Genomic DNA, 72,089 nt, shown 5'->3' on the forward strand with positions numbered 1-72,089 from the left:
TGTAAAGTATTAAAAGCATGGGAGAGATTACACAGCCCTGCGGAGCACCAATATATATATATTATTGGAGACAAGCCCTCTTACTTGTATATACGTATTCTATTTGTGAGGAAGTCTAACACCCAGGAGATGATATATGGATTTATTTTAAAAGTAGAAAGCTTATGAGCAGGGCGGTTGGGCTGAATGGTATTAAAGGCGGACGAAAAATCAATAAAAAAAAACTAATTAAAAAATATGAACCCATCGAAATTTAAGATCATCTCAGTCCCAACTTCTAAAGGTTACCACCTCAAAATCCACTTTTGGTTTAAAAAAAAAAAAAAAAAAAAGAAAAGAAAAGAAAAAGCCTTTTCATCAATTGCTCCACGCCTATGGAACGCACTCAGTCCTCGGACAAAGTCCTGTGAAAATTTATCATCTTTCAGGAAATGTTGAAGACTGACTTGTTCCGTAAGCTTATTTTTTACGAAATAGATGTTGCTTAGATTTTGTTTATGTATTCATGCTTATTATATAGTGTCATCATTTTAAAAAATAAAACACATGTTATGTAAAGCGCCGCAGAGCACGATTAATGTGGATGTTTCGGCGCTATTTGAATTATCTATTTATTTATTTATTTATTTATTTATTTATTTATTTATTTATTTATTTATTATTATTATTATTATTATTATTATTATTATTATTATTATTATTATTATTATTATTATTTTTCTTGCATTACCATCCACCACCTTCCCCATACATCTATCTTTTTTTCTTCCTTTTTTTGTTGTTGTAATCATGTATTTTTCTTTTTTTTTGTGTCTGTGTTTTGATTATTTCTTTCCTGATGAAGGGTAAGGGTCGAAACGTTGTTTTTCCAATGTTAACTCCTTTTATGTGAGCCATTTATAAATTAATAAAGTAAATAAATAATAAAGTTCTCTTTTTTATCCTCAAGAGAAAATTTGACTATTTTAGTAGGCCATGGCCTATGGAGATGTGACTTGATCAATATCACATACGTGACTGATACTGATAGTCGAACTCGGTACCTTTCAGGTCTGAAGCAAACCGCTGAGCCACGGTGCCTCACGATCACATGGTTTCCTGGTTTCCTTGAACTCTTTTGCATGTCTCGAGGGATTTAAGGAAAGAAAGAAAGGAAACAAAACAAGTATAAAATAAGAAGGAAAGGAACAAAAAGCACATACCCCCCCCCCCCCCCACACACACATGTAATAATCTTGTTTTTGTGGTATCTTGTTATTTGGGTTGCAGGGGGTACATACAATAATGAAGCCTCTTTGTAGTTTTCTTCAAGTTACGTGTAGTTTTTAATGAGGAAGGTGTAATATAGTCGATGGAGTAAATGAGAGAGATTTGATAGGGAGGATGTATGGAGTTGTTCTGAGAGGTTTGGTGGCGAGATATTTCTTGATAATGAGGTGTAGTTTTTGTTGTTGAGAATGAGATGTGTGTAGTTGCCAGTGCCGCTATTTTGGCAGGCAGCGTGGCAGGCTTCTTGAGGCTTGGGACGAATGAAGAGGGAGTGATAGAACAAAACAAGATCTTATTTTGCGCAAGAGATATGCTGAGTTTTTCTCTCGCGCAATGCTCAGGGTCGTGATTGGTTCTAAGGAAGGGGCGACACTGTCAAATAAAGAATAGAAATAACACACTATTAAATCTTACTATCTAATAGTTTTATTTCAATTAGGATTGCCCTCAACGTGAGTCGGGAGGCGAATGACCAATGCATGTTATATAATGGAATAGAAAATGAAGATTGGCACTCAGCCCTCAACGTAAGTCGAGTGGCGATACGGCCAACATAAGTACGTAATAAAATGATAATTGAACGTAATAAAATAATATTCACAATGTAAAATAGTGACATCGAAATAATAATAAGAAGAAGAAGATTGGCACTCAGCCCTCAACGTGAGTCGAGTGGCGATGTGGCCAAAATTAGTAATATAATGATAATCGAATGTATCAATAAAACATGAATATTTACCAAGTAAGATAATGGCATCGAATATGCCAACATCATTAATAAAAGCATAAGATATAAATCACTACCAACAATCTCACAAGTTTGGTATAATTCGATGATGCAGGGCATCATCAGGACATTATACAACTATAACGATTAATGACCAAGAAAGCTTGACAGACAGACCGATAACTGAGCATACAGCTAGTCAGACAATAGGTACTTATGCCTATATGTGTATCAGGTGACAGGCATACAGATAGTTGAATAGATTATTAGGTAGATTGATATGTAGCCAACTGTAATCTCATACTAAGTAATTGAAAGGTAAATATATAAAGATGGGTACATATGTGCATAGGCAGACAGATATATAAGTATACAGATAGATAGGTCCGTAGGTCGGTCGGTAGATGGATGGATGGATAGATAGATAGATAGATAGATAGATAGATAGATACAGAGAGATATAGATGGATAGATGGAAGGGATGTGACAGTGACAGGATAACTACATCAACAACATTAGAATAGGCCGATATTATTTACAAATCACCAATAATAAAGATCGTGGTAAGTTTGTAATCGTGATAAACAGATTATTACTAGCACTCATGTAATCAATTAATTAGACTAAGTATTTTCCTCATGACAGATACAAGTTATACAGGCACGTATTCGATTTACTGTCATTACACAAAGGCATTAACAATCCATGGAAATGATATGAAAAAAATAAGAAATCACGATGTCAATAATTAAAACAATAAATGCAACAGCAATAATAATAATAATAATAATAATAATAATAATAATAATAATAATAATAATAATAATAATAGTAATAATAATAATAATAATAATAATAATAATAATAATAATAATAATAATAATAATAATAATAATAATAAGAGTAATGCTTATGACAATGTTAATAATAAAAGTTCAACATACCTGTCAAATAAAGAATAGAAATAACACACTATTAAATCTTACTATCTAATAGTTTTATTTCAATTAGGATTGCCCTCAACGTGAGTCGGGAGGCGAATGACGTTGAAGCGAGGTGCGCCACTAGTTTTATCCTTTCTCCCCACGCAACCAAAATGTGCGTGGTATGTGCGACGGCGCGCAGCATACCGCAAGACGAATAGAAAGAGACCATAACAGAAAGTGCTATTAAAAAAATACAAGAAGTATGAAACCATCATACTACATACTTCCCCCTCAAGACAAAAATCGTCCTCGATTTTCTTAATAAACTATAAGCAACTAATCCCAGATAAAGAGGAAAATATACATTAAAAAATAATAATATAATAACAATTGATAAAATAGCAATTATCGTAACACCCATGCAATCAAAATGTGCGTGGTATGTGCGACGGCGCGCAGCATACCGCAAGACGAATAGAAAGAGACCATAACAGAAAGTGCTATAAAAAAATACAAGAAGTATGAAACCATCATACTACACACACAAAAGCAAAAATAACCCCCAAAAAACAAAACAAAACAAAAATCATTGATGCTGTGCTCCTAACATCCGCCAGTCTAGATATTACGCACAAAGACACAAACATATGTGGAACCATAAACGTTTATTGTCTAATTGTTAGAATTTAGTGACAACTAATCATTAAATTGGATGTCAAAGAGTGAAGTTTACGTCACTTTTGTTCCATCTATAATAAATAACCCAAATAAAAACATCAGACATAAAAAAAGCAAACAATTCAATTCTTATTGGGACGAGAGATAAACTGCTGGTAGGCTAAGCATACTACAATAATAATGCTCACTATTATTTCATACTTGTACTTCATTCAGCTTCACCTTCAGACCTCAGACTCAAGACAGGTTAGGTCGAGTTAAAGTGTTTTATATTTATATGCAGCACAAATGAGGTTCTAGGAGTTGAGATTATTTACCGTTTTCCTTCCTGTAAGTATACCTACATACTTTTCTGTACATCGGAATTTTCTCCCGATCCCTACCTATGCCTTGCTTTATCCAAAAGTGTTGGTGTTGTTTTGCGTTGCGCAGTGGCTACTCAGTTCAAAATAGGCAGTTTAGTGAGCAGCAGCAGTGGCAGTCAAATTTTGACCCAACTCGCCCATAGGAAAGTTGTGACCGAAAATTGCCGTTCGCGTTTTGGGGGGTTCAATTAAAGATGCATAACTTCGTTATAAAGAGGAATATCGCAGATATTTTGATATCATTATTTTCGTCTTTCAATTTCCTTTTAAATGGTGCCAATTAAGGAAAAATCCATTAATAATTCCAGAAGTTATATGAAGTTAAAATTTGGCAATTTTCAAATGCATTTATTTTTTTATTTACCGCGTGTGTTTTTAAAATTTAAACGCTTGTTTTTAGAATATCATCTAAACTTTATTCATGCCAAATTTCAGGGCTCTATATCGATGCGCAGACACCTTTTAACTCTGCGCCGAAATGCCTTGTTTACATTATCTTCTCATCATGGCTGCCGGACGATATCGATATTCATATCGATATTTTAAACTTAGTTATGTATTATGTTAAATTTAGTCCATAATATTTTCAGTACTATTATTTGCTATGTTTTTATTTTGAATACATACTTTCCAACTTTATTTATAGGCTTTTTATAGTTTTTGTTTTAAAAGTTCGTATATTTCTTCTCTTTGTGAGATCCGATATTAATAATATCGATATTTTAAAAATACCAATTGCTTTAATTTAATTTTATTTTACTTTGCCATCAAGTCATCAAGTTTCTTTCCCATATGTTTAGATATGTTTATCATTTGTATCCATATTCTAAAGGCCTTAGCCTTAATAATTATTATGGTAAGAAGTTCTATTAGTTTTGACACCCCCATATATTGAGAGAGAAGGGGGGAGGGGGTGGGGGGATAAAATTATATTAATTGTCAGTTCAAATGATGTAATAGCAATAAACCCAAAGTGGTTCAGCAGAATTTTTTAAAGTATTAAAAGCCAGAACTTTCCTTCTAATTAGGTATAATAGGGAATCTGTTTCAATTTATTTGAACTTCTTCAATCTACCATTTTATTTATATGCAATTAAATAGGTAAAAATAAACTCATTATGACATTAAACAACATGTTTATATCTTTTCATTTAAATACTCTCAAACCCTTTTTTATTCTCTATGTATTAATTAGAAGAGGGGAATTATTTGCAATTGTTTCAATGAGATATTGGGGATAAATCCAAAAGTGATAGAGCAAATTGTTTCTTACGTCTAGCAGAGTTTTTGATTATGTAACATTTGCGTCATATTATGTAATAATGTGTTAATTTGAAATGTTTATCTTCCTCTTTATTAATGTAAATGCATTGGTCTCGTTAAGACGAACATTTTGGTATACAATATATGATAAGAACTCCATATTGACTGTTTTAACCATTTTTTATTAACATCACGTGATTTCGGTCACAACTTTGCAATGGTAATTTTGGGGTAAAAATCGGTCTGAAATTTCAGACTTTAAACTGCCGTAACTATATTTCTAATCAAGATACAAACAAAATTCAAACTGTTTTGTAATCTGTGTTGCCAGCTCTTTCATATGACATTGGTTTCAAGTGTGTGAGGTACATTTAGAATTTCTATTAAACTCCCTATTCAAAAGGCCGATTCACGGTGGCTTCGCTTGCAGTAAACTGCCCTGTTCATCATCATACCTGTAAATTTTCAGCTCAGACTTTTAACAGTTTTCAGTCTTCAAACTATCAATATTGAGACACTTTATTGTTATGTTTCATGGAAACTCCAAAGTTTAAAAGGAAGAACTTTCAATAATGCGCCACTCTCACTCAGACTCAGTGCCAGAATCATCAGTTGCATTAAAAAAACAAAAACCTTTAATTAATTTTTTTCTTTTTTTTTTTTCGCTGGCTGGGTGAATTTAGTTCGAGGAAACAGTGCTTGAGGAAGAAATGGAATGATAACAAAGAATAATAAGGAAAATATTCAGGACATATGAATGAGTTCGAGGAAACCGTGCTGAGTGTATTCCTATTTATTAGTTATTATTAGTCACTGAACACGAAAATATCATTATTTTTGGAGGAAAATTTCTAAATTTTTGTGTTTTAATTGTTGTTTTTGATCGGACTGCTTTCCTAGTTCTAGTTCTAGTGGAATAATATCCCTCTGTCATAGGTTGACAGGTCGTTTTCCAATAAACTGATCATAGAAACACATTTTAAAAGTTTATTTAAAGACTCACAAAGGTGGGGTGAGGCATTGAGAGGGATCTTCTGCCAAAAAAGTAAAAATAAGGAAAAATATATGATATGGGTTAATGGGGAACCCTCACCCTGTGCTCAGTGATGGATCTCCAATGTGAACAAAGTGATAAAATATGACCAAAACAAAAAAGAACTAAAAGGGGTTGGGGATCCCCTACCCCCACTTAATATTTGATGAGTTATTTCCTCCAGATTCCAGCATCATTCCTTTGCTGTACATATATGTAGCATAGTGTTTAATTAATGCATGTGAGTTTTAGGTTACGTCTTTGTCATGTCTGTCAAAATTTATGAACTTTGCAATATTTTGGATGGTATCTATGGGGTCTCTTACATTTACATGATTGAATGTTATATCGGCTGTAAACAATAATAAATGTTGATAGCTCACCCATGAGCTTGTTAAAACCATCAGTTCATTCTAGCTTTGTTTCCTATATACGTTATAGAAGAAAATGCGATGACCATGGCCATCTAGAGTACGCCATGACACAGACATTAAAAGAAATGTGTTCGTTTTTATCTATCAATTTGTTACAAGCTTGTTAAAAGTGCTCTACTGTGTATGCAAATATATATGTGGTTCTCAATATTTATTTTTCCATTTTATTTTACCCAGAGATTTCAACAGGAGAATTAGAAAAAACCTATGATGATGGCTTTGTGTGCAAGACAGAGAATACCAGCAGTGGCATCTGCCATCTCAAGACTTCTATTTAACCCATCAGCATGTAATCCAGCCATTGAACAGTCTCGAAATGCATCAAAGAAATCTGGAGGAGCTACGAGAAACAGAAAAGGACGTGCTAAACCAAAATATAGACATTACAGAGTACAGGATGGTGAATTTGTGCATGAAGGTGACATCATAGCAACACAGTACTTATTGCGCTGGTACCCAGGAGAGAATGTCCTCATTGATGACAAACTTACACTAACAGCTGCTTATGACGGAATTCTTATTCATACTACAGAGGAGTTGAATCCATATCCTGACAGTCCATTGTACACACCTGTTCAAAATGGACTTCCTATCAGGAAACGATTTTTTCATGTGATTCCAACACCCTTACATGGCAAATTCAAACTGGTTTCAGAGACTTGACAATAATAGAATTTAGAAATTCTAGTAGGCTATTATCATTAATGTTGGTGGGTTTATATTTTATTTCAATGTTAATAAATACTTGAGCAGTAAACCATTGTTTGTTATTTTTAGCCTTTAATATTAAGGGTTGCTGGTGAGTTTTTGGGTCGTTGATAGTGCTACTGGTAATTTATTCCCTATCACAATTGTCTTTGACCTTGTCCTGGAATGGAAAAAAGTTTTCTTCTGGCGCCTCGATGGAGTCCTTTTCTAATGTGGAGGCAGATAGTTCAGAGAATGTTTCTTTGATGGAGGACTCTAAATGAATGCATTTTTAAAACTTATTTCCACCCCTTGATTGTTGATCTGGGAAAAATCCCCAAATCTAAAGTGGAAGTCAATGACAAAATTGATGCTTCAAGTCAATGTCAATAGGGATTATAGGGGGGGGGGAGGGATGAATCAAACTGTCCCCGTGTTTTTTTTTTCTAAACAATTTGGTAGTGTTGCAATTGCAAATGCGTAATGCATTGCAAAATTAAGATTTTTTTTTCGAAAATTGGCAAAACTTCCATTTTTATTTTCTAAAATATTACTTTTTTTTGTGGTCAATTTTTAAATAATTGTTGGACGTTTGTGTAATATGATTAAAAAAACAAAACAAGGCAAAGTTGGTTCTAGGGCTTCCCCTTTCTTCAATCATCTCTCTCTGACGTGTCCTTTCATGACAAGTCAACATTTGCTTTTCAGTTGAATTGTCTAGTTTACTCTCTGGGTGGGGTCTTTTGACCTTCCTTGGCAGGCAGGAGGTCACTTGCAGTTTCTTTTATCCCCTATATCCGTTTTCTGATTTGCTCTCTGTCTTTGTCTTGGAGTGGGATGTGATGTAAGCGCTTTGCCTGAAGTCCGTGCTCATGTGCATAAGCAGTATCGAATAACTCCATCTCACATTTTACATTGTCGCAACTCAAGATTTTAAATTATATTTTTTTGTTCTATTCCTAGGCCATCCTATGTAATGGCCCTCTTAATTAGTATCAATTTTATCAAGAATTCAAGTCAAGTCTACAACTACAATGGCAAACCTATTGCTGAAAAGAAAGATCCAGCTTATCGATGCATTTGAAAAGTTTGGCATGCGACAGAAAATCATCACAGAAGAAATTGGCATGCCAGTCATTTCTGTCTCGACAATTTACAAGAATCATGACCTTGACCTAGAGGCTCCTATCCTTCCGCTTTTCGAGGAATAATTTCACTTAATTGGTCTACATTCCGCATTCAAGTTCAAGGCAAACATTCTGTTTTTCAGTTTCCAATCGAGGAAAATTAAAAAAAAAAATCTCTAGTGAGCGATGGCTTATTTCGTCATCATCCCCTATGGCCAATCAACACACATTTTGTGTGTCTGATTAGTCCCTTCAAAGTGTGTTCAGCTGATGTCAGATTATATTATATTTTTGGGAGGGAGGGACGGGGGGGGGGGGGGGGAAGTGACTGAAGTATTATTATTGTTGACTCCAATATGTGAGGCCAATGACCTAGGTAATATTATATGTTGGCTCCAATTGGTAATATTGAGAACGGTCAGCTTCTTTCCCTATTTAATTTTAGCCCTGTGTACACATTTTATAATTTATCATTTGAGTACTGTTGGATTGTCTATTACATTTTAATTAATGTTGCAAAGCATGTCATAGTCAATAACAGGAAGTTGATTCTGCTTTTTATGTATTCTGATTCCTCTTTGAGGCTATTGGGGGTAGGAGCCTCTGATGACCACTATAGAGACCTCTACTTCTCTGGTCAATTCAACGCGACCAAGCAACGCCAGCGAAAAGCGCGACATGAAGGGCCATACTTATTCTAGATTGGCTTGCTTTGTTCACATGCATTTTTGCTCATTTGGTTACACTCCGGTTAAGATGATTTTTTCCCCTGTTCCCCTGGGCATTGTCTTATCCGGAGTTTACTGTATGTACATTGATGATACGCTCTTGGAATGTACATCTGTTCCCTATTTGAACCCATTCCCCTTTGTCTTACTTTTTTCCTGGGTGCTTTAATTGATTTTCTAGAATTTTTTAACATCTCATTTTCTTCATTTTTACTGGTGCTGATGTGACCTTAAAGTGTTGCAAGTAGTGCAGTAAAACAGGAAGAAGAGAACACTAGTTTACCCACATTTCTCCGCAATGATTTAACTGAAGTTAGTAGCGGCCATGAGGGACAGAATTAGGAACAATTGCATTGCCCTAATAATAAACCATATGAGTGTTTCCTTTTTAGTTGAAATCTGAGGTAAGAGTGTAGGGGTGAGACTTCCTGAGGCCTCAGAAATAAATAGCTGCTGAGATTTACATAAGTAAATTAACCCTCGTTATCTATCTTGTCATCTATCAAAGAGGGTTGCAAGTTGCAAACATTGTACATAGAATTAGAAATTAAATTTTAGCTCTTGTCATGAATGAGACCACTTGACTTTACCCCAACCCTGGGAAGGTTTCCTTCGTCGAGATAATACTTTTCTCCTTGTTATTGTTGTATATATATATATATTTTTAAAGTTGAGCTTTTATATAGCGCAATATCCACTAAACGTGCTCAAAGCACTTTACAAAGGGTCCCCGATCAACAGCAACATGTAACAAAGTACATGACATGATGCCTGTTTGGCGATAATACAATTTTTTTTACAGAGACAACGCTGTACTGTTAACAGCCAGGTACTCATTTTACACCTGAGTACAGTGTGAGAATATGGGTAAAGAGTCTTTTCCAAGGACTCAACTATGCGCTGAATGAGGCTCGAACCCAGGACCTTCCGATCCGAAAGCGAGTGTCATACCACAAGACCACATAGCCGCCGGCACATTTATATCTCAAGGTTGCCAATTTTCTGTATATTTACATAATTCAGTACACTATAAACCCTCAATATATTTTCCAATCACCTTCTAAACGGAAAAAATGTCTTTATAGTGGAGTCCAATGCCCTGAAAGGGGTCGGATTATGTGTCTGTTTGCGTAAAAGTTCAGTAAATGCATCCACATCACAACAAATCTTCGCATTTTAAAAAAAGCATAGTTTGTCATTTCTGGCATAATTTCACTATTTTTTGGGTAAGAGACAGAATTATAATTATATTGTGACTACTTTGCTTTCTCTCTTTCATTAATGATTTGGGCAACAATCTATCCCATCAAACAAATCTTAAATTATTTGTAGATGATAGTCTCTTATTTAGAATGAATGAAAGACCATAATGATGCAAATGTTCTGCAGATTTTTATTCACTCATACAATAGTCAAACACGTGGCGAATGAATTTCCATCTTGAAAAATGTTCTGTGGTGATGTCAATTCAATATCCACCAAGATAAACACAGTGAGCTTTGATTACAAAATGCTGGGCCTTCCACACTAATGAGTGAAAAGTATGACATATCCTGGAGTCCATCTAAATAACACCTGCAGTGGAACCATCATATTCGCCATATTGTGACAAAGGCCTACAAATTAGAGATCTTCAACAATGCCCCGAAAAGACAAAGACACAGGCATATATACTCATCTTGTCAGACTATTGGAGTATACTAATACTGTTTATGGGACCCAGATGAAAAAACATAAAAGCTATGAAAACATCCAGTCCATCAAGCAGCTGCAAGACGAAACAGGGATATGTGACGACAAATATCGACACATTAAGATTGTTTGTTTTTGTTTTTAAGAGTTTTACGGCGCTTGCAACACATTAAGGTCATATCAGCGCCAGTAAAAAGGAAGAAAATGGGATAGTAATAAGTTCTAGAATTACAATTAAAGCACCCAAGAAAAAGTAAGACGATCTAAGACAAAGGAGAATTGGATCACAATCACATAGGGAAAAGATGTAGATTCCAAGAGCACACTATCGAAGTACTTAGTTTAAGATCACCTAAAAGTCCAATCACAAGAACAGGTCCCCACTAAGAGGAATACACTCAAATGTTTACAAATCATAAATAATGTGTAAACAAAATATAAAACGTTACATAACTGAGAGATGATTTACAAGGAAAAAAATTTCATCTCCCAAAACTAACTCTACATTTGACTGTTTCCCTCTCACCAAGGGTATCCGGTATTAAGGGCCCAGGACAAAACCAAGTAATGTCATTCCAAGAAAGCTAGTTGGATAACATATAGGGGGATAGAAGACACAGCATGTACCTTCCTGCCCACTATGGGAGGTCAGGAACCCCACCCAGGACACACTAAGACTAAGATGGCCAACACTCCAGTGTTGTAAAGATAATGCGTATATACATCTATTTCACAAATCAGCCAAATGCAACACTCAGCCACAAACATTCCAGACAATTTAAAAAAAAGATACTCCACCAGGTTTCATCACATCGACAAATTCGATCAGACAGTCGCAAGAAAAAACTATCACATGACATGAAAGACATCGAAGACTTGCCATCATTTCAATGTGTATTCCCAAACACAAGAACATTGGGAGGTTTGAATGACTGGAGTGACAAGGATTGGTGTGAATGATTTAAATGATTTGTTATAATATTTGTGGTGATGAGCACACTGTGCCTAATGTATCTGATGAACTTGAAGTCGAATTTCAATCAAGTGCTTTAACAGCTGTGCACATGCAAATGCATTAATTGTAAAGAAAAGAAAAGAAAGAGAAACAATGCTGTCTCTTAAAATAATAGTTTACATAAACTGCATTTATTTTTGGTGCTATCCAAACAACATTATATAATTTCTTTATCACTCCCCCCCCCCAAATCTCTCTCTCTCTCTCTCTCTCTCTCTCTCTCTCCTTTATTAAATATAATAATCAAACCAGCACACATCATCAAGCACACAACCTCATCAATCACTTATTTCCACTCAAATTAGTGCATTTCATCATATCAGTATCAGTCATTGCAATAACAGATACGGATATTATAGGTAATATAACTACTGGAATCATTTCAACAAATCAGATGTTTAAAACAAGGCATCAATGCCTTAAAATTAAAATGCATCATCTTGTGTGTAACTTTATCACATCCTCTTCTCTTTTCCTCACACTACACAAGCTACTTCGGAATAATATAAGCATTCATGAAGGAAATCAAACAAAACACACGCACATTCACAAAAAAATAAAGAATGAAAACAATGTTCATCATAAAACATTTTGGGATTGCTCCTGTTGCTGTGTATTTCCACTACTGGATTCTTTTAGTGATGGCTCAGGAAGTTCAGTTGGCATTGAGGATATTTCAATATTTTCTACACTTGGAACCTCGGTGTTCTGCTGGGCAGTGGTTGCTGCTGCTGCTGCAGCAGCCTCCTTTACAGAATTCTCTTTGGCTGTTATTTCAAGTTCTCTTTTTCGTCGCTCTTGCTGATCCACAAAGTTGAACATGAATCGTTGATTGAATTGAACATAGTTGTCTGTGCAAATATTTATGCATGAATTCTGTAAAATTGAGAGAAAAAGAAATTATTGCTTAGTTTATAAAAAATATGACCAATCATCGCAAAATGCTATGGTTTCGATGTAAACCTGATGCAGAAAATTTGGTTTTCAGTTTAACTTATAAAATTTCAGTGAAAATAAATTTATTGAGGAAATTTGGTTTTGATTTTTAAACAAAATCAAAATTTTAAAAATCGCGCTGAAAGACCACCACTTGTGACATCTGGTGCCAATCTGTCTAGGCTGACGTCATAAAAATGGGAGTGTCACCAAATTCTACCTAATTGAGCACAGGTGTCAAAATATAACACAAGACATAATGGTGACTGCGTGAACTTTTAGAGGAAAATGTTTGACAAGGCAAAATCAGTGGAAAATTTATTAGAAATTTCCAAAATCCTGGAATTCCATGGACCCAGAAAGATTTTCATCACTGCTACAGTCAGTCACTGATATTATAAATTTGCTTGTAATATGGATAACTAACAGACAATTTACATTGTATGAAACTGAAATTTGGTTTCATAAGGCATGATGGAAAATCAATTAAAATGAAGTATGTAGAAACATTATTATGAAAGCTGAAACCATGGAAATGCACTACATAACTGTGTTTGTCTATTTTCTAGTCGTATAAATTTATGACACTACACAGCTATCTGAAAGGAGTTTTTCTTTGCAAATGTCATTGTAAAACCAGATTCAAAAGTACATGGATTTTATAGTTACGAAATGATTAAGTTTTATCAGGGAAAAAAGGAACATGAATTGAAATAAACATCTTTCATAAATCAAATTCCTAATGTTCAACAATTAACAAACCTCGGGGGTTGAAGTGTTCCGTTCATTGAAGTTTGATACACATTTATCAAAACAGTATTCAGTAATTGTGTTGTACAAGGTAAGGAAATCTCTCAACTGTAAATTAAAAAAAAAAAAGTTGTTTAAGGTTAAATTAGGAACAACAAAACTGACTATATTTTCTTATAGTTTACAAAGTATAAGTCCATAAGAAGTCAATTTTCTAGATTTCAGCTCCACTAAAAGGCAAAAATGTAAATGAAAAATTTTCTTGCTGTCAAAAATGAAAATAACATTTTTGTGTCGTTAGGAAGGTCAATCAACTAGATTTAGCTTAGGCACAGCTGGTGGGGTTTGAATAAGAGTAAGCAAATGCCGTGAAATTTTTCCCTGGACAAGCATATTATATTTCTCATATTATTCTCAAAATAATAAAGATAGGCTTGTCTAACATTAACTATCCAAATGTCCTACAATTACTAAAAAACAGTCATATCAGTGCCAACACTGAGACATCCACAATCAATCATTTAAAATGAAATTAAGACTTCATAAAACACTCAAACAGGGTACAACACACACATACTATCACATAAACACATATATAATCCATAGACATACAACTAGACCCTCTCACTTTTCTAATTAGTGGATTCTTGGTAGAGTTGCAACGGTGACAGTGCGAGTTACTCTCACTGTCTATGAGGGCAAGCAATTTTGAAAATGCTTACCACGTCCAATAACATTGCTATTCATATTTTTGTCCGGCCTTAGCTTTGTCTATACCTCATAGTGTGGGGAAGCATTGTTATTGTCTGCTTGTCTCTATTGTCTCTGTTATTAGCTTATTAGATTGTGATGAAACAAGTAGGCTAGTGGCACTGTGCTTTCCCTGCGATTTCTCTCTCCCTCGTGTAACACCACACAAACCATGCTTTTTCTTCTTATTTGACTATTATCGAATACAAATACTCAGAATTGAGTCGACTTCGAGTAAGATTCAGATTCAGATATTAAGTTATTAGGATACTATTCCTGATTTTTCATTAAAATTTATGGTTGAATTTGGTTTAAACTTATAAATATTTTGTTGACAATCATCTTACTTTCCTCTGCAATATTATAGGCAATGCACTTGAAAGTCTTGGGTAAGCAGTGGTTACTACGTTTCTATAGACAGCATGTGCCTGGTAAGAGGGTGCTGCAACCACCAACAAATTGGGCAAAGGGAAGGCAACATGGCCAAGGCATATCATTTATATGTGCACAATTTTAGATCACAGTGAATGTTTTAAAACATTGCATGACTTATTCTCATATATAACCCCCCATCCCCCATATATGTGACTTATTTTATACAGTCACTTCGGATAATCGCAACTCAGTTAATCACAACATTTTCAAAGGAACGGAATTAATTCTATATAAAATTCACTGGTTAATTGCAACAAACTTCGGTTAATCGCAACCAATTTTCGACTATGAAAAACGGTAAATTAAAAAAAAATCAATCAAACAAAATTTCAGGATTAAATTTCATCATGGGTGAAATCATGACAGGTTGAAGAATCGAGAGTGGGCGAGGTTTAATGCTACAGTGTCACCACTCTGTTAGAGACAATAGAGGGTGTGCTTTGCAGCATGTGTTTTTGCAGTCATATGTGAACTCGTGATAAATCTCTTTTGCCTCATTCAATAAGACTCTTTAACTGATTTGCTTCCATTTTTGGAAACTAATGAGCAACACGTTTATAAACATCTGGCCAAAGCAAGAAAACAGACGATCCTTGATGACTTTTAGGGAAATGAGTGATGTCAAAAACAAAGGAACATGATGGAATTTAGAGCCATAAAAAGAAAAAAATTAAAATAAAACACAAACCCACTTTTAAGAAAAAACAAAACAAAAATAAAACATAAAAACCCCCAAAAACAATACATTTTTTAAAAGAGATTGTGCACGGTTCCAAGCCTGTATAAACTCAGAGGGAAAATGTTGCAATAGTGGGCAGGAAACTCAACTTCGGTTAATCACAACATTTTCGCTGATCCCAAGGTGTTGTGATTATCCGGAGTGGACTGTACTTTATTTATAAGGTTTATATCATATAACTTTACATTTTTTATGTGCTAACAAAGAGGTACTCCCAATGAAATGAGAATAGGAGGAATACAATAGGGGCAATTTTATGGTAAAATTGTAGACAATAATCCGAACCCATAAAAAGTACAGATATCTGTGACATTGTAACCTTTAATTTTAGATACCAAACATCTCACAGTCTGTATGCCTCGTGGGGCATCATCGGTACTATAATTTTTTGTTCTACCTCTGTCATCTATTTTTATTAAGAGAATACACTGTATATTGAAGCACTCTAAATGCCCCAAAACCTCCAATCGATTAGACGGTGGAGTATCGTTTTATAAGCAGTCCTGAAATGACCTTTGCTTTCAAGTCAAGCAGTGAGAGAACAATTTGAGTGCTTTCTGCGCCATACTATACTCAAAAATGCTTAGGATTGGATGATAGAATAAATGTTTTGAAAGTACAATTGACATTAATATTGCTCTCCAACGGTTTTTCCTGGAATTACTGCAGTATCGCAATGAGAAGCTGCACCAGTTTATCTCCCTTCCTCAATTAATACATTGAAATTTGTGTTGGATATACTAAAGGTTAAAGTCAAGAGATTTTTACAATCCCATGGTGTTGATTTTAAGGTGTGTGTATAACATCAAAGACATAAAAGGGTGCTCTTTCAGAGTTTAAATATTAAAAATTTGCTGGTGTTTCTCCCTTTTCTTTAAAGTGAACATATTAGAATAATGGCATAAGACAATCAGATCTGATAAATTTGAATATTTTACCAAAGACCCAACCAAAAAAAAGAAAACAAAACAAAACGCAAATGCAACTTTCAATGTCTTCCTAGAACTAAAAGGGGCAGAGTGGCCAAGTGGTTAAGGCATTGTACCATGACCTGGAAGGGCCTGGGTTCGAGCCCTGTTTCAGGCACTTATTTTTTTCTTGGGCAAGATTATTAACCCCCAATTTGCTCACTCTGGACAACATGGGTGATTCCTATTGACGACATCAGACATCTTGTTTGTTGATGGATTATCTAAATTCCTTCACGGACTGCCTAGGTGACAGTATCTAACGGTATCATTGTGAAAGGGTGTAATCTTTTTTTAGAACTAAAAAACAATAATTCAAGAAGTCGATTGCCTACCCCTCGTTGATTTGCCTCATGTGCTAGGGACATCCTCACTTAATCTTATTTGGTGTCCCTATAGATGATCCAAGTTCAACTCCTACCCTGTCATCACTCACAAATATGGTCTGAAATTTTAAAAAGCCAAATAAATAATATGCATTAGTTCCATATCTACAAATCTATAAAAAAAAACTAGCAGATAGCCTTCAGATAATGCAATTCTCCCAACTAAATTTATATTGACTTAATAGATCGTTTGTTTGTTTGTCATTAAGAGTTTCATCACCGCGCCTGCAACACATTTAGGTCATATCAGCAACAGTAAAAAGGAAGAAAATGAGATAGTAAAAGGTTCTAGAATTACAATTAAAGCCCAAGATAATAGTAAGACAAAGGGGAATTGGTTCAAATAGGGAACTTAGATTCTAAGAGCACATGATCAGTGTACTTAGATTGAGATCACCTAAATGCCTCATCCGGACACAAGCACAGGTCCCAACTAAGAGGAACACACTTAAATGTTTACAAGTCATAATATATATGTAAAAAAATAATACAGTACATAACAGAGTGATGATTTACAAGACAAGAAAATACCATCTCTCAAAACTCTAACAATACATTTGACTGCTTCCCTCCCACCAGGGTACCTAGCCATGGCCAGAACAAAACCAAGTAATCTCATTCCAAGACAAAAGACAGAAAGCATGTTGCAAAACAGATATAAGGGGATAAAGAACCAGTATGTGCATCTCTGCCCAATATGGGAGGTCAGGATCCCCACCCCTACTTAATAGATCGAAAGAAAAAGAAATAAGAAGAAAGGAAGTCATACAGATAAAACTAAGAGAGAAAGAGAGAAAGAGAGAGAGAGAGAGAGAGAGAGAGAGAGAGAGAGAGAGAGAGAGAGAGAGAGAGAGAGAGAGAGAGTGTGTAAAAAAGCTAACAATTCATTTTTACACAGATTATAATAGGTTTTTAAAACCAGTTAAAATAATATGATACCTTACTTTTGGATGTAGGGTGAACGGTACTACAGTTATGATGATTTTACTATTCAAATTCTACCATTGCAAAAAGCTCAAAATATGTCACTGGGAATTCCCCCATTTCTCGATGAGCTGACTACTGATTGAAACTCGATTTTAGTATGGAAAGAGGGGTTAGCTGGTCACTGATGGACAAAATCAGACGTCCAGCAATGCTTTCAATCTTTATGAAATTTGGCAAAGACGTAGATAAATGAATTATCTAGATAGCTTTTTCCCTCCTTTGCACTCTCAAGTTTGAAAACAAAATACAAAAGCGTTAAAATGAGGTATCTATTTTATTTCAAACAATAACTTTTGATAGAACATGCCAATCACACAAAGCTTGACCTCTACTCTTTAAAATTATATTAAAACCGTTCAGAAGCTGTTTAAGTGAAATTGTGCGTTTCACTTTTCCTGTGGCTTATCATCACCTATTTCTTGTCACTTCATGCCACATTAGTCGCTCAAAACATTCTCCTTTTTAAAATAATTTAATTTAGAGTCACATCTGCTTTCTCAAAAAAACATTCCTAACTTGGATGAGTTTCAAAAGTTAGATTTGAAATAATTTTGTCACTTTTTTTGTCTTAGAATTTACTTCATCCCCACTTCTGCTCCAAATGCAGTGAGAGATTGCAGTGTTGATGATCAGCTTACTGGTCTCGATATTATGGGCACGGTCAATGCCACTATTACTGGTACTCAGTCTCGATACTACTCGACAATAGTTAAATTTTTGGAGACCAAATTGCCGATGTGGGGTCAGATGAGGATAATGTACTACAGTAGAACTCGGAAATAGCGAGTTCGACGGGTCCACTCCTGATTACTCGCTATTTCAGAGTTCTCGCTATTCCCGAGTTGCCAGGAAAGGTTATAATATTGCTGGTTATTCCCCTCAGTGTGTAATTCGAGTAAAAGCCGTCGCCCCTATTTCAATTTCTTCACAGAAGTGGCAGAATGCTTGGTTTTTTTGTTGTTTTTTGTTTTTATTTTCAAGTAAAATCATGACTAGAAAAAAAACAAGAACATAGAAGTGTGTGTGTGTGTGTGCGTGTGCATGTGCGCGCGAGTGTTTGTATGCACTCTGCATGTTTGATGAGGTAAGCAAGCGCATCACTCAATCACTGACCCATTGAAATAATGGTTCCACACTCCCCTCTCTCGCTGATCGTGTCGTTCGTTAACGATGCTACTCGCTGACCGATGCTGCGAAGTGAGGCATGTTGACATGTGCTTACCTCGCGCGTCACGTGGCACCACATTAGGTGAATAATTGACCCCCACCCCCAATACACACACATGCACACAAACCCAACCCCCACCTAAATTTGTTTTGCCTATTATGTACTACTACAGACTAGGCTACTATGTAATATTACTCGTAACGAAAAATAAGAAAAGAAAAGAGGCTAGGCTAAAAATATTTAAATTGCCATTGTCTCTTGTTTTGCTTTACTTCGTTCGCAGTCCTAGGCTGGGGCAGGAAATGCTCGTTATTTCCGAGTTGACCTCTTTTTCATACTCGCTACTTTCATGCTAATTTTATTGACTCAAATAAGGGAAAAAAAACGGGGATTTAAATTTTACTCGCTATTTCCGAGTTCTCGCTATTTCCGAGTACGTTACTTTCATGTTCTACTGTATTAGGACCAGATTCCACCCACATGCCACTATAGAAGCTATCAAGACCCTCCACTGTTTTTCACAGCAACTTCATGAGGACGCTTCCTAATTTGAGGTCCTTGCCAGTGCTCAGGAAAAGGTCCATAAACTTATTCTTGGCCTTTAGAGATAGACCACATCATTAGACTATTAAAGACATATAAAAAGTGAACCGTCAAAAATTTTGTAATTGGCCTTTTTAAAGGCCATCATACCATCAAGATTGACTTCCTTTGTTATTTTCTGGCATTTTCTCATTTGTTTCTCTTTCATTTTTTAGAATGACTGATATATCGACATCATGCTTATATCTCAACATTTTACTGCAGTTCCGACGATGTCAATATAGTCGTTCTCGACTGTATGTCAAGTGATACCATCAAAATCATTTAAGAATGTAAGAATAGTTTAATTTAAGAACTGAACTCGTAACACGTCAATAAGAAATAGCAGAAGAGAGCCGAATCAATGAGCTAAAAAGGCTGTCATTTTTTTAATGAACAAAAGTTCTGAATATAATTATAATCAAAAGTTACAAAGAAAGTTGAAAAATGCAAGTTTTTGAAATACGTTTTGCAAAAAGTTTTCTCTATATTTAAAGTGAAGGCATCTTCATATTGAATTGGGATAAATGAGGGGTTGTCCTTTTCATTTTCAGAGACTTCTCTCTACCTATAGTATAGCCAATATAGCATACTATAACTATATACTGTACTCTTACTCTTCTACTCTTATTTATTCAATTCCAACCCATACTGTTGCAGCTTCACCACTGAAGATAGATGCAACATTAGTGTGGTGAGGTGGAATGGCGTTAGGTTATGCACTGCATCACAATAATCACGTCCTCTTGTGACAGAGAACAAATATTTAAAATTAATAATTAACAATTAAAGTAAAATTATGAGGGCGAGGGTGATCTCTCTACTTTTAATCAAAATTTGGTCCGAAATTTGATTCTAAAATTATAAGTAGATACTATGTCATACAGGCTTGAGTGTGGGGTTTATTATTGATTGTCTTTAAAACGAGGACACACCACCACTCGACTTTTTGATGATATTAAAATTAAATTTAAATATTTTTTAAAACTGTAGACTCTAAGACTCTTGAACTTGAAGATTGATGAATCAAAATCAATCAATTGTAACAATAACAATGATTGTTGATTGATGAGTTCTGTGCTGTTGTATATCTTGAAATAAATAAGTAAATAAATAATAACAATAATTTTAAAACCCACCTTACTCAAAGAATACTGGTAATTTTAAACTTAAACTAAGGAATCCCTAAACTAATGGTCAAACTAAATCACCCGTAACAGAAAATCGAAAGTAATCGTTAAAACAGGAAATAGAATAGGCTTTTTAAAGTTGGATTAGAGTTGTTATTGTCATGAGTTTTAAAAATTTATTACTATCCTTCTTCTTTGCTAACTTTGAAACGTCAATTAAAAAAATATAATAAGTCAACTTATTTTCTTCGACAAAGATTTTGGATATTCTACATTTGTCGTCCTGAGGAAAGATTGAGTGATTGAGAGTGTTCTCATTCACAGTGTAGGTACCTACCTACAACCCGGAGGTACAAAATTCTATGACGTCATTTCCACGTCGATAGAAACCAACCGCTGCAAAGGTAAACATGTCATTCCTCAAATCTCAGAATTTTTTGTTGTTGTAAATCTCGTTTATAGAGTGAGCACCGTTTACTCAAGTAATGCGCTTGGGTCATTGCCAGTACGTAATCCATCTGCTCCCTCACCATGAATTGCAAAAGCAGCCGGCTTTCACGGCTCTCAACTTTCGGTCTCCCGTGGCCGTGACCGGCCCACTTTTTATTTTCATCATTAGACAAATCTTCCGCAGTTTATATTTATAAAGATTAGATTCTAGAGGTCTAAAAACAATTCAATGGTTTAAAGTAAGAAGAGTGGAACGGATTACCTGTGCGTCGGGGTGACTGTCTAGATATCGCTCTAACTGGATAGAAGTAGAAGAGCTATAGAGTACTCCTAACGCAGGGGGCTGTCGGTGTCGTTATTCTCAGTCTTAGTCATACATGAATGGACGTCACAGTCACTGTCAATACGACGTGGTTATTGCCACATGTCTGTCAATAACGGTGAACGATATTGCCAGACACTGTATGGAAATAACGATGGACGATTATACACAGACGCATTTTTGAAACTTCGTTCTTTTCAACATGTATTCACGGCACCGAACGAATGAACATTTAGCTGAAAATCCAAAAGTCATTAAAATTAAACAAACTTGAACCTCTCCCCTCCAGGACTATCTGACCCCTGACTGACCTCATTGTGCTACCTGTACGAGCACTTTTGTTGAATGACCATTTTTTCAATGATATGCCAATTTTATTGGTGTCTTTAAGCAAGCACGCTTTAACTTACTTTAAGATTATTTTATGTTAAAGAATTGTTTTAACAAAACGAGATAAAATCAAATTTTATTATGATACAAACTCATAACAATAACAATCCTTTGTGTCGTTGATCGTTAACCCATAGACAAGTTTAGACATAAAAATTATAGACAAGTTTAGACATAAAAATTGTAAGAAGACCATAAAAAGTTAGGTTTTGTTAATTGAAGTATTTAAATAATGTGAATGTCACCATACACCAGATATATTTTTGGCTTAAAACAAAGACAAGAGAATGCAGATCATAGTGCAATTAATTTCTTGAACAGTTAAGTCACCAAAGTCAAGTTACATGCTTGCAAAGTTGAATAATATCCATTCTTCACGAACCTACCAGTGCAAGTAGGCTAAGTATAGCGGAGTGTAGTGTTATCTCATATCAATAGATCATTGAATCCAAAATAGTTTGTTGAGAGAGTTGCTTTTTAATACTCTTTCCTAACACAGTGCAAAGTATAGTGGCAAAAACTGACTTAATGATGCTTTCGACCAGCAATGTCATCAGATATTGCAGTTCGGCTGTAGTGAAAATTCAATGTTTAAACAATGTTCTGATGCATAATAATTGTTAAATATAATCTTTTACTTCCTTTTTAAAATCATCCCTCGTGTTAGTGTCGGCCATTATGATGCGATGCTTGTCTTTGAAAAGCGTTTTACATTTGACATTCTTTCCATAAATTACTTTAGCACCCGAGAGATTTGAGTTTCTTTTCGATTTACATAGAAACATAGTAGTCATTAAGAGCCACTAGGTCCATGAGGCGGAGTTTATCCTTGTTTCTGTAGTATTACGATAGAAATCACTAGCTACCCTCTGGATCGTGGTGCAGGGTTTGAGGGTTTGGGCCAGAAGTAATCTCCACATCACCGGTAATGCATATAGTATAGAAAAATGTCAACAGGACAGCGAGTGGAAATATCTATGTGGAATTCGACTATTATTAACTTGAATTAAAGACAGCATTAAAATTACAAACAATGTTTATTGCGGATGCAGTAAAGTTGGTTTTAAAAAATTCTTTTGTCCAAAGAGCAGGATTTGATAGCTGGTATTGTTTGTTCAGATATTAATTGAGGTATACCACAGTCCCATCTAAAGATTAAGAAGCAATTGTTGGTGTCCTTTACTTACTCTAGAGAGAAAACTGTAATTCTTATCTTGCCAATTATTTTTAATCACTCTGCCCTGTGACTTTCAAAAATAATTTGTAGTTGCTATGTTCATGGTGTCCTGAATGCTGCCTGTAGGGTAGGACAGGCAGGGCTGCCAAGTGGCAACGTGCCTGGCAAAATCAACCAAAATTAACAGCATTGAGAATCATGTTTCTATTATTGATTTTTATTAAATTCATATTTAAATATTTTTTAGTCTAAATATGTTTTTCCTTACACAGTAGGCCATATTCACCACAGCACCGTGAACCTAGCCTGGCCTTACACAGCAGGCTACATGCAGTGCCATGAATGTAGCTCTGCGAAAATAATTTGTTCCTAATTTCTTGTTTTAAATTGTACATGGCCATTGTAAAATCAATCTAAATATAGCAAAAATCTTGACGTGTTGCATCAGATGGATAGAATGTTAACGAAGTCTAATTTGCAAAGCAGAAAATAGTCTGGATTTCCATGTTGGCACACACACAGATTTACTCTTTTGTTTATATATATTTATTATAAATATGTTGACCACACATAATTGCTATGGTGACTACAATTTTTAACCCCTACAAATTATGAATTTTAAAATTTTCAACGAAATATATGATTCAGCAATAAGTTGTAGTCCTGGCACTGATTTTTACCTTATGAATTTAAAACATTTTTTTAGATTCACAATGGGTGAGTTAAGTTCTCTGGTAACCATATCTGGAAAGGTCGTATAAATATAATGTTTCAAATCAAACTAATTTTCTGTAGTACTAACCAGCTAACAATGATATAAATCTCTTCTAACTAATAGTCATACCTTATAATAGATTATAAACATCTCACCATTCTTATTGTATTACTATCATATTGGCTCTCTATCGGCCTGTATAGTCTCAATAAAGAAAAATTGTTTTTAATCTTTTAAATTTCTTGTATCCTGAACTAATTTAGATTGCTAATTTCCATTTTTAATTTTTAAAATTTTTTTTTTTTAAATTATTTTTTAAATATTTGAGTGTGTATGTGTGCACATGCGTGTGGTATTTGAGAAATTAAAGAGGGAGGATAGTCTTATTGTTTCAATTTCATTGATATTTTCAATTAATATCCTTGATAAACAAACCAACCCTGTTAAACACACACCAAGAAGTTACTTTTCTTTATTGTTTTTAATAAGGACAAAAATAAAAAGTAAGAATTAGACATATATATTAGAAAAATACAATTTTAAAAGTATTGCAATATCGCTGGATAAGCAGGGAATTATCAGACCTCTTTATAGATTTTGGGGGGAGTCAAATGTTATCAAATTCGTATTTTTCCCTGCAATTTCAGATTTTTAATACTGTTTGGGATTTGAAGAAGTCTGGTTGTAATCTGCTTCTGCCTTCGAAAAATCATTTGAACTTTTTAATTCAGAAAATTTATTTTTAAAGTTTTTTTTTCTTCTGTGCCTTTTCTTTCTTTTTATTTATTTATAATTTTTTTTTTTTAATGGATGACATAGCGGCCAACTGGCCTGATAAAATCGGCATCTATACTACTAATTACATCAATATCAATACTCCATGCATAATATATTAATATAATCCTAATCCAGACATGAGTCAGAGTAAAGCTGAGTCAATGTCCGTTCCACCTGAAGATGACAACTTTGAGAGGGATCTCCAGGAGATGCTGGAAGATGGTCCAAGTCTGAATGAGGTCACTTCAAATGTTCAAGGCGGAACCCCAAACAGTGTCTCAGCTGCATTTGCTGAGAGGGTAGAGCCATTTTCAGCGGGTGCCAGCAGCAGCCAAGGGGCTGGATCACCTCCAGGGGGTATTTATTCCTCCGGTTCTTCTTCATCCAGACTAACCCGCTCCTACACTGTCCCTCCTGGTGTGTTTGCAAGACTTGTAACATGCTTTCATATCTTGTTGTGTCTGTATTGCTTTGTTAAGGATGTCTCCATTCTTGTGTTTCGTTCACAATTAAGTTGATCTTTAATATACTAAATGGTATAACAGAATTTAATATGATGGATAAAAGATATAATTTAAAAATGTTTACTAGGTACAAAAGTATATTTAATAAAAATGAATGTTAACCACAACACTGTGGTAAAGGATCAATTACCTTTTAAAAAATAATTTTACTGAAAGTCAATAAAATGAATTTGAGGAGATGGAATAAAGCAATACAGAGTCAAGAATTTCAATATAACGCTGCATCATGCATTTCTGATTTGATTAATGGATTGCTTCACATTTGTTTTCATTGGTGGAAATATTCTATCATTTAGAGTATTATCATTATTATCAGACTAAAAGCTGTAATGTGAACAGTTATATCACAAATGGACTTTAAGGTAACGTTGCTGCCTCTAAATGATACGATGTGTGGAATTGAAATGAGCGTGTTTCAAACATTATTTTTTTTATTGTTTTGGGAAATGCATGCTGCAATGTATGTTATCTGTTTTCTTTTACACTACTTTTGTCTAATTACGATTTCAGAGTGTCATTGATACTGTCTCTTTCAATTTCATGTTGGATAAGTAATGCCTTTATTGTGTTTTGTATTCTAAATTTAAAATTTGTGAGAGGACATATTTAAGAAAGATGATTCTCACAAGCAAATTTCTACCAACAGAACAATGAGATTTAAGAGTTATTCTCAATTTATTAGTCTTTTTTCTTTTCTTTTTTCTATCTTTTTTTTTATATAAAAAAAATTATGGATTTTTTTAAACATGTCAATTTTTCATGTTTGGTGCTGTCAGTAGGGATTTTTTAAAATTGAAATAAATGCAGTAGCTACTATTTATTTAAAATTAAATACACAATAAGGATTGAACTATGCCATCCTTGTCGTAAACATCTTTATTGAAACGGTTATTGGATAAAATAGCATTTACAACCTGTCAATTATGCAAAGTCTTTTAATTTTATTTTATTATTAATATTTTTTAAAGATTTAATTTAATTTTTCGTCTTGTTCTTGTATTTATTTCTACCAGCTTCTGGGACTCCATTATTTACTTGCTCTAGGAGATTTAATAGGAATTTTTTTTTTATGTTGGAAAGAATAATATCACCAAAATTTCTTAATTCGTTTTTAAGTTTGTGGAATTTTATCAGTGAGAAATAATTATGGTATTCTTCTTTATCTCCCATTTGTAAACAGTGACGAAATTTGGGAGTTTTTTGGGATTTTTTTTTCAAATTAGTCTTGGATGTATTTATGGCCATCAACATTACTTATAAGCATATCAAGGACATCCGACTCTAACCTTGTAAATATGCGGATGGTGATTTTGAGAAAAATATAAAAAACCAATGGGGCTTCTGCAATAACACTTGACATGTGTTCGGGTCACATGACTATTCCCACCCAATAACGCGATTTTGGTTAGTCTCTGTTAGTCACAAGGGTAGGGGAGGTGTTGGACTTTAATATAAGCTTTAAAAAGAATTTTTTTTTTTGCTGTACATGGCACTTGCATAATTTAGAGTCAGACATCCGCGATAATCTATTTTTATGATAAAATAATACCAGACTTTTAACCCTATTTAAGTATGTAGATTTTTTTTTTTTTTAATTTTCAATAAATAATATTATTGCTCTTGTGTATAAATCATATTAAAACAACTCAAATTTTCTTTTTTATGTTGAATTTCTTAGTTCAACTCATTTTTACGCTAACATAATATCAGACACTAACTCTGTTTATTTAACTTTTTTTTTTGTAAATATTATTGCCGTGTATAAAACAATTATATATATTTTTTTCTTCTGAGCTTTCTTCCAATCTTTTACTTTTGATTTCTGAAATTGATTAGTTGGTGATAAATGTAAGAGATTTTGACCAAAAATTATTGCTTGAGATTCTTATTTTTTTATTGACCAGTTGAACAAACACAAAACAACTTGAGAGATAATTAAATCATTAATACTGATTAAAGAACTGGTTCTCACCCTATTGCAATGTCATTGTGGTTTACAGCTATTGAGTGTAATTTTATTTTATTGCTGCATAATAAATGACAGAAAAAAGTTTAGTTGAAGTAGACATTTAAATCAGTATCAGATGATCTGTTTTTCTCCAAACCATTATTATGTTTGGTATAAACGATATATATGTGTAGCTGGGACAGGCGATTGTTTGTCAAATCTAATGTCCTCTTTATCTTTATTATTCTCTCTATATATGGAGCACAAATCTAATTTTTTTCCTTTAGATTCAGAATTTTAAACTAAGAACATTGGTTAGATTGAAAGACAATCTTTTAGAAAGGAATATTTGACAAAATTTGATAACACTTTCAATTTAAAAGTATTTTGAAATAAAGATTGTTGATAATAAAGGTAAAATTTCTACATTTTGATAGTCGACTGTGGCAGATCTGTTAGGATATTGGACTTTTGGACATTAAAAATTGTTCTCAATTTATTTCTTCTGAATCAATTAAAAAACAAACAAACAAAAAATTGTAGATTCACAGATATTAAAATTTGATATGACAAAATAGTACAAAGCCCTAAGATATAAATCTTATAATTTGACAGTTTAAAGATTATTTTCATAAGATTGTATAAGTTGAAAATTAATAAAAATTTTTTTTGATATTTACAAGATCCTTTGAAGCCTTGACAGGCTTTATATTGTTCATTCATCTATTTATTTATTAATTTATCGTTATTTTGAATAGATCTATAAACACTTTTTTTTTAAAGGTCTAATTTGCACTAATTCTACTATTACTGCTTGTGCCAAGAAGTTATTCATTTAATTTTAAAAATTTATTTTCAGCAACCAGCAATGTCCCACTTTCAAATTCTGGTGGAGCATCCCCTGGAAGTAAAAACAGTCCAAATGGAGATTTTGTTCCCAAGTCTATGAGTGTTGTGGCTCAGAATAAGATGGAATCTATCAAGGAATGGAGTCTGAACACCTTCAAGACCACAAAACAATTTATTTCAGAACGTTTGGGGAAGGGCTCAAAGACGGTGGATCTGGAGGTAGAGGCTAGCATTGAGCAACTGCGAGACACACAGAGAAAATACTCTCACATCTTAAGGCTAGCCCGTGCGATGGCTTCCCACTTTAATAACGTTGTTGCTACACAGCGGGCTTTAGGGGAGGGTTTTTCTGAGTTGGCCCAGAAATCCCCGGAATTACAGGAGGAGTTTATTTACAACTGTGAAACTCAGAGAACACTAGTCAAGAATGGGGAGATCCTTTTAGGTATGATATATTTCTTCCCCTTCATTAAAAAAAAAAAATATTTGTTAATTTATTTATCTACTTTGGTATCATTGTATTGTGATTTACTGAACACTGTTGATGGATATTTTCACATGCATCTATCTAATTAAAAAAAACAAAGCATGTTATCCATTCTCCCAATTTAATGTTAGTTTCTTCTGTGGATTTATATGTTTTCTTTTTTTTTTTTTTCGGATACACACTTTTATAAAAATAACTCTTCCACTGGGGGCTTAAAGCCATAATCTTATTCCATTTCATTTATGATCTGTTATTTATTTTTCATAACAATGAAATGGTGAAAGCAAGTTAAAAGGTGTTATCGAAAGTGGCGTTTTATTTATTGTCTAATTTTATTTCTTTTATTAAGGCCATCAGAATTAAAAACATTTATGTTAAATTCAGTTAGATATGATAATCTAACCTTACAGAATTATTTTTAAATTTTTGTTTATATTTTTGGAGGCATATTGACATTTAAATACCCTACTATATTATACCCGCCCCGTAGTATTGTGTTGGGGTGAGTTATATGCTGAAAATTGAATTTAAACTTTAGACATATGAGACTTCACCTTGTTTTTTGTTTGTTTTGTAATTACTTTTATTGATTAGAAAGAATATATATACATTCATATTGGACAAAACCTCTAGTCTTTCATAAATTTGATCATTTTAACTTCAAATTCACTTTTTGGACATATGCTTTATCCAGATATAATAATACCGGATTGAGAAGTTGGGTTGCGTATTAAATATTGCCCAAACATATTTTTACATCTTACAATCAGATTATAACATATTATTTTATAATTGTATATTTATCCTATAGGTGCCCTTAATTTCTTTATATCCTCTGTGAATACCTTATGTCATAAGACCATGGAAGATACTTTGATGACCGTTAAACACTACGAAAACTCAAGGTTAGTGTCTCATAACGAAGAATTAGTTTTGTTATATTTGATTTTTATAAACTATAGACTAATTTTGATACTCCAGGCCCACAGGCATTTTACATGAAAAGTCAGCATCTACACCATAAAATCACTTTATTAATTTAGTTTTTGAAAATTTTATTCATTTTTTTTTTGTATGCAAATTTAATGTTGCTCATGACAAAGTTGTTTTTTTTTATTTTAAGAAGCACTTTTGGCTCATGCTGTCTAAAAGTTGACTGCTATCAGGAATTATTGATATAAAATATATTGAAGTCTTTAATCTGGTCATGTTTTTCAGGTTGGAGTATGATGCTTACAGATCTGACTTTGAATCTTTACAAAATGGCCCAAGGGAGGCAGCAACACAGCCTAAGCTGAATGACAGTCGACGAAAGTATGAGGACCACAAGACTAAATTTGAACGATTGCGAAGTGATGTCCAAATTAAGCTTAGGTTTTTGGAGGAGAATAAAGTGAGTTAAATTAATATCTTGGACGACATTTCATAAATATAATTGAGCTGCTAACCACCATTTTTCATCGGGAGTTTTCTGGGATATAAAAAAAAGAAACGGGTCTAAATAAAATCCTTGCATTCATTGATTTCTAAATCTTGAATTTTACGTGATGATGAAGTAATGTTCACAGAAGTAAAAGGACGAATCTTACAGTCTTAAAATGTAAATATCAAATTTCTATTGAATTTCATTACAACCACTGCTTTTGTTTCATTTCTTTGATACATCAAGACTGGTTCAAAGGTTCATGAAAACTGATGCAAGACTAACCGTAAGGAATAATATTCCTATTTATTGACTGCATTATAACTCAACCTAAATTTTCAAAATTAAAATGATGGAAGTGTTCGTGGTGAATATATTTTTATTTCAGCTTCGGACATGTAAAAAAAAGCTTTTTCCTTCAGCTGAAGAGGGTGGAGAAAGGGGGGGGGGGGGGTAATCTTGATTGTTTAAGGTTCTTAATTAGTTATACTGGCACTATGGGTAGCTAGCTTAATAATAAAGAATGTTTCATCTCATGGATATGAGCCCCGATAAAAAAAGCAAACAGGATCATTATTGAGAACTTGTGAATAGATGGCATTGACATCACAAATGAAAGATTTGGGGAAACAAAGTGAAAGGAGTATATGGACAAATCAAGGATTTAGTGGATAAAATGTCATTTCATTACAATCAATTAGTGTTGGGAAGAGCCATTTTGTTTCATTATTTCTGGATGAATAGTTATTGTATTAGAACAAACTAGTGACAAATGAACAAATATCCTTTTTGCCTCTCATTTTTTTTAAATGGATTTTTTTGAGATGACTTAATAATCATTGCTTTTCACATTTTAAGGCAGTAGGATTTTGGTTTATAATTTTTCCTCTCCTCTGCTCCTATTAAACTTTTTTCTGACAGATACAAAATTGTTAACAGCCAGGTACTCATTTTACACCTGAGTACGGTGAGAGAATGTGAGTAAAGAGTCTTTTCCAAGGACACAACTATGTACTGAGCGAGGCTCGAACCCAGGACCTTCCAATCTGAAAGCGCGTGTCATACCACAAGACCACATAGCCGCATATTATTATTGTCATCATCATTATTATGATTATATTTATATCATTGTTGTTCTCATAGGTGAAGGTGATGCACAAGCAGCTCCTGTTGTTTCACAACGCTATCTCCGCCTACTTCAGTGGGAATGCAGCAGCTCTTGAAGCAACCCTCAAACAGTTTAATATCCAACTGAAAAGGCCCAATGCAGAGAAGCCTTCCTGGATTGAGTCCTGATTCAGATGCTACATAATGTTAACAACCACTCAACGATACTGATTTATTCCTTTTCATATTCATCCTTCATTCCCCAGACCTACCAGCTTCGAATTTTGAATATGACGACTGTTATGACTACTATAATGATAATTATTATTTTTTAAACTATTTTTTTTTTAATTTATAAAAAACAATTTCTTAATTTTATATCCTCATTAAAAAAAAGAGATTACTTCTTAATGTGTATTTTGGTTGTCCTATAAACTTTACATTCAACCCTTCCACTTCCCTCCTCTTTTCTCTTGATAAATATTTTGTAAAGACTAAAGCACAATCAGAATCAGTTATTTATTTTTAAGCTGGAGGGACGAAATTTTCTGTAATTTGATTGCCTTTTGCAAAAGGCTTGTTTTTGGGTTTTTTTGGAGTTTTTTTTTTTTTTTTAGATGATTCTCGTATTATTTTTTTCTCTCTTTGCTTTTTCTAACGCTCTATTCCATTTTGATTTGAGTAAGGAAAAAAAAGGACTTAATGAAACAATGCCTGCTTTTCTTCTATGAACTTTGGCAATGTAGTTGTTCGATTATAACATATTTTCATTTCTATGAAAAGATTCCTTTCAAATAAATAGTTATAGATTGGTTTTAGTGTAATTGAGGGAAGAGGGGCTCTGCAACAGTTTAAAAGTTTTTGGAAGGTTAAAGTTACTTTGTAGTATCTCGTCAGTTATTTTTATTTTCAACATTGATATATATTATATTAAAGTATTTTTGTGTTGTTTTTTTGGGGAGATTTTTCTTTCTTTTTTAATGAGGAAAGAAGATACTTATGTCGGTTTTCAAATAAAATGTTATTATTTACAAAAGAAATGTCATATTGAAAAATAGAAAATGTCCAATCTTTTACTGTTAGTAAGCTTTCAGAAATCTTGGACAGAATATTTGGCATTTTAAACGTCGACAAATGATATTCAGTTATCATTATATTTACATGATTTCAGAAATATTCATCATATCATCTGATTTGATTATAATGATATTTAATGATCTCCTTTCATAAATCTCGCACTGATTTCTCAAAAATAACAACAACAAAAACACCCAAGGTGGTAGGTCTGTGTAACAAAAGGGAGTGAGGAGAGAATGCAGTGTTGTGTGAACTTTCATATTGGCTTTTTAAATCCATTCGATAAGATCAATTTTTGAGGATGTGAGTGTGATTGTTTGGTATGATGTTTATCTTCTGTGAAGAAGTGAAATGAAATGAGTTGAGAATTGTGAGTTATTGGGAGGGAATATGGCAATTGATACTTCATGTTAGTTGCTTGAATGTTTATATGTATCATTGATAAAGAACTTTGCCCCATCATTCTTGTTATTGATTCTTCACTTTGTGTTGTACCTCATTTATAGTTAGTTTGGTGTAGTGGATTAGAATTTCATAAAATTAAAATTGAATCTTTTTCATTTTTTTATTACTACCTGAGATTGCTAGTTGAGAAAGACTTCAGTACCTTATTGTTTTTGGTTCATAGATTTTTATAACTTCGTTTGTGCAGCTTTGTGGTAGTGGTATGACACTCACCCTCTGAACACTCTTGTTCGAGTCCTATTCTGGGTGGCGCAAAGTTGAGTCCTTGGAAATGGCTCTTTACTGTCAATCTCTCACCACACTCAGCTTTAAATCGAAAAAAGTTATGATAATAGAGCCTTACAGAAATGCTGTTGCTGTTGGCTTGGGACTCCTTGTAAAGTGCTTTGAGTTCATTAAGTGGATGTTGCGATATATAAAAATGAAAGTTATTTAGTTTCTCATCTACAGTCAGTGGCAAATTGTAACCAGTTAGATCAGTCCCAAAATTTCCTTAAGGTCAAATTATCAACTCAACATGTGATTGGTGAACTGCTTCAGATAATAAAAATATTGAATGCTCTATCAAGCATAAATCCGGCTGTCTTACCAACAGCATTATGTTAAAGGCCATTAATAATCTAGACTGAAGTTTGATTGTTCTAATACTGTCATTGCAAATATAAATTTATCTTCTCATGTATTTTTGTGCCTGTTAGGTTTATTGGAATGCAAGCTTTTTCAAACAAAACCAACACTGCGAAGACATTGTTAATATTTGACTTTGACTGTTATTGAAATTACATCAATTTTGAATACTAATTCTCATAAAATTGTAATTTTATAAGAAATTTTATCTAGAATTAAGTTTTGTGTTGAATCATTGTAATGTTTTCCTGTAGCCTGACTTTTAGTAGAATTAGAGATATAAAAAAAATTCTTTTTTCAAAATGAATATTGCATGTTCAGATTAAAACTCGAGGTTTACAACCATCACATGTTGTTTTTTGGATTCTTAAGGTTAAGATTTCCTGGTTGTGAATATCATTCATCATCGATTTCATATATTGTCACTTTTGAAAGTTATGATAATGACATTGCGTGTTTTGTTGCGTTTGTAACTCAACTGTAATTTACAAATTATCCTCTCTCCTAAGGGACAGGAGGCATCTCCATAATTAAAAAGTTGTTCCCTTCTGTTGTCAATTTATATCTCTGCACTTTTTAGACCTGTGTAAAATGATAAAATACGGTATGACAACTTTTGCTGACACACGTTGAACAGTTTCTGTATTTTCCAAGACATAGTGGAACTTTTATGGTTGATATTTTTCATTGAAATTTCAGCTTATTTCATTCCAATCTCATGTTTTTCACCAATGATTTACTCTTAAAATTTTTTTATTTCTTTGGATAATGAAGATGTTTGTGCCTAGTGCTGCAAATAATTCGTTATTTTACCTACTAACTCATGTCATTTCAGAATTACCTATTTATTACAACATATAACATCAATGATTTGCAAACAGTGTAAAAACAAAACAAATGTTAGTTGTATCTTTGTGACGCCTGTTGCCTTATGCTTACTTAGCAATCAAAAAATTTTTGTTTCACCTTTGTTTTCTTTTCCATTTTTTAAGAGTCTGTTTGGGTTATTTATTTATTTATTAATTTACTTTTCTTTTTGACATCGTAGTAAGACATACCTTTATTAATGTCCATTAAAAACTGAATGAGCATGATACAGGCTCCATTTTATAAGCGTATTGACTATTGTTCTTTACCCTCTTCCTCCCCACTTTGTCAAAGATTTCTCCCAGACTCTTGTAGAGAGCTCTTCATCTGCTCTTATCATTTGCTTTATTGCACTGATTTTGCTTTTTGAATTCAATTCAGAGATGTATCAGTTTCTCCGGGTGCATAGAAAGGAACATTTTTTTTAACATCTACCTTTTACCTAACCCTTTTGTCCTACTTTTTACCAAATTTTAATGTACCTCCTAGAGTATCACACACATCAGCAATCTCTCAATTATACAAGCACACATGTCCACAAGAATCTGAAAGTGCAGAGTACTATAATGACCAGACTAAGTCATATGTGATTATGCTTTATTCCCCTTTGTTGTCATAAACTGTCCGTGTAAATCTACCTAACCATTATTATGAATGGCTTAGTAATAATCTGTTAAAATGAATTTGAAATGAGTTTACATGACACAATCATTTTTAAAAAAATTTCAGTGCAATATAAAAAAAAAAAAAGAAATAAAGGCTTTTTTTTTAATGTGTGGAGTAAATATATCAATCTCTTTACCTTATTTATTTAATATAATCGTTTCCAAATCTTTAACTAGTCCAGGGCTGCCTGATTCATATCTAACATTTCAAATATGTAAACATTAATTATAAGAGTGTCCATCACGCAGCTTTACCAGAGATTTTGTTTTGTATTGTTTTCTCTTTTTAGTAAAAATTTTCTTTTTCCATTCTTTGTGTCACCATGTCCGTGAATTTGGTGCTCTCATGATATGTTGAGAATGTGTAAATAGTAATCAGTGAAATGAAGAGAACATGACTAATACTTGAGGTACCTCTGTTCTTCTTACAGGGATATATACTAACCAAACCTTAATATGTAAATGTATGCAAATCGATACTGACTTCCATCAATTTTCATTGTTAAGGAATCTTTTCATATGCTTTTCACATGCTTGTTTTTTTTTCTTTATCACAATATAATCCATTCCTTTTCATCGACATTCATGGTTCCCATTGTCTTTATCAATGTCAGTAAATCCTCTCTATTTTAAAGTAATTTTTAGCTATCAATAGGTCCATTATTACTGTTCTGAAGGAATCTCCATTGGCTGAGATCTGGTGCGTGTGTCAGGGTGGGACTTTAAAATAATCTAGACCAGCAGATAAATATATAGGCTACTTCTATTCTCTGTTGGAATAAGTCTCCTTTAAAGTTCTATTTGGTCTAATTTTTTAAGGATAATTTCTCTGTCTTTGTTATAACGAGCATATTTATTCGTTAAGGTTGTATCCTCAGTCTGCTCATGAAGCTAGGAATTAGAAAGGCTGAATATTGCTTGCAAAATTCTGGTTGGCCAAATGAAAATGACCTTTAACAGCAACTGTATGGTTTTAAGGAATGTTTCAATTGGTTTCAAAGAGCCTCCAGAATGTTAAAAATTGCTAATTTACATAATTTTATCCAAGATAAGAAAAGAAATGTTTGCAAAGTGACATTTGTTGATTGTCCAAGTAAACATACGAAATACTTAGATTGATATCACAACTGAATAACGTTAATGTTTTCAAATTTAATATAATCTTCGATTTATATTCTTTTCATACTTTGATTTATTGATTGTGCAATGTGTAAAATACAAATTGAAGCATTTTATATTGTTACTGTGTGGGTTGAGGTTGCTGGTTTTTTAAGAAAATAACTATTGACTACATATTTCATCAAATGATTTCATTGGCTCTCTTACTTTTATCATCTCCCTCTTTTTTTTTGGTTTCTTTATTATTTAAATGGCTTAACTTTTTTTCTTTTTTTGTTTGTTTTGTATTTGATACTGTAAGCATCGACTATTGTTATCATGTAAATATTACAAAGTTTTTGATTCTCCTGTTTGTAGAAAGTTAAAAATTTGTAAACAGGTTTTTAATCTAAGCGAGAATATTAATGTAAATGATTTTTTTTTTTTTGCTACATATTGTTCTTGTTATATTTAATGCTTTTATTAATGTATTTTTAAAAAATGCTAGATTACATTGATTTCTGTTTTTTATAGTTTGACCGTAATATGTGTTTCCTCCAACAAATACAAGTTTGTATGCTCAAATCTGTTGAGAAATTATCACAAAACTATAAGTAATGAACATGTTAGATAACTTGCTAAAATACTACAACAGGAGGTTTATTAACCTTTAAGTAGAGTCATTTCTTAATTTATACTTATATTCTTACATATTTGAGTTCAACTGTTGTAACGCCCCTAATTCCCCATTCTTGTCTGGTATGAAAGGCTGATTTGGAGACACAATCTAGCAAGACAGTATCTTCGTATATAGCAAGTGACCACTAAATAGTGCATTTCAGGAAAATGCTTATAATTTTGTGGCGCTGCATAACAGCTGATGCCTGGTCTTTTCTTGAGACTTAGACTTACCCGAAAGAAAAATATGCGCTGAAGATTAATAAAGGAAATTGCATTTCATTGTGTTTTTCATTTTCACACTGTGGTCTTGTAAGCGCATAGAGTATACTTTCTCCCATAGTGGGCAGGGAGGTACATGCTGTGTCTTCTATCCCCCCATACCTGTTTTCCAATTGTTTCCTGTCATTGTCTTGGAATGAGATTACTTAGTTTTGTCCTGATCCTTGCCGGAGTTCCTTGACTGGGAGGGAAACAGTTCAATGTATAGTTATAGTTTTGGGGGATGATATTTTTTTCCTTGTAAATCATCTCTCTGTTATGCATTGTATTATGTTTAGTTTACATATTATATTATATGATTGGTAAACATTTGAGTGTATTCCTCTTAGTTGTGACCTGTGCTTGTGTCTGGATGAGACTTTTAGGTGATCTCAAACTAAGTACTTTAACGGTGTGCTCTTGGAATCTACATCTGTTCCCTATTTGAACCCGTTCCCCTTTGTCTTACCTTTTCTTTTGTGCTTTAATTGTAATTCTAGAACTTTTAACTATCCTATTCTCTTCCTTTTTACTGGCGCTGATATGACCGTAATGTGTTGCAAGCGCCGTAAAACCCTTAAAAACAAACAAACAAGAATATACTTTGCCTTGACATTTTCAATATCAGATAAAAATTAGAAAAGGTTCTAGAATAATCATAAACTGGTGATGTATATCGTTTATCTTAACGTTGACAGTTATTGATTATTGGGATTATTAAAATGGTTTTTAAATGAATTTGCATATTTTATAGTCACTAGGGCATTCTTATAAATGTAGGTTTGGAAGAGGGAAACTTTGAGCAGGTCTGCTTTGAAACTTTTTCGAAGGATATTTCCACTTGTATTATCGGGTATTATCAACGTGTATGAACTCCATAATGTTATGTAAATTAATATCATGACAGCTGAACTTTATTACATTATTATTATTATTATTATTATTATTATTATTATTATTATTATTATTATTATTATTATTATTATTATATTATTATTATTATTATTATTATTATTACTATTACTATAATTACTATAACTATTATTACGTTTTTTAATAATAAAATTATTATTATTATTAGTAGTAGTATATTATTATTATTATTATTATTATTATTATTATTATATTATAGTAGTAGTAGTAGTAGTAGTAGTAGTAGTATATATTATTATTTTATTATTATTATTATTATTATTATTATTATTATCAATATTATCATCATTATTATTAGTTTTTAAAATATAATATATATATTGATTTTTTATATTTTTTTGCTGTCGCTTCAAAATGAAATTTTTGTTACTTACCATTCTTCTAATTTTAGCAGCTTTAGCTCTGTAGATTAGGTTGCTTTTTTTTATTTGTTTGACTAACACACTTTAAGAATGTAATAGACCTGTAAATCCTCAGTCAATTAACTGAAATCAGTCAATTCGTCAAATTCAAATATTTTTAAAAAGGGAAGAAAGAAATGAATAAAGAAAGAATTCATGAATCGTAGTCGATTGACTGTAAAGTTAACTAGGAATGTTCCACAGCGCTACGCATAGCTCATGGGCCGTTTATATTAATGATGGATATATATTGCCAAGGCTAAGCGACGCTTTTTAGAATTGCCGTGTCTGAACACACCCCAGTGTATTTTCATACAGCCTTCGTGAAATTATTTTTTCACTTTCGAAACCTGTCGTAGCCAATTTTAACTGAGCCGCCGAGCGATAAATTTCACTGTTTCGTCTAAGCCAAAATTGACCACATTTACTTGAAGGACAGGAAAAGTATGAGAAAGAAAAATTCGAAACACCGGAAGTTCGTTATGTAGACACCTTCAAATCGAAAGTTAAATGATTGCTACAAGCACATCTCGATTACCTCAACTCATGTTGTAAACAAACTGGTTGACCGTTTCTAAGTTTCTTCACTGATTGGGTACCTAATTACAAGGAACAATGGTAAGTAGCCTAATTAATTCCCTCGCAATTTAGTTTTCTGCCATTGCTTTGCTCAAGTGAGCTTGCTGTTTACCTTTCATTTTGATTCTTTGGATTTTACCGCTACGACGAATTACGAAGAGTTTCAGTTTCAGTCAATTTTTATAGAGCTCATTTACAGGTCTACTGTAAGTATTATATTAAAACCTTGTTAAACCATTAGGGTTAATGAATTTTTTATGGTATTGCTGACGAGTTGGCTATAATACAAGAATTTTTTTGTCATAACATAATTTGATATTACGTACCTGCTTGTAATTAAGCTGATTGTAAAGGAGAGTGGTGTTGTAGCATGAAAAAGGGAAGGCGGATGGATGGTATAGCAAGGTTATGCGGTGCGTGTAACTTACATTCTTTGTACAGTATGGAATCTAGTTTTACTAAATATTTCAGAATAGAGTTGTTTTATTTCTCAACTAGCATTTAATATTGGATCAATTAATGTGAACTCTTTTTTATTTGTATTAGTCTTTATGCATCCCTCAGGGTTGTGAGCTTGAGAGTTCAAAGCTACTTCTGTACGCGAATATTTCGAGTCAATGGATAATAATTTTACCTTGCCATTCAGAATTTTGGAGATTTGAAATATTGCTGGTTTTGAAGCCAATCCTTCTGCACTGCATCTCTGTGATTTCACTTTTTTTTACTCTTTAATTTTTCTTGATTTTTGTTTGTATTTTAGACATATATTTTTCATTTTCATTCGTGCAACCTTCTTATCTTGATTTTGGGTTGTAAACAACAGATACAGAGCCAGCCAATATATTGAAATTAAAAAGATGTAAAATACAATCTTTTCATTTGTTTTGCATTTTTCTTTTTTGAAAAAAATTTCTATTCAATGCTGATATCAAAACTGAAAAATTAGATGACTGGGTTGGGTTTTCTTGACCGCCCATAGTTGGCAGAGAGGTACATATTGTGTCTTCTATCCCCCTATATCTGTTTCAAACATGCTTTCTGTCTTTCTCTTGGGATGGGATACCCTAGCTGAGAGGGAAACTGTCGGAGTTAGAGTTTTGGGAGATGATATTTTTTTCCTTGGAAATCATCTCTCTGTTATGTACTGTTTTGTTTTTTTAACATATGATTTGTAAACATTTGAGTGTATTCCTCTTAGGGGGATCTTGTGCTGGTGTCTGGATGAGACTGAGGTAATCTCAAACTAAGTACACTGATAGTGTGCACTTGGAATCTACATCTGTTTCCTGTTTGAACCAATTCCCCTTTGTTTTACCTTTTCTTGGGTACTTTGTTATTCTAGAACTTTTTACTATCACATTTTCTTCCAATTTACTGGCGCTGATATGACCTTAATATATTGCGAGCGCCGTAAAACCATTAAAAACACACACTTGACACCCCTCCCCCTTCCTGTACAATCTTAAGTCACAGTTCTGAAGTGGAGTCACATGTTAGATTGCCATACCACTGTGTATGTTTGGTGACTTTCCTCCTAATAAATTAATATGAATGATCATGTAAAAAATAGGATTTTTAAAGTATCACAATAACCTAAAATACCGTGCACACCTTTGTTTTGTGTGCTAGATTTTACCAGAGATGTCTCAGTTCTATAAAACCTAAATGATCACATAGGCTAAAAGTTTAAAGCAATTCATGAAATGAGGGCTAGAACGGTGATTTGGTTAGGTAATTGGGTGGGGTTCCTGACCTCCCATAGTGGGCAGGGAGGTACATACTGTGTCTTCTATCCACCTATATCAAAAACAAAATCTAGAATAGCGGTGATAGATTTTCAACAACAACAAAATATAACCATGAGTGACATTTTAAAAAATTGGTCGCGATCTGTTAGCCGGTTTTAACCTCATTATAATGATGAGCCCGACGTGATCATGTTAATTTCAGTTATCAGACCTGCAAATATGTTGGATGAACCAAAATCTCGTCGCCATCGAATATTATATTTATATTAATCAACCGTGGACTCAACTGGTAGGGTCTCTTCTATCCAGTTGTATCCTTTTGTCATCCTCTCTTGTGACATTCTGTCCTCATCCTGGACTGAGGCATCAATGTCTCACTTGCACGATATCCCATCTCGTAACAAAAGCAAGCGATCTTGCTTTTAATCAGTGACCAGATAGGTGAAGAAAAAAAATCCGTTTGCCCTTTGCACCACATAACTCGACGTATGAATACTTTGCTCTAGGCAGTAACCTAGGTGTTCTAAGTTCTAAGTACTGTACAGTTCACGTCGGCATTAACCGGATATTGTAAAAGTGATGGCACAAAAAATACTTTCAACAGGCGAGTTATCTTTCATGAAATGAACATTTTGGTTCCATATGGCCTACAGGGGAAAAAGTGAAGCATTGCAATTGCATTGCGTTTTGAGCACAACGAATCAATGATTATTTTATTTAGTTGGTGAGCGATGGATGGAAGGAAAGAGAGGGGGGTGGGAGAGGAGTATGGGTCCATATCTGAAATTATATTGACCTGAAAGGAAAATATTGTGTTGTTTGCTCGAGGTTAATAAGTTCACGATTTCGATTTGAACTCTTACTGAAACCCACCACCTCAAACAGTATTATTAGTATTATACCGAGGTGTTTGAGATGCTAACGTTGAATATTGATCTATGCGTTTGTTAAAATCTGCCATATTAAACATACCAACACACACACACACACAACTGTGTAACCCTTATCGTACATCTTCTGATTAATAGATAGTATGCACTTGGCTAAGAAGTTCACAACATTGCCATCCGGAAGTATAACGGACCACCACACAAAACTATGTGTAACCATGAACTTTTATAGTCTAGTTAATACAGTTTAGTGAGAATCACTCACAAATGCAGATGGCAAAATATAATAACAAAGGCTTGAGTGACGTCATCTTCGTTCTATCTATAGAGTGTGAGAGATTGTCACTAACAGACTGTCTAAAAATAACAAACAGCTGAGTGACGTCAACTTCGTTCCATCGAATGTTGTACTCGCTGGATTCTACCGCACCCGTTAAGCCCCCCATAGACGCTGACATCCGCTGATCGGGGTACGGATGACCTCGTCGCTGTGACCCGATCCCTGCGTTTATCGCAGATGATTTTTGCCCACACACCGGGAGATATTTTTTTTGGAGGCGATCGGCGATCGGGGGCGTGGCAGTATAAAAAAGTGGACAATTATTTTCGGATTTTCGCTGTTTTCACGTCGGATTCGTGATCAGCGTCAAATTTACAATAGGTTTGATACTCAGAACTGTGTGTTTACTCCAAAAATTGGTGAAATTAGAAAAAGATTTTAATTAATAGTGAGGCTATGTGGCCGACAGAACTGATCCCAGTTACTGTCTGTTATTCTATCTTTCGTCTTGCGCACAATAGTGATTACTTCTCACTAAATTATATCAATTAGACTGTTGAAGGAACGAAAGTGACATCATTCCACTCTTTGTTATTGTATTAAGGCAGTCATTTTGGTAATTAGTTCTCACTAAATTATATCAATCAGACTTTTAACGTTCAAGGTTACCCGTAGTTTTGTGTGACGGTACGTTATTTCCGACTGGTGGATGTTGTGAGCATTTTACCTAAACTCATAGCATCAATAACCGTCCAAGATATTCGCATCATATGTAGCAATAGTTATAATAATCTAACATGTCGAGAGAGAGAGAGAGAGAGAGAGAGAGAGAGGGAGAGGGAGAGAGAGAGAGAGAGAGAGAGAGAGAGAGAGAGAGAGAGAGAGAGAAATATACTTGCGCTATATATACCGCTATATTCAATAAAGGTGCTCAAATCACTTTATAAGGGTCTTTGGCCAACATAAAAACATGTTAGACGAGACGTGACTGTTAAGCAATATTGCAATTGTTTCCCCGACAGAGACGACGCTGTAAACAGCGAGGTACTCATTTTAACAGTGAACAAGGTGAGAGAATGCGAGTAAAGAGCCTTTTCCAAGGACTCAATTATGCGCCACTCAGAGCGGGACTCGAATCCAGTATCGTCCGATCCAAAGGCGAGTGTCATTTCACAAGATCACATGCATAGCCGCACAAAAAAAGTGATGAGAGAATAGATTCAAATGTATTGAAGGAGGAGAGAGCGGATGGAGTGAGTAAAGTTCTTGGATATTTATAGAAGGAACCAAATTGACGTCACTCATCTCATTGTTATTGTTTTTAGACACCAATTTTTATGATTAGTTCTCATTAAAATAAATCAGACTATAACGTTCAAGGTTCCATGTAGATCTTTGGGCTGGAGTGATATTTCTGGCTGGCGGACTTTGTGAGTATTTTAATATAACACAGAGCATCAATAGAAGGAATGAATTTGACGTTAGTCAACCCGTTGTTATTGCTTTTAGACAGCATTTTATAATTAACTTATCACTAAGTTATATCAATCAGACAATGAACGTTCGCGTTTGCAGTTTTGTGTGTTAATATGTTATACCCCGATGGAGATGTCGTCAGTATTTTTCCAATACGCATAACATCCATACATTTGCAATCCGATTTAAGTTTAAAAGCAACGTAGACCACGGAAATTTTTCCATTTTGTGGACAATAAAGATTTGTTATTTATCGTCATTTATTATTATTATTATTATTATTATTATTATTATTATTATTATTATTATTATTATTATTATTATTATTATTATTATTATTGTTATTATTATTATTATTTTTATCATTATTATTATTATTATTATTATTATTATTATTATTATTATTATTATTATTATTATTATTATTATTATTATTATTTATAAAACAAATCGACAGTGTTCCCGTGGCAGGTTAAACGGGTACTCCTCGGGACTACTCGCATTCGCACCCCCCCCCCCCTCCCAACCACCACCGCCACCACACACACGCACACAGCTCTTTTTTTTGGGGGGGGGGGGGGGGCGTTGTTTGTAGATTATAATTCAGGGTTACAATGCCCACCCCTGTCATCACGTAGTCAAGGCTTTTTGGCATCTACCAATCCCAAATGTCTGTGTCAAGGTCGACCGTCATGTCGCGTCAACGGGTGAGGAGGAAAAAAAAAAAAAGAACTGGCATATTATTATATCATTACATTGAAAATTATGAATACTATTTTTTATTTTGTATGAAATCCTTTATAAATTTTACGATGATCAAGAACGAAACTTTTGCCATCTACCTCTTCCTGGCGCAACATTTATAAAAATATTATTTAAAAAAAAATAATATAACACAGCATTTATTTGGCGCAATATCCACGTGCTCAAAGCGCTTTACAAGGGTCCCAAGGCAACAGCAATATTAAACTTGAAAGACGAGACATGACGCCTGTCAGGCGATGTGACATTTTTTCATAACAAATTCAACGAACGGCCATGTACTCATTTTACACCTGAGTACGGTGAGAAAATGTGAGTAAAGAGCATTTTCCAAGGACTCAACTCTGCGCCACGCAGAGCGGGTCTCGAAACCTGAACCTTCCGATCTGGAAGCGAGAGTCATACCACAAAACAGGGAGGGGCACTGTCCTGTCGGCCACATAACTTCAATATTAATTAAATTTTATTTCTAATTTCATCAATTTTTGGAGTAAAAACATAGTTCTTGGTATCAAACCTATTGTCAATTCGACGCTGATCACGAATCTGACGTCAAAACATCGAAAATCCGAACAAAATTGTCCAATTTTTTATACTGCCACGCCCCCGATCGCCTCGAAAAATATTAAGCAAAGCGGGCTTTGCGAGCGATCGACCGTACCTAGGTTTATCGGCCAGGTATTTGGCCACACACATTGCGTTTTCACTCCGGTTTGCCTGACCCGCAGAATTCCGGGATTTTCGGATTTTTTCATAAATGTTCCGCTGTTTTTGTCATGTCAAACACTTTCGCTAAGTGGTAGTTCAGGAGAAGAAAAAAAAATGCTTTTTATCATTTTTTGACACTTCTGCTCAGTTGCATGTATTTTGGTGACACTCCCTTATTTATGACGTTAGTCTAGACACACTGGCGCCAAATGTCAAAAGTAGCACCATGGTGGCCATGGATGAGAAGATGATCGAAAGGGAAGGGGATGGAGCATCTAAATATTTGTGTACTTTTTAGCTGTAGCATGATTGTACATTTGGCTAGTGCCGCGCTGAAGACCGGTCTGGACCGCGGTCCGACGGTCTTTTAGCTGTGAACCGAAGACCGTCCCAGAGGGGAAGACCGGCGGCGGTCCTCACTTCTTATCACCTTTCAACTAGTGCGGGGCGGTCCTTGCAAGGACCACGGTCCTACGGTCTCGCGCCATAGCCTACTACTTCCCCAGCGATTCGTTGCTTCGGTTGCCTATCTTCCACCAATCACCACCCATCCCACTTAATTAATCGCACCCACCCCCCTTTGCCATACACTAAACGACACAGACGACCATACAGGCAGACGACCACCAACCTCCACTCCGCAAACCGCCCTTTCGTGTGTGAGATGGGGGGAACAGGAGGCGCACGCCTTGGACGATTCCATTATACGGGGTAAATTTCAAAATTTACTACACCATAATGATCGCAATGACAATGATCTATGGTGAAGGCATGACCCCTCTTCTCTAATGGGTTATTGTTTGAAATGTATGTGACTACAAAAGATGTGTGTGTTTGTGTGTGTGTGTGTGTGTGTGTGTGTGTCGAACCTAGCAAGTAGCAAATCCGATTTTTTGTTTTCTTTTGTCCATCTCTTGTCACCACTCCTTTCTATCGCAGTGTTGTCATTTAAAATAATACAATAATATTAAAATTTCGTTTGGTGTTTTTACTAATCAAATAATATGAGTTTCATTAGTTTCTTCCTTCCAAAAAACCCAGTTATAACGTCTGAATTTTAAAAAAGTCCAATAGAATATTTGGGGACCCCGATAGCTCAGTTGATAGAGCACTCTCTTTATACGCAAAGGGCCAGAGATCGATCCCGGGTGCAGTCGATTTTTTTTCTGAATCCCTGTCTACTCAACAATGAATGGGTAGCTGAGTTTGTTAGATCTGGCGAAAAGTCACCATCGACCCCTCTTATCACCTCATCCACCCCCTCTTATTATAACTTCACGTCTCTCTCTTACTCTTCAATGCTCGCTGCCCTCTAATGTGTGTGTGTGGGGGGGGGGGGAGGGGGGGGGGTGAGGAGTTGCGTGTGTGTATCAACGCCACGAACAACTCGATCACTGCCTTGGGCGACGCCATTATCTCCGTTAATGGGGATAAATTTCAAATTTTATTAAATTATCGAAGTAACAATGAAGTACGGTGAGCAAATAAAGAAGGCATCACCCCTCTTCTCTAATTAGGTTACAATTTGAAATGAGTGTGACTACTCCGTGTGTTTTACTCCTGTAGGCCACGGTTTTCATCGTGTAGCGGTCTTTAACGGTTCAAGAATGAACGATCCCACGCTCTAAAAGGTCAAACCGGTTCGAATTTCCAACAGTCTCTCAGGAATGTTCAATGTCGAAAAGGACCGGTCCTAGAGGACCGGTCCTTGCGGTCTTCATTTCCCAAGGACCGTAGGACCGTGGTCCTTAAGCTTGCCAAGGACCGCCCCGCACTACATTTGTCGATTTTTTATGTTTTATAAGCGTGTCTTTCTTTTCTTCCTTTTTTTGTTTGTTTGTTTGTTCTGAATTTGTTATAGAATTCATTACAATTTGTGTCTAATTATAAAACAATTTAAAAAAAAAAATAAAAAATCAGTTCATAAAGTATTCTTGCGTTCACTCACACACACTCTCTCTCTCTCTCTCTCTCTCTCTCTCTGTGTGTGTGTGTGTGTGTGTGTGTGTGTCTCTCTCTCTGTCTCTCTCTGTCTCTCTCTCTCTCTCTCTCTCTCTCTTTCTCTCTCATATCCATATTTCTCTCTCAGCCACCCTTCTATCTTCATATTATGTTTATAGATATCATTTGGTAATAGAGAGATAATATTATGTAACGGTAAGTTAGGCTGATCGATTTAAGAAATTATTATTTAAAGGCTAATTTAACTTTGCTTTGTAGATGGAATATGTTTTGCAATTGATTAAAGATTCTTAATTTTATAAGCTGCATCGTCACAAGGTTGCAATAATACAAGCACTAGCCAGGTTTGTTATGTAAAAACAAATACCTCCTGGTCTTTTGGCCAAAAGTTTATCATAATCTCTTGATATAGTTTTAACATTGTTGTAATGAACAATTTTTTAGTTAAGTTGAAAGTATTTTCATCACAACAATGAGCCCAATAACCATTTGAGTTATCAGACCTGCAAATAAGCATAAGCTGATTTTGAATGACGTGTCTTATTGCCCAAATTACTGTGGGCTCATTGTTGTCTGTTGTAGTGAAAATACTCTCAAACCGATGCAAAATATTGTCCATTACTGACAACACTTAAAGTAAGCACATAATTTCGGTCGACTACCAGACTCCGAGACACCAGACTCTAAGCGCTTAAATTACAAATTACTTTGGCTGAAACATACTCATTCACACACACAAGCATAGACACACACACACACACACACACACACACACACACACACACACACACCACACATACAACACAAATCAGACAGACCTATCTTGCTTCTCATACCATCTACTATAGTCCGTTTTCTTAGCGGCAAGTTCCGTGCGTTTTGTGCACTTTTTGTAACCAGCAAACTAAGTATACAAATTGGTGCAGAAAATTATGAAGATTCGAAAAATAGGTGGCTCCAAATACCATTTTTATTGAAAAGACCTTAAAATTCGTCGTAAAGTCTAGTGAAAACGCGCACTTTGTGACGTTTTGGCGCTCGATTACAAAAGTATAAAAAACAAACATTCTCACCCATTAAGAACATCTTGATTAGTTTTTGATCGTGGAAATATTTTTGTTTTAATGTTTTCCATTATTATTTACCAAAAATCTAGCTTTTGATTATTTTAAAACAATTTTTTGTCTTCTGACCGCAGACAAAAACCCCAATAAAAATTGTCCTTTTTTGCCCGTGCAACAAAACGATGAGTCATTAGGACGACCTATCCTTTACTAAGTATGTACTAGGATGTCTTAGCGCCTGTAAACGATAAAAACAACAACAAAAGACTAAAAAAAATATTTAAAGCAGTTAAAGAGGTTTCTTTCAACCAGTGTGTACAGTACAATAATGCTAAATCGAAATGCGGTTTTGTCATCTGTCACCGCCTCTCCCTTCGAGATAACGACAGCTCCATCTACCGACAATGGCATCATGTGTTGTCTAAAAAATAACTGAGAGAATGAGTTTTGTCTTTTGAACGATGTCAACAAACTACAATTTTATTTTGTGCAATCGATATTCGTTGAAAAGGTAAGGAACAATCTTTTTCATCTATTATAAATGTCTTATATCATCGTGATGTTATTTTACTTTATGCGCATGCTAGTGCGATAAGTATCGCGCAATGTATGACAAAAGAATTGAGTTGTGAAAAAAGAATTGGGTCAGATCAAAGCTGAGTCACAGTAATATCATTCTAAACACACAATAAGCCTCCAGGATGCAATAGATAGAGTAAGATTATGGCCCATGCTTGGATCTGAACATATTTTTCTATCTTAATATAATATAAGTTGCATGTGTTATGTCAGTACTAAATTTAGACCCTTTTAGATTCGATTCGATATAGATTAGCCTGTCGATGATTGATGATAGAATAACGGTGTTTATCAATACTGCTGCCCGAGAAAAAAAAAAAAGATAACTAATTTATTATTAACTCAGTTGATCAAAAAAAGAACATCTCCATACATAATTCTTTAAATACACGCTAATATTCACACACATTGTTTTACCTTTTGCTTATTCATGTTTTTTTTTTAAACAGTGTATTGACTTGTTTGTTACATTTCTACTTGCCAGCCTCACAGTCCTTTGTTTCCTTGAAATTAATAAGCATCATGCCTGGGGACCTCGTCAAATTGGAATGCTAGTTTGATTTGTTGAATAGTCAAGATTGCAAGGACTAAAGTTCCATTCTAACAGGTATTTGGAAGTATGTGTTCGTTGTGTGTGTGTTGTTGTTGTTGTTTTGTTATTTTTTTGTTTTGCAGAGAATCTTACCACTGAGCTATCCAAGCCCCGTCAACTAATATGTGTTTAACCTTTCTCACGCAAACACACACACAAATACACACTCACACGCATACACACACACACACACACACACACACACACACACACACACTCGCACGCCCACAAACTTGTTCATTCTGTCAGCTCTCAAGCTACCCTATATCGCCTTAAGATGGTAACATTTTCTGTAACTTGATAAACTACGTAATTCACACTTTGTAGGAAATAACTATAAATATCATCTCTTGAGTATGTCATGGGGTTTTGTTTTATTTTTCTTTCCTTCCTAGAATGCGCTGATATGGCAGGAGGAAAGAAGCGGCAGACATCCATTGTCGACTGTAAAAATCTGAACAAAGTTCCAAGACTCGATCAAGCTTCCCCTGAAATTTACTGGTCGAAGTGCCTGTTTTGTCAAGAAACCATTGAAAATTCTCTTCTCACAAACCCTAAAAAGCAACCAAATTAAATTGTATTGAAGACACTTATGTTGCAATTTCTGAGGATATCAAACTTTTTCATGACTCAGGTAGATTGCCAATAGCATTGAAATTCAATATTAACCAACCTGTGAAATGTCTTGCTAATTTTTTGAGAGACAATGATGGACTTTACCACAAGAATTGCAGACACAGGTTTCATAAATCAAAACTCAAAAGGCTTGCAAAGAAGATAAATCAATGTAATAGTGAAGCCGTTGCAAGTCCTGATACAAGAGGCACATTAAACACATCACATGTAAGGAAACACTGCTTGTTTTGTAAGGGTTGTGAAGGGGAATTGACTGAGGTCCGGACTCTTGCTCTCTCACAAAAAGTCTACGAGGAAGCTGTCCTTCATTCAGATACAAGTATTCTTAGAGTATTTGCGGAGGGTGATCTTATTGCGGTGGAAGCAAAGTATCATAAGCCTTGCCTTATACTGTTCCACAGAAGAGCAGACGATTTTAGATGTAAAAATACTTCAGACAACAAATACAAAACACACATTGCAGAATGCACACAGGATATTGTCAATTTTATTGATCAACAAAAAGCTCGCACAGACACAAATGTTGTGTTTAAGCTGAATGATCTCTACAATTTACTTTTGTCAAAATTAAATGCCATAAATTTGTCGATGTATATGTACATAAAACTAGATTCAAAGAAAATTTACTATCGAGAGTTCCTTCTTTAATGGAATACAGGGATGGGCGGGAAGTCTTGCTTACTTTCAAAGAGGGGAATATTATTTCACAAGCAGCTATTGCCGATTTAGATTCAAATGATGATCTTGCAATACAAAAAGCAGTTGATATTATAAGAGCAGAAATAAGAAATCATACATTCATATCACCCCTCAATATAGATCATAATAGCATTGTCAATAGTGTACCACACAAATTAGTGAAAATTGTGAATGGCATTTTTTAGAAATGGAAGCGAGTGTCACTTCAATTCTGGGGTTACACGAACAGATGTGGTTATCATTCTGATATCACAGTTTGCTGCATTGGGAATGGAAAAGTTGTTTGTCAACTACGGTACAGGAAAACATAGAAGTCTGATACCTATCCACTCAATTGTTGAACCCCTGTGTCCTGAAAAATCTCTGGCTATATCCTTCTTCCATGCCTTTACGGGGTGTGACAGTGTCAGCTCATTTGCAGGGAAGGGAAAGAAAATAGCATGTTCAGTTTGGGCCGCATTTGATGATGTTACAGACTCATTTAAAGCTCTTGCTAATCAACCCTCTAAGGAACATATAGCCAGCCGTTTCAACATCATCCAGAGATTTGTCTGTTGTTTGACAGAGCAACCAACTTATCTGCTGTCAATGAATGCCGGCATGAACTTTTTACCAAAAAAAAGTCACGCCTTCCAGACAATATGCCACCAACTCGTGAAGCTCTCAAACAGCATTTAAATCGAGCAGTTTACCAAGCTGGTTATGTATGGAAACGCTCTCTTGCTAAAGACTCTAGTCTTCCTTCCAAATCAGATTTTGGTTGGAAAGAAGATGGGATGCCAAAGTGGTCCACTTTGACTGACCTTACACATGCCTCACAAAATCTGATTAAATGTAACTGTTCATCAAAGGGATGCTCCAAAAGATGCAATTGTGTTAAGGCATCTCTTCCATGTAATCTGTTATGTGCCTCCAATGGTCAATGTTCTAGAGACAATGATTGACTTTAAACACGTTTTTCAATTGTATGTTTTCAACAAACTATGGAATTAAAAAGGGATGTAAATCTATAATAATGCTGCTGTTAAATATGTACACAGAAAAAATGTTTTAAATGGTTCAATTCTTCATTGAATAAATATGTATTGTACAATATATATAAATTTAAACGTGTTATTTGCTATATGATAGAAATACATTGTACTCTTATGTTTGAGAGTGATTGTACGTGTGTGTCGGAAGGAGAAGGGGTACTTGCTTTGGCAGTTGAATTGTCTATTATTGTTTGTTTTTTTTAATCAAATTAATATTGCTTGTTTTAGAGGATGTGAAGATTAAAAAATGTTTTTGAAATGCGTGGCATTTCAAATATATGTCAGATTCTAAACTATTTAAACAGTTTCTAGGAAGGAGATATATATTTTTTTTACTTTCCTGAAAAATCCCATTTGAATTTCGTATTTTCTTATATATTTCAATAAAATTCAAATGGAAAAATAATTTGTGAGTCCAGAGTACGCAACAGAATAACAAAATATCCACATTGTTATAAAATATTTATAAAACTGTAAATTTTGAGGAAAAAATTATTTTAAAAAAAAAATGCATTTTGTCACCTTTAAAGGGCAATAACTCTTGGTTCCAGCTATTTTTCAACTTGGAGCCACCTATTTTCGAAATCCTCATAAAATTCTGCATTTTGTGTGAAAATTTCATGCTGGTTACACGATTTGCACAATTTTTCCATTAAGGGAACGGACTACTAAAGACGAAACAGATATTATGTTTTAAGCGAACGTTTAAAAATAGATAAAGACAGCGGCGTGGCATGCTTACAGTATAAAGTGGTGCCAGACGAAAATGACTTACACATGCTACATTTGTAAATATAAAAGAAAGAAAAAAAAACCCTTACATACTTGTAAAGTAAATTTGCATGGTGATGCCTCTATCCCTGCAAATCTTTTCAATAGTTTGTTTATAAAAATCACGAACGAATATATTGATTGGAGTTTGGACACTGAGGGAAATGGCGAAAGGGACACATGCAGACATTGAATGCCAATCGAACAAAGGGTAATTTCAAAATTTACAAAGCGTAAGAATGTAAACAGCCCATGGCCTATTAAAAGAGTACTGTAGATACGTCATGAAACAGCCCCATTCCACTTCGGAAATCAAACACGACACCATGCAAGATCTCTCTCTCTCTCTCTCTCTCTCTCTCTCTCTCTCTCTCTCTCTCTCTCTCTCTATATATATATATATATATATATATATATATATATATATATATATATCTACCTATCTGTGTGAGAGAGAGAGAGAGAGAGAGAGAGAGAGAGAGAGAGAGAGAGAGAGAGATGAACGCGCACACACACATACACACATACACACACACACACACACACACACAAAGTCAAACACGCATATTCACGCGAAGATCATGCATTTAGCAGCATCACTATCAAGAAATGTTTGACTAAACTCGTTCACATTCCTTCATATCAATTTTTGCAGCAATAATAATAATAATAATGAGGATGATGATGATGATGATGATGATGATGATGATGATGATGATGATAATGATAATGATAATGATAATAATAATAATAATAATAATAATAATAATAGTAGTAGTAATAATAATAATAATAATAATAATAATAATAATAATAATAATAATAATAATAATAATAATAATAATAATAATAATAATAATAATAATAATAATAAATTAATATATACAATAATCACGAGAGAGAGAGAGAGAGAAACAAATGAACTTAATAATCGTGATTTTGATAATAATAAAGATGATCGAAGTTACCATACTATGACTATGACGTAAATGACCAACATTAGCTATTTTTCCCCAATCCAACAGAGTTGGAGCAAAAATTTCTCGGCACCTGAGGCGGGTTTTTTCTCGTATGTGAAGATAGTAAAAATTCGGGCCATTTTCTCATGTATTCAATGTGTAAATATAGTATAGTAATAGCCTTAAATGGTGCCAGCATAAATCCGCTCTTTGCAATCGTTTGAGTGGGGAAATCCAGTCAGCCATGGTACACAGTCGCTGACAGTCATCAACGGACTGTGTGAATCGGGAGAAAAGCGTGGATAGAAGGCGTTGTGACAGAAAGGGAGTCTGTTTCGCACTGTTGATAAAAGGCGATATATACCATTTCTCAGTTTTATATATTTTTAAAAATGCTGTTATCCATTTTTAAAACATGGATGTGGTGCCAGGCACCATTTGAACCAATAGAGCCACGCCCCTGGATAAAGATTCTTTTTCACGAATGCTCTGTGCATGTGGTAAGGCGTTCCAAACAGAGGGTCCGAAATGAGAAAAAAAAAGGATCTCATTCCAGCATTTTTCCGTATTCGAGGGACAACTACTAGTTTGGTGGAATCCCTGGCCGAACGTAAGAGGCGGGTTTTTGAATATCTTTCAATTAGTTCCGAAAGGTAGGAAGGGCAGAATGAGATGTCAATTTTAAAGTAAACGGTAATGATGTTGCTTTTATAAAATTCAAACTAACACAAGACATTGTAGATATAATTTTATTAAAATTTATTCCAAACTAATCAGTTGTTCAAAAAAGATTCAGTTTGTGATAATATGTAGAGGGAAATGAACATTAAATGAAAAAAAAAGCATGGCATGAGATTAAACAACAAAAAAAAAACAAAAAAAAAACAAAAAACAAAAAAAAAAAAAAAACAACAAACAAACAAAAAAATTCAGCTGGTACTGGTCGCTAATAGGATTGAAGGTTTTAAGTAATGTACATATATTTGCAGATCTAATAGCCGAACGCGTTTATGGGATTGATTTAACATTGCTGTCAGTATTTTGCGTTGGTAAAATGTGCCGTTAACATTTTGGGTTATCAGACCTGCAAATAAGTACACGTTGGTTTGAAGAGATCGTCTGTTGTTTTACACAAGAAGTTCATATAAAGATCAACTCTTTTTGTGTTACTTCATCAATTAGTGAGCTAATATTATTATTGTCACCTTGTATCTGATCCTTAAACAAAGTAATAAAAGGGGGAAAAATATATATGTCACAATAAGTTACCATGACCATGGGATCGCAGAAAAAAAGTCAACGTAGTGAGGGAAATGTATATGGGAATGCTGTATCAAAGAAAAAAAGAAAAAAAAGAGTAATTTCCAGTAAAAACATGTGAATAAAAGTAGACCTACATATGTATTACATTAAGTTGAAAAAAAATGAATTATGGTTTAATGATGATGATGATGATGATGATGATGATGATGATGATGATGATGATGATAATAATAATAACACGGCTTTGCGGTCTTGAGGTATGACACTCGCCTCAGACCGGCAGGTCACGGGTTCGAGTCCAGCTTTGGGCGGCGCAAAGTTGAATCCATAGAAAAGGGCTCTCTTTACTCACATGCACTCACGGGTGTGTGTGTGGGGGGGGGGGGGGGGATGCTACAAAAAGCATTGATCTTTCCTCTCTAAAAACTATTTCGGGTTGTAATTATATGGCCTTAACACGCTTCAGTTAAAAGCATCAGTTAAACTGTGAGTTAGTAGTCCTTCAGAGCCATAAGGTCAATGAAGCTGGATCTAACCCTTGTATCTATAGCGTGCAAATAAACAATAGTAATTGTTTTCTACCCTTTGGATAGGTCACTAGTACTTTCCACCAAAGACCCAATGACCCAATTTCAGGGGGCAAAAGGGTTAGAAGAAAAAAATATCGGCTTCACCCGGAATCGATCTTGGTCCCTTTGCGTGTCAAGCGAGTGTTCTTCCAACTGAGCTAATGGGACCCCGAAATATGAGTAAACTCTTCTGTTACATCGGAAAACGAAATATTCCTTTGTTGTCATGACAGGACACGCGAATAACGATGATGTTACCTTTTGTAATAAATAAGAAAAAAAAAACAACAACATTATTTCAAAATTAAGCATTATATTAAGCAGCGTATTCTTTGTTGATTTTGGCACGGCGAGGTTAAAAGCATAATTGCGATTCGGGTTGTATTGTGAAATTGATGAGTTAAAAGCTACGTAGAGTCTACTCGTTTTTGCCAATAAGTGCACGTCGGTTAAATGTTTCTTTCTATCAATATATATATATATATATATATATATATATATATATATATATATATATATATATATATATATAAACGAATAAATAAATAAAAATAAAGACCAAAGGGAATAAATAAATTCATTAAAAAAATGAATAACTAAATAAAAATAAATTAAAGATGAAAAGGAAGCTACCTTTCGATGGAGAGCACTAAAAATATAAAGCACATTAAATCAAGGCCACCTCTATTCGCAGTAGTACATTCAAAATCTCGATTCTCAGTCACACAAAATGTTTCAATCATCCCTCATTTTCTTTGCTTCTCAAACTAACACACTCCTTCAACTTCAAGCCATTCGACAACACGCCATTTTAAACAGAAAATAGTTTTGTGTTCAGTGAGGGGACTAAAACTAATTTTCAGAAACTGGGAGAGCGCTTCCACTACTGCGAATAGTGGTTCCACGGTGGTCCCACTATTCGCCGTAGAGTATTGCGAATAAGCACTTCGTTAAATCAAACTGACCCATGCCAAACTGATTATTTCCTATTGCCGACTACAGCATTCTCCATGCAGGTGTGGGTGGGCGTTTGGTTTAGTTCAAACTTGACTGTCCATTTTTAAAACTATATTTGGGGACCAGTCCTGAAATAATTTAAAACGTCATTTTTAAAATGTGTCGTTTTATGAGAGATCTTTTCTTTCCTTTTTTTTAATGGGATTGCAAAATAAAATTTGCTTTTCCTAAAAAAAAAACAACTAGTATGTGGTGATTTTCTTGCTTGTTTCATTCCGTTTAAGAGGCTTTGAAACCTTTAATGCTCTTTGTTACTTTCATGAAAATGATAATACTTCATTTATTTCAAAAAAGATAAATGTGTTTTTCAAACATGATATAAGTCTCAAATTTTTTTACTTTGTAGATTTACATCAATTCCTTAACTAAGTTAAATAGATTTTGATTCATAATAAAATGGTAAAGAGAGGAATGAAAACGAGGCAGAAACAAGATGTACCGTATATATAAAATATGAATTCCTATGAAATAAAACGATTATGCTATGCTATAAATGAAAATAAATATACAGTAAATTTAACCCATAGGGGTCCAAGAAGGCTTAAATGTTTTATCCAAGGTACCTCCGTATTCTGTCATCATTTTTGAATCGGGCACGATCGGATTCTTGAAATAAATCACTTTACCTTTGGTGAGAAATCCTGCCCACCAGGAAAACGGACCGACACTGATGATAGCGTGCTGCACGAGAGTAAACATAGCCATGGCCACTTCCTCTTTTTGCACAGGAATGTGCACCATATCCTTTGAATTTGGAAGATTACTAATACACCAATCAACATCCTCGGAAACAACAATAAACACAGGATTTTTCAAATCTTTCTTGAAGTGATCAATTGCTTTCTCGAAATACTCCTTCGGTGCAACTCGAAAACCATCTGCAATCTGGGTTTTTTCCACTAATTGTCCTCTTTTTACATGAATTCCCACTAGTATTTTATTATTCGGAATATTCCTAGATTTTAATGCATCATTAATTACCTTTTTTGCTTTCCTCAGTATTGGTTTTTGAAATTGAATTTCCTTCTTGACGTAATCCTCCTCGTTTTGGAAGTATGTCCACGTTTCAAGATGACCCTCAAAATCGTAATTTTTATGGACATCTAGATTAATAAATCTATCATCATCACGGCAACAAAACTTTTCGACTACTTTCTCAACCCCGTGGCAGTGAGCCGCACTCGGTTTAACTTTGAGTTCAACTAAAAAGTCTTCTAACACAGAATTCCCATCTTTAGATATAATCATTCGATCCTGTGGTTTAGCTAAAGCCAGAAGGGAAGCGTATTGAAACAGCTGTTCAGGCATTGTGCCGTAGAAATGATGACAAATAACGTGATGACCGCGGTAAACTCGTTTCAATTTTGGTTCCAGGCGATTGTCGCTGGGCATGTTGCCCTCTGGATCTAGACTCTCAAGGAAGACCGGAAGTGATAGTTTGTAGACAGCCCATGTCGTCATAACAAACAGGAAGCAACTTCCACAGCCTTGGAATAAATGAAGGATGAAAAATGAATAAATTAATAATAATCATAATAATGATGATGATGATGATGATGATGATGATGATGATGATGATGGGGATGATGATGATGATGATGATAATGATGATGACGACGATGACGACGACGATAATAATAAGTTTAATAATAATAATAATAATAATAATAATAATAATAATAATAATAATAATAATAATAATAATAATAATAATGATTTTTGAAATACGACGGAGAGATCACCAGTGTGGAATGAAGTGATAAGAAAAGGATCCAAGACAACTTTGATACGGATATCATCCAAAGATGGATGGAACTGGGTGAACGTAAATATACAGCCGACAAATGAATGGACGCCTGATAATTCGGGTAGAAAACGACTCATGAGTTCTGGACAGAGGATCATTGATATTCTTGCAGGTGGTGAAGATACTGGGTATTTAGAAGAATGCCATATCATTCTTTTCTTTTCTGCATCATCTGGAAGGTAGAGACTATCATTCTGGGGTCAATACAGAGGTGTTGGAAGACTGGCTAAAGAACCGTTTGCTGCCTTTCCTCGAAGCACCCAGTCGTATTGCATTGGACAACGCTACAATTCGATGGCCCATGATCACCTCAAAGCTCCAATTTCGGCAACTATAAAAACTTATATGATTTCATGGCTCCAATCAGACAGCACTACATATTCTGACTATTTACCAAAGACCCAATTATACTCCTAGTGAAAGAAACAAACCAGAAACAGTTTTCAAAGCAGACGGTATAATCAATGTGTTTTGACACGAGGTTGCGCGACTTACCCCATATTACTGTGAGCGCAATCTAATCGAGCTCATTTGGACCCAAGTAAAGGGAAAGGTGAGAGGTGGAATACCTCATTTACTCTCACCGTCGAGGCAATAAATTATATAACAAGAGAAGACTGGGAAAAAAGCATGCACCAACCTTCGCAAACTGAAGGAAAATTACATTTCATGGATAGAATAATGCCACGAAATCTTTCCATAGTATTCATTTCTCCTTTTCCTCATCTTCGTCATTAGAATGGGATGATTGATGTGTCCAGTATGTCTTTGTTGCTACTGTTGGTAGTGTTGTTGTTGGTGATGTTGTTGTAGTTGTTGTTATTGCTGAACACATGTACATATTTGTGGAAACAATGTATCATAATTGATGAATCTCTACGTTTGACCATTTTACATTAAATTTATGTAATCCTCTTTGGCATATCAAAAGCTATTTCTATAAATTTCGCAATCAAAATAATGTTGAAAGTGCGTAATGTTTACTTTCTTTTGTATTCATCAGTAATGTGTATTGATAGTTATAAAATGTAGATGTCTGATAATTAACGATTGCCATTCGTTCCTTCATAATCAAATACTGAATGTATATAGGTTAAGTTTCAATTAACCGAACTTTCCATTTTAACGAATTCCTTCAAAATGGATAAGCGGAAAGGTCATAATTTTGATACTGAAAATTATCTATGAGTTATGATCCTTTCCAGTTATCGATTTTGATATAGCTTTTATAAGCGAAATCCTTTCCTATTGTTTTACAATTAATGAAAAAATATTTTTTGATCAAGACAAATTGATTCAGAGGTTCATACAAACGTTTGCAGCTGTGCATTGATGGACAGCTGAGAAAAAGAAAAAAAAAACACGCGCCACTTATTAAAAATCTGATTATAATAATAATAATAATAATAATAATAATAATAATAATAATAATAATAATAATAATAATAATAATAATAATAATAATGATGATGATGATGATGATGATGATGATGATGACGATAATGATGATGATGACGATGATGATGATGATGATGATGATGATGATGATGATGATGATGATGATGATAATAATATATTATTATTATTATTATTATTATTATTATTTATTATTATTATTATTATTATTATTATCATTATTATTATTATTATTATTATTATTATTATTATTATTATTATTATTATTATTATTATTATTATTATTATTATTATTATTATTATATTATTATCATTATTAATAATAACAATGATGTTGATGATGGTAATAAAAAAAATATTAGTAAGAGGAAAAAGAAGGATAGACAGTTTTAGTACATTGTTCGGCTAAGTGGCATAGTCGAGTCCTTGGAAAATGCTCTTGACTTACATTGTCTCACCGTACTTAGGTGTAAAATGACTACCTGGGCGTTAACAGTGTTGTCTCTGTCGGAAAAAATGTAATATCAGAAGTCATGAACTCGTCCTACTTGTTAAGTGTTTGTGTTGGCAAGGGATCCCATGTAAAGCGCATTGAGCACGTTTAGTGGATGTTGCGCCATATAGATCCTCAAGTGTTTTTTTTTTTTTTGTGTGTGTGTTTTTTGTTGTTTTTTGTTTGGTGGGGGTTTTTTCTTCTTTTTTTTTTATTCCTAGATGCACTAGATCAAATAAATATAATACCATTGGAAATAATGTGAGCAGCACATAATTTTTTTAACGATTGTCTTACCTTTAAAAGCAACTCCCATTTTGAAGAAATATACTATAGTCGATCACTTGAACAGTTTCAAATAGCGTCAAATGATTGCAATCAATTGCAATGTGATCACATTGTCTTCACGGCAACAAGAAACATTTTAAAGTAAGAAAGCACACCTTGCTCTAACTATTCAATTTTAAAATTTTCACGAACGTTCTACCACTCTCTATTTCATTGTAAATAAGAATATTCCTTTAATATCATGGCGTTGTGTGAATTGAAATTATAATAATATGTAGTCTGTTCATGATAATGGTGGCAATGTTAATGATGATAATAGTCTTTAATTTCTTAATCTATAGGCACAACGAATGTATCTACGTGTGTGTAAAGTGTATTGACATTTGACAGAAGATGTTAGCTTCACTGTGATAATTTTATGTCGTTCTCCCGTTTTCCAATCCATATCTCTACTAAGCGAGTGGTTTACTGTGCTCGTGCCTTGGGGATGACAAGTTAATAAAAATCGACATAATATTATTATTATCTCTTGTAACGTGATGTCGTTTGTGTCAATTATTGACACAGGGGCAATGGCAGGCAACGCAAATGATGAACAGGAATAATACAATGAACAATAACAATTGTGTGTGTTTGAGCTAAACCGCGGGCATTGCTATTGGTAGAATTTGATCTATTCTAGTATCAGTGGAACAGAAGCGCCAGAAAACGTCGCTGATATATATATATATATATATATATATATATATATATATATATATATATATATATATATATATATATAGATAGATAGATAGATAGATAGGTAGATAGATAGATAGAGAAAGAAAGGCAGAGAGAGAGAGAGAGAGAGAGAGAGAGAGAGAGAGAGAGAGAGAGAGAGAGCGAGAGCACTCAATTCTCTCTGTAAGCCCCCCCCCCCCCCCCCTCATTTGTATGTTTACTTTACCATCCTCTATTTCAGATTTCAACTTCAAGTTCAAGTTTATTTATAAACTCTTGTTGTAATTATAATTTGCGACACAAATTCATTTTGATACAAAAGAGAGCCTAAGAAAAAAAAAAAAAAAATTAGTCTAAAAAAAGACCAAAGAAACAAAAAATCAAAATCAAAAACCCCAACAAAACTGAGTTATACAAGAGCGTCCCTTTCTAAATCCATGTTGACAATTATTTAACAGTTGATTCATTTCAAGAAAAGTAACTATTTTCTCTTTAACTAGACTATACTCTCTAAGATTTTACAAAGAATACACGTTAGACTTATTGATCAGTAGTTAGATGGATCACATCGATCACCCTTTTTTAATATTGACGTAACATTTGCAAATTTCCAATCATCAGGGAGTACACCACTAGAAAGAGATTTGTTATATAAATAGCAGACAGGAAATGTTATTTCCTTTGCAAATTCCTTTAATATACGTGGATGTATACCATCGAGTCCCATACTTTTATTTGTATCAAGTTTCACTAATTTATTATATAATCCAACCTCATTCGCCACAATATCATTCAAACAAGAGTTAATAACTCGGCTATGAAATACATGCATATTATCAACATTTTATTGTGCAAATACACTTGAAAAAATGTATTTAAAACATCTGCCTTTAATCATTATCCGTTTTACAACCGTCTGGGGTAGTCAGTTTCCCAATACCTTTTTTAACTTTAAGTTTACTATTAACGTACCTGCAAAAAACCCTTTACATTTAACTTAAGATAGAGGTGCCTACATGAGCCAATAAAATGGAGATAAAAAATATAAAGTGAGTAGATGTGACTCATATATAAGGGAACAACACAAAACAAACAACGTTTCGGCCCTTGGCCTTCGTCAGGAGACAGTGAACAAAAACACAAACAAATATGTAAATTTACAAAATATCACATTTTGTCAAATGTGGAGAGGGGGGGGGGGGCTCTCTCTCATTCTTTCTCTCCCCCCCCCCTCTCTCCACATTTGACAAAATGTGATATTTTGTAAATTTACATATTTGTTTGTGTTTTTGTTTACTGTCTCCTGACGAAGGCCAAGGGCCGAAACGTTGTTTGTTTTGTGTTGTTCCCTTATATATGAGTCACATCTACTCACTTTATATTTTTTATCTACATTTAACTTACTCTCAAATTATTTAATCTTTTGTTTTATAACAAGTTTTGTCATATTTCTGTGTGTTGCATAGGTTTGAACATTTTCTTTAGATTTATATTTTACAATTTTTAATAATATAATCTACGTTTTTTGTTTACAACATTTTTAACATCACCAGACATCCATAGAGGTTTATTTATTTTCTTAGTTACCCTCAGAGCATAGCCCTGCGCCTACTATAATACTCTTTTAGTACGCCATGCCTCAGAGGGATAAAACAGGACTCTTTCAGTTTATTCTTTAAATAGTTCCAAGCCATTTGAACATCCATCTCAAAGTAATTGGGCCAATCCAATTCAGCCAGTCACCCTCTACCATCTTCATCGTTTCCTTTATAATGGTCATAAACGTTCTTTGCATTCATTTTTAAAGTTCTCTGGTATGTTTAGAGATATGTGTATAACTTCACGATCACTATTTCCAAGGGGAGACAAATGCTGAAAAGAACCCACCCAATTTTCATCATTAACAAATAAAAAGATCCAGAATATTACTCTGTTAACAATTTCTATGGCGCGTCGGATTATTGATCAGAGATATATTATGTATAACTTCACGATCACTATTTCCAAGGGGAGACGAATGCTGAATAGAACCCATCCAATTTTCTTCATTACAAATAAAAAGATCCAGAACTCGGTTAACAATTTCTAGGAAGCGTCGGATTATTGACCATTTGCACGAGATATGCATCTCGCAATGTTTCAACAAATAGTGACTCTGGGTTAATGTTACAATTATTATACCATGAAATAGTAGGAAAATTAAAATCTCCCGTAATCAATATAATATCATATTATTTTTGGTCAAGTGACAATACGTTATTGCTATGAAATGTAGTTTATTTAAGTTGTGATTTCTATAGAAATTACCTATTAAGAATGTTAGATTATTGTACAAAAATGTGCACCAAATAATTTCTTCTATAGTTTGATTAAAGGTAAATTCGTGAGCACTAAGCTTGTCTAAAGTGTACATTGCAACTAATTGAAAATTCCAACTCGATATTAATATTAACGTAATGTTTTGGCATTAATTCTGTAATACATATGATTTTTTTATTAACATACCTAATGCATTCCTCTTATTCAGACAACTGTCAACATTGGTAGACAATATTTCAAAATCAGGAGTCGTAGTTCCAGTAAATGTTCGTAGTCAGTATTCCTTGGGCTGAGAGAAAGATGTGGAGGAAGAATGACGAAAATTATTCTTCTGTTTGGATGAGAGGATGTTGGTGTTGCTGTCCACACGTTGCCAACGTCATTTTACCGACAAGTATTAAGAACAAAATAGTGTGGAGCCCGGGATGGCCGAGGCCATTCGGGCACCGGGTTGGATCTCTATTTGTCACATATCGGGCGACCAGCTCAGGTGGCTCGCTTAGGCTCGATACCCGGGATGGTCTCGTGACGGTCAACCGGGATTTACACCTTTGCCCCCGATATGCCCAAAGCCCCCTCACCGCGTCAAGGTCGGAAATCCATCAGTGGGGACTTTCCACCTGTCCAACATGTACCCGATGTAGGATGGAACCCGAAACCGCAGAGCATATAGTTGAACGGTGTGTTGTGACGAAGCTTCCGGGTGGATTCGCGACGGTGCACGAGTTCGGTAAAGACTTTGCTGATTGGGTTGATCGTCATAACATAGTAGTAGTGTGAGCACCATTAGAAGCTGCTACCGACAAGTAGACTGGATCTTTCTTGTCTTTCTTGAAGAATAAGTTGTCTCACCTCCTGCAATTTGACGAGAACTCTTAGTGTTGTCCGCAACCCTGGTTTGTCTTTTCCTGTCAGTGTCTTTAGTATGGCCATCTATTGTTTTACCACAATTGGATCTAGTCGTTATAACAATATATGATTCGAAGGTTTTGGCGCAACGTGAACATTTCCGGTAGATCGGACAATTTGCTTTACGCTTGCTTCGTCATCTGATGATGTGGGCTAAATTCACAAGATATCAACTGCTCATCCACAGGATAAAGGGGATCCAGAATAACTTCGTTTTTAGGAAGTACATTAATTTTGCCTTGGTACGACCAAACCTTTTCCACAGAGGAGTGATCATTTGCTGTGCGGAGAAAACTGGCGTTAGTTTGTCGTTTAAGTCTTCCGTATATTGACAGTCCCGAGTCTTTTTACTGCCGATGAGATTGAAGGACAGAGTCACGATCAACCCTTCTGACAAACTTGACAATTATAGCACGAGATTTGATCGGGTATTTTTTCCCCTGTCCTAAGGCGTCTAAGTCCTTTTCGTGTATGTTCAGTTTCATTTTATTGTAAGAAGACTCAATATTTTTTTAAAAACATTGATCTGTTAGTTCGTCGTGGTCCTCTGCCATACCAAAAAATCCGTATAGAATTCCTCCTTCAGTGTTTCATGTTGGTTTAGCTCGCTGTTGATTGAATTAATTTTACTCACAAGGATCTTGCTGTCATTTTTTTTGGATGTTGATAATTTCATTTTGCTTTTGAATCTCCAGTCGAAGGCCACTATTTTCTTCTTTCAGCTCATCTACAAGAGACTTGAAGAATTCCTTTAAATCATTCCTTATTGTTTCCCTAACAACACAAAGGATTGGTGCATCATTAATCTTAGGGGAAGATGAAATCTGGAGATTAGGGTCATCATCATCTTCCTCACATGCCCTGGATTTTGATAATCTTTTTTAAAACTTTCCTTTTTATCATAACTTTAAGTTATGATGTCATAAAATAGAAGAAGGAGTTTCAATGTCAATAGAAGAAAGTAGAAAGACTATCAATGTCAGCGTCAATGAGTCGATGAAAAATAAAATGGTTTAGAACATTCTTCCGATTAATCGGTTATCGTGTCAACTCCATCTATAACTGAACGGAGTTCAAATGATATGATTCGACAATAAAAAACATTAATTACTCACTAACTGTGCTAACGAACTGAAAATAATGAGAATTTATGGAGATCAAAAAACATAAGACGTCCATCTTATTGAAGCACCTTTAAAAAATATAATCAGTTTTAGGTATTTCCGTCGACTTGGAACACGTCTTGTAAGCGACGTGCACTTATTTGCAGGTCTGATAACCTAATTGCTTGTGGGCTCATTGTTGTAATGACAATCTAAAATTGTCCATTACAACAATGTTAAACTAGGCCCATAATTGGGTTCGGATGTCAGACCTGCATATATGTACACGTCGCTTGAAAGGGATGGTTTGTCTAATTTGAAAGATTGTTTAAATTCTATACTCTCAGTTTAGTAAGTCAGGCATTTTTTATTTTTAATTTTTTTTTCTTTCTTAAAGTCAGGGATTGAGGAGTTCCCTACCATATATTATCTTTTTTGTTGTTGTTTGTTTTTGTTTGCTTTTTAAAAATCTTCATAATTACTTCATCGACCTAAACCAGAAGCGCTTTTTCTTTTTACTTTGCATCTCGACCATAACCATATTGAATCAATGCCAACCAGTCGGATGGAGTTGCCCTCCAATTTGTGAAGGAATCGTTTTAAGTTGAAGCATTAAATTACACTGTTACATTGTACAACGCAATGTCTTTTTTAAAGAGAAAATGTAACGATATATCAAATTGGCTCATAGAGATACAAAAGACGACGTTTCGGCCTTTGACATTTGACAAGCAACCAGACATAACACGCAGAAAATGACAACTGAGAATAAAAAATCTATATATATAATGAAATCAAATTATGATATTGAGTTACATTTCATTTTATAAATCGATAGAATTAAAATTACTTTTTTTCTCTCTCTCGTCAATTTATCCGTGTTATGTCTGCCGTCTGACGTCGTGTTTTCGTATTGTTTTGCTTTATAAGCCATAATTTACTTGTGACATTTTCTTTACATTGTGACTGGCTCGTGGCTGACTTAGGCACTTCTAGATTTAAAAAAAATAAGCAGTGAACGATGGTCAAAATTAGAGGAGCCACAACAGGGATCAATAGTGTGACGTCAAAATACTGGTTCCAGTCTCATTAGAAGTGTGAAACCAGTCTTCTGGAGGACTGGAAATATTGTGCCACTGATCTTCTGGTTTCAGAGTGATTACATCTTATTTTCTAGCCTAAATAAATGCTGGTCGTCAATAAACACCATCCATCCTCGCCATTTTATTAATAAGTACATCCTGTTACTAAAATAGTTATGCCATCTTATGATTAAATATGCAACTTATTCATTGTTAGTCCACTGGAGGACTAGTTACATATACTTCCAATGAGTTTTGAACTGGAAGAGAGGAAGGCGTGATGTTAGGACTTCTGCTTCCTATTTCAGTTGGTTAGCACGAATCAAAAAAAGAAAATTGTTATTGCTACTCGATGTTTTGTGAAAGAATCATCGAGATCTTTCTGGCTATATGACTCTCGCTTTCAGATCGGAAGGTCCTGGGTTCAAGCCTCGCTCGGTGCATAGTTGAGTCCTTGGAAAAGGCCCTTTACTCACATTCTCTCACCGTACTCAACGTACTCGCTAGCAGCCTTGTATCTGTCGGAAAAACAAAATGTAATATCGCTTAACAGGCGTCATGTCTCGTTCTATATGTTACGTGTTGCTGTTGTCAGGGACCCATTGAAAAGCACGTTGAGCACGTTTAGTAGATATTGCCCTATATAAAAGCTCAAGCTCAAGTTATGTTTGTGTTGAATAGTCTCTGACGTTCCACAAACCCTGAAGTCAAAGAATCACGCTTGAATGAATGGTTGGAGTTCAATAACAGTATAATTACACAGCCGTGTAAACTGAGATCTAATTGGGATGGAAGCGATTTGAATGCGTGGATGGGTGAGAAAATCAATTTTAAACCAGAGGAATGATAGTTTAAAAGAGGAATGAATATCGAAGAGAAGATAGTTGGTAAAATAGATAGGTATAGAAGTCTGACATGTGGAAGACAAAAGAAGGAAGAAAGATAGAATAAATCAATTCTTATACATATACATACACACACACATATACGCACACACACACACACACACACACACACACACACATATATATATATATATATATATATATATATATATTATACAGTAATAAAAACCATGAAATAAAAGTGCTCGACTTTAATATACATATGTAGCCCTATATTGATTCCGTGTATGTATCTGGGTTTGTGTTTGAGTGTGTGTGTGTGTGTGTGTGTGTGTGTATGTGTGTGTGTGTGTGTGCGGCATCAATTTCATAGCAATAACAGTTTTTTTTTCTCAATTGAGAGTGTTAACAAAATTGATAGCTATCCCCCCCCCCCCCCCCCCCCCCCCTCATTCCCATTTTGGATTAGGCTTCAAATTGATGTTTTTGTGTTTAACGTCAGGAAAATAGCCTTTTGTATACATGTATGTATGTATGTATGTATGTGTGTGTGTGTGTGTGTGTGTGTATTATCTATATATATATATATATATATATATATATATATATATATATATAGATAATACACACACACACACACACAATACATACATACATACATACATGTATACAAAAGGCTATTTTCCTGACATTAAACACAAAAACATCAATTTGAAGCCTAATCCAAAATGGGAATGAGGGGGGGGGGGGGATAGCTATCAATTTTGTTAACACTCTCAATTGAGAAAAAAAAACTGTTATTGCTATGAAATTGATGCCGCACACACACACACACACACACATACACACACACACATATATATATATGTGTGTGTGTATGTGTGTGTTTATGTGTGTGAGTGTGTGTATAGTTAGCCAAACAAGTCTGCAATTCTCGGCATTTTTAATTCAGAAAAGTGAGTGGAGCAGGCACTTATGTTGGTAACAACAAGATATGAAGTGAATAGAAAAGTGCCAGAAGACAATAGAGAATAAAAATTTTTTCGCGGCGGTGGTGGGGTTTGAACCTGCGACCTTATTGGTACGACAACTCCGCCTGGCAGGTGAGAGCGTGGCTCTACCGTGTGAGCTATCCACGAACACAAAAATATTCGTTTCAAACTCAAAGTCATTACTAGATCCCTCTCTCACCCACTTCTTGAGACCGCCGATTCGTTCGTACACCACCATCGCGAATAATTTTGACCAGCAGTTAAGCTTAATAGCCAATATTCTCAACACAAACATATAACATAGAAACGATTGAGACATTGAGTATGCTCCGGTGTATGGGGTGAATTTTTAATTCAGAAAAGTGAGTGGAGCAGGCACTTATGTTGGTAACAACAAGATATGAAGTGAATAGAAAAGTGCCAGAAGACAATAGAGAATAAAAATTTTTTCGCGGCGGTGGTGGGGTTTGAACCTGCGACCTTATTGGTACGACAACTCCGCCTGGCAGGTGAGAGCGTGGCTCTACCGTGTGAGCTATCCACGAACACAAAAATATTCGTTTCAAACTCAAAGTCATTACTAGATCCCTCTCTCACCCACTTCTTGAGACCGCCGATTCGTTCGTACACCACCATCGCGAATAATTTTGACCAGCAGTTAAGCTTAATAGCCAATATTCTCAACACAAACATATAACATAGAAACGATTGAGACATTGAGTATGCTCCGGTGTATGGGGTGAATTTTTAATTCAGAAAAGTGAGTGGAGCAGGCACTTATGTTGGTAACAACAAGATATGAAGTGAATAGAAAAGTGCCAGAAGACAATAGAGAATAAAAATTTTTTCGCGGCGGTGGTGGGGTTTGAACCTGCGACCTTATTGGTACGACAACTCCGCCTGGCAGGTGAGAGCGTGGCTCTACCGTGTGAGCTATCCACGAACACAAAAATATTCGTTTCAAACTCAAAGTCATTACTAGATCCCTCTCTCACCCACTTCTTGAGACCGCCGATTCGTTCGTACACCACCATCGCGAATAATTTTGACCAGCAGTTAAGCTTAATAGCCAATATTCTCAACACAAACATATAACATAGAAACGATTGAGACATTGAGTATGCTCCGGTGTATGGGGTGAATTTTTAATTCAGAAAAGTGAGTGGAGCAGGCACTTATGTTGGTAACAACAAGATATGAAGTGAATAGAAAAGTGCCAGAAGACAATAGAGAATATTGGCTATTAAGCTTAACTGCTGGTCAAAATTATTCGCGATGGTGGTGTACGAACGAATCGGCGGTCTCAAGAAGTGGGTGAGAGAGGGATCTAGTAATGACTTTGAGTTTGAAACGAATATTTTTGTGTTCGTGGATAGCTCACACGGTAGAGCCACGCTCTCACCTGCCAGGCGGAGTTGTCGTACCAATAAGGTCGCAGGTTCAAACCCCACCACCGCCGCGAAAAAAAAATTTTTATTCTCTATTGTCTTCTGGCACTTTTCTATTCACTTCATATCTTGTTGTTACCAACATAAGTGCCTGCTCCACTCACTTTTCTGAATTAAAAATTCACCCCATACACCGGAGCATACTCAATGTCTCAATCGTTTCTATGTTATATGTTTGTGTTGAGAATATTGGCTATTAAGCTTAACTGCTGGTCAAAATTATTCGCGATGGTGGTGTACGAACGAATCGGCGGTCTCAAGAAGTGGGTGAGAGAGGGATCTAGTAATGACTTTGAGTTTGAAACGAATATTTTTGTGTTCGTGGATAGCTCACACGGTAGAGCCACGCTCTCACCTGCCAGGCGGAGTTGTCGTACCAATAAGGTCGCAGGTTCAAACCCCACCACCGCCGCGAAAAAATTTTTATTCTCTATTGTCTTCTGGCACTTTTCTATTCACTTCATATCTTGTTGTTACCAACATAAGTGCCTGCTCCACTCACTTTTCTGAATTAAAAATTCACCCCATACACCGGAGCATACTCAATGTCTCAATCGTTTCTATGTTATATGTTTGTGTTGAGAATATTGGCTATTAAGCTTAACTGCTGGTCAAAATTATTCGCGATGGTGGTGTACGAACGAATCGGCGGTCTCAAGAAGTGGGTGAGAGAGGGATCTAGTAATGACTTTGAGTTTGAAACGAATATTTTTGTGTTCGTGGATAGCTCACACGGTAGAGCCACGCTCTCACCTGCCAGGCGGAGTTGTCGTACCAATAAGGTCGCAGGTTCAAACCCCACCACCGCCGCTAAAAAATTTTTATTCTCTATTGTCTTCTGGCACTTTTCTATTCACTTCATATCTTGTTGTTACCAACATAAGTGCCTGCTCCACTCACTTTTCTGAATTAAAAATTCACCCCATACACCGGAGCATACTCAATGTCTCAATCGTTTCTATGTTATATGTTTGTGTTGAGAATATTGGCTATTAAGCTTAACTGCTGGTCAAAATTATTCGCGATGGTGGTGTACGAACGAATCGGCGGTCTCAAGAAGTGGGTGAGAGAGGGATCTAGTAATGACTTTGAGTTTGAAACGAATATTTTTGTGTTCGTGGATAGCTCACACGGTAGAGCCACGCTCTCACCTGCCAGGCGGAGTTGTCGTACCAATAAGGTCGCAGGTTCAAACCCCACCACCGCCGCGAAAAAAATTTTATTCTCTATTGTCTTCTGGCACTTTTCTATTCACTTCATATCTTGTTGTTACCAACATAAGTGCCTGCTCCACTCACTTTTCTGAATTAAAAATTCACCCCATACACCGGAGCATACTCAATGTCTCAATCGTTTCTATGTTATATGTTTGTGTTGAGAATATTGGCTATTAAGCTTAACTGCTGGTCAAAATTATTCGCGATGGTGGTGTACGAACGAATCGGCGGTCTCAAGAAGTGGGTGAGAGAGGGATCTAGTAATGACTTTGAGTTTGAAACGAATATTTTTGTGTTCGTGGATAGCTCACACGGTAGAGCCACGCTCTCACCTGCCAGGCGGAGTTGTCGTACCAATAAGGTCGCAGGTTCAAACCCCACCACCGCCGCGAAAAAATTTTTATTCTCTATTGTCTTCTGGCACTTTTCTATTCACTTCATATCTTGTTGTTAGCAATTCTCGGCATCAAATGTATAACGTCGGTTGCTTCCAGGTTTTTTTTTTCAGTTCTGTAATAAAGTCAAGCGATGTTGATGATGATTAGTGACTGGATTGTTATGCTACACTAACTTTAAAAATCCGGCATTGTGTCACAGACAAGGCACTTCACAGTCAATACCCAGCTGTACTCAGCTGTGAATGAATACTTGGTTAAGGTCACAGCTGAATATTGTTTTTAAAAATGCTGAACAAAAGTCGACGTGCACTTATACTTATGCAAATGTGTGCATTGTGGTACTAGTGAAATGAAAATTAAGCAATTGAATGTGTAATGTAATGTTATTTATTTATTTATATCGTAATTTTGTGTTTGGATAATGAAGAATATTACCACCATCTTCATAAAGCCGCTTAGGACATACTAAGTTTCAACAAAACTATTAAGGGCATAGTGACCTTTGCTGGTACTCAGTTCACGATGATTTAGGGCAGACACTAAGCCCTGATCGATAAACTCGACGCCATACATATTATATTCCATAAATCACCAAAAATACTGTTATGTTTATTTCCTTAATAAAAATAATCTCTTACAATTACAAGGTCCTTGGTATTTTAATTTGTCATTGTGAAACACCAGTCTCTTGATTAAAAAAATATTGATAACGAAACGGTGAAAATGGAAAAAGGTTTAAAATTTTAACGATACAAACAGTGGACGTGGACGTTTTCATGTTCCAAATCAAGCAGTCAACAAATTTTTCAGGGACATGGCCTAGCTATCACCTTTCTCAATTTCGATATATGGCACCACTTTAATCCGGATGTACAACACTCAATCGACTGAACAGCGTTTGTCTCCTGATTTTTGCGGAAAGCGAAAGTAGAGATTGTTACTTCAAATAACATTAATTTTATGGATTAACGTTGCTTCGAGTTTTCAAAAATGACTACAGAGGTATCAATTGAGTTAAACTCCAATAACTGTCCATGTTGTTTTCGTCTCCATCCTTCTACCGAATGTTATTAATGTTAACTTATCTGGCTCTGCTCCTGGGCCTGGGCCCTGCTCAGACTCAGTCTATTGTCTATTGTGAGCCTCATCAACCGCAGTCGTCATCTTATTCCTAGCTAGATAGTATTCCTAGTTCCTCACCCCAAGTTAGTGTAGATCTAGTCTAGCATTTTAAAACTCTAGGAAAAAACCTTGATTCTAGTATTTTATTTCTATCTAATACGACCATTGCCATTGTTTTTGTTTTCCGCTGCCATTTTGTTTTGTGAAGTATTGCAAGTGAAAGCAATTAATCTTAGGTTTTTTTCTTTCTATTACTATTAGGCTAATTGGTTTGCTCTAGGTCCGGGGAATTATTTTCTATTAGGGTTAGTCATGTCTTAGTA

At 34.7% G+C, this 72,089-nt stretch overlaps 5 protein-coding genes and 1 long non-coding RNA gene across 11 annotated transcripts in view; 4 read left to right on the forward strand and 2 right to left on the reverse strand.

Annotated features, from left to right (window-relative positions):
• The first annotated feature begins 3,792 nt into the window (after positions 1-3,792).
• On the forward strand, positions 3,793-7,452 carry LOC144970146 (large ribosomal subunit protein bL27m-like). Its single transcript, XM_078909423.1, has 2 exons — positions 3,793-3,930; positions 6,873-7,452. The coding sequence occupies exon 2, from the start codon at positions 6,903-6,905 to the stop codon at positions 7,356-7,358; it is 456 nt and encodes a 151-aa protein (XP_078765549.1). The 5' UTR covers positions 3,793-3,930; positions 6,873-6,902; the 3' UTR covers positions 7,359-7,452.
• A 3,158-nt stretch (positions 7,453-10,610) lies between these two features.
• Positions 10,611-21,596, reverse strand: LOC144970148 (mitochondrial import inner membrane translocase subunit Tim10 B-like). Of its 3 annotated transcripts, none has more exons than XM_078909430.1 (4): positions 20,785-21,085; positions 16,858-16,967; positions 13,643-13,738; positions 10,611-12,820 (listed from the first exon to the last, which is right to left on the reverse strand). In XM_078909430.1, the coding sequence occupies exons 2-4, from the start codon at positions 16,888-16,890 to the stop codon at positions 12,524-12,526; spliced, it is 426 nt and encodes a 141-aa protein (XP_078765556.1). In that variant the 5' UTR covers positions 16,891-16,967; positions 20,785-21,085; the 3' UTR covers positions 10,611-12,523. The 3 variants fall into 3 exon arrangements, with proteins under 3 accessions (XP_078765556.1, XP_078765557.1, XP_078765558.1); XM_078909431.1 differs by lacking the exon at positions 20,785-21,085 and adding an exon at positions 21,488-21,596 and having other exon boundaries at positions 12,390-12,820; XM_078909432.1 differs by lacking the exon at positions 20,785-21,085 and adding an exon at positions 21,113-21,135 and having other exon boundaries at positions 12,390-12,820.
• On the forward strand, positions 21,084-34,739 carry LOC144970147 (arfaptin-2-like). Of its 4 annotated transcripts, none has more exons than XM_078909424.1 (6): positions 21,084-21,179; positions 24,742-25,023; positions 27,938-28,372; positions 29,226-29,319; positions 29,633-29,807; positions 30,981-34,739. In XM_078909424.1, the coding sequence occupies exons 2-6, from the start codon at positions 24,744-24,746 to the stop codon at positions 31,131-31,133; spliced, it is 1,137 nt and encodes a 378-aa protein (XP_078765550.1). In that variant the 5' UTR covers positions 21,084-21,179; positions 24,742-24,743; the 3' UTR covers positions 31,134-34,739. The 4 variants fall into 4 exon arrangements, with proteins under 4 accessions (XP_078765550.1, XP_078765552.1, XP_078765551.1 ...); XM_078909426.1 differs by having other exon boundaries at positions 24,742-24,963; XM_078909425.1 differs by having other exon boundaries at positions 21,171-21,280.
• Positions 34,740-47,561: 12,822 nt separating this feature from the next.
• Positions 47,562-49,584, forward strand: LOC144971946 (uncharacterized). Its single transcript, XR_013645207.1, has 3 exons — positions 47,562-47,996; positions 48,549-48,671; positions 49,052-49,584. It is a non-coding gene; the product is annotated as an uncharacterized LOC144971946 (long non-coding RNA).
• A 6,139-nt stretch (positions 49,585-55,723) lies between these two features.
• LOC144970151 (galactoside alpha-(1,2)-fucosyltransferase 2-like) lies at positions 55,724-59,889 on the reverse strand. Its single transcript, XM_078909436.1, has 2 exons — positions 59,618-59,889; positions 55,724-57,091 (listed from the first exon to the last, which is right to left on the reverse strand). The coding sequence occupies exons 1-2, from the start codon at positions 59,634-59,636 to the stop codon at positions 56,121-56,123; spliced, it is 990 nt and encodes a 329-aa protein (XP_078765562.1). The 5' UTR covers positions 59,637-59,889; the 3' UTR covers positions 55,724-56,120.
• Positions 59,890-71,485: 11,596 nt separating this feature from the next.
• LOC144970150 (pleiotropic regulator 1-like) overlaps positions 71,486-72,089 on the forward strand; it is a 16,980-nt gene continuing 16,376 nt past the window's right edge. Inside the window, exon 1 of the mRNA XM_078909435.1 lies at positions 71,486-71,646. Within this exon, the coding sequence (XP_078765561.1) occupies positions 71,635-71,646 (12 nt within the window). The 5' untranslated portion in view covers positions 71,486-71,634. The remainder of the gene's footprint in view (positions 71,647-72,089) is intronic.

Source organism: Berghia stephanieae, chromosome 4, assembly GCF_034508935.2.
Source record: "Berghia stephanieae isolate SIO BIC M18660-M18661 chromosome 4, UCSD_Bste_1.3, whole genome shotgun sequence".
Classification (NCBI taxonomy): Eukaryota; Metazoa; Mollusca; class Gastropoda; order Nudibranchia; family Aeolidiidae; genus Berghia; species Berghia stephanieae.

Excerpts from the sequence above, each read along its gene's own strand:
- LOC144970148 (XM_078909430.1), bottom strand. The coding sequence starts at position 16,890 with ATGTCCCTAGCACATGAGGCAAATCAACGAGGG. Across the intron at positions 13,739-16,857 it reads ATGAGGCAAATCAACGAGGG|TTGAGAGATTTCCTTACCTT; the intron begins GTAGGCAATCGA and ends TTTAATTTACAG. Across the intron at positions 12,821-13,642 it reads GGAACACTTCAACCCCCGAG|AATTCATGCATAAATATTTG; the intron begins GTTTGTTAATTG and ends TCAATTTTACAG.
- LOC144970147 (XM_078909424.1), top strand. The coding sequence starts at position 24,744 with ATGAGTCAGAGTAAAGCTGAGTCAATGTCCGTTCCACCTGAAGATGAC. Across the intron at positions 25,024-27,937 it reads CTCCTACACTGTCCCTCCTG|CAACCAGCAATGTCCCACTT; the intron begins GTGTGTTTGCAA and ends ATTTATTTTCAG. Across the intron at positions 28,373-29,225 it reads GAATGGGGAGATCCTTTTAG|GTGCCCTTAATTTCTTTATA; the intron begins GTATGATATATT and ends TTTATCCTATAG.
- LOC144970146 (XM_078909423.1), top strand. The coding sequence starts at position 6,903 with ATGATGATGGCTTTGTGTGCAAGACAGAGAATACCAGCAGTGGCATCT.